Raw genomic sequence first — 72,089 nt, forward strand, 5'->3', positions numbered from 1 at the left:
GAACAAGAGTGTAACGTCTGTAAATTAAACATCATTAACTACGATTAAGTCTCGTATTAATTATTTAACACCTGAATAATTAATTATATTCACACTTTTGATCTGAAATGTTTATAGGAGATTTATTAAGAAGTGTATTGCTTTTCATTACTTTCTGTAACTCAGGTGTTTTTCTTTTGTCTCTTTTTGATGCTTTTCAAATGAATTGTGTGAAGCAGTTTGAGATGTGACCTATTAGATTTAGATTTGATTTCATTAGTTGAAGTTAGAATGAGGGAGACCGAAATAGAACGATAGTAGAGTTGATTAGAAGCAGCTGATATTATAAAAGACAGAGTGTCTTATTTACTCGCTTTATTACGCCGTCTGACCTTTAAGGTGATATGAGAGAATTACAGGCAGCAGCTGCTTATTAAAGCGACGCCTTCGTCTCAGCGTCTCCTCTGATAATGTGAGGTTAAAACACCTGACCTCGCTACACATAGGTGACACTAATGAAACCAACGCTGAGATGATGTCACAGGGGTCCTGACCAATCACAGCCTCACTGACCAGCAGCTGAACTGCTAAAGATAAATATTCCCATCTGGTCTGTATACTCTGTGTTTTATTTAGTGTACAAAGAAGTACCAGCATACAAGTATCTGTTAGTGTTTTACACGTCTACTGAAGGCTCTGGCTCCCAGGAACCACGAGTAGCCCCGCATTCAGTCAGCGCATGCTCTCTAGCGCAGGGGTCTCAAACTCAATTTGGCTTGGGGCCACCGCTGGTATTTTGATCTCATGGGAGGGCCACACAGAAAGCGCAATATTTTTTTACATCCATAGCATATTTTGTCATAAAAAAGACAACCAGCAGTTTCTATACATTTTTATAATAGTTTTTAACAGTGCAAATATATTTAATTTTTTTAAATAACTTATTGAAACTGCACCGAACCAACAAATGCAATCCCTGAATACATTTATACTCTATTATATTTATTGCCAGACACCTGGCAGCGCTGTCTCTCACACAGCTGAGGCACATTGGCCCTGATCGAGGTCACCGTAGAAACCGTAGATACAGCTTCACGATAGGCATCACGAAGCCTGGACCTGTACTTGCATTTATTAAAGTTCACAGTCGAGAAAGGTTTCTCACAGATATATGCTTCCAAAAAGGTACATTACCCGACTGATCACTTTTGTCTGCTCAGGGAAGGATGGAGGCAATTCTCTCAGAAATGGTCCAGACATGTCTGGTTTTCCTTGTGCCTCTGAATTTAGCTTTTAGATCACTGTTGCAAGTCAATAAGTTTAATTTACAACAGACTTGGGACTGAGAAATGACTTCATACTACAGATCAAGCTTCATGGGGTGTGAGCACATGAAACATTAATATTACAACAGTTTTTGTTTTCAAACAAAATATTTACTATATATTTGAGTCAAAATATGTTCTATAGAAAAACAAATTATTTACAATGTTTACACAATGTGCATGTTTCAGTTTTGTTTATTCAAGAACAGTTTACAGAACAAGAACAACATATGTACTCTGTATCTATGTTTGTACTATGTACTCTGTATGTATGTATGCGTGTACTATGTACTCTTTACCAGCGCATGGTCGTGTGTCGAGTAGCAACTGAACAGCTGAGCGGAGCAGAGCTGCCATCTCTCTGTGGCCAGTGTTGTTTTTAGTACACTGCAAGTTTTTTTTCTCAGGTGGTAGTGTGTTGTCTGTCTGTCCAGTAAACGTTATCTTACAGGGCCACGCGCGTGCGGACCTCAGAGGGTTAAGTGCGTGTGAGAAAAACGTGCGGGCCGCACTAAACTTTGATGTAGGGGGGCCACGAGTTTGAGACCCCTGCTCTAGTGGGATAATATGGTACTATGAGCTCTCTAGTGGGGTAATACGGTACTATAAGCTCTTTAGAGGGGTACTATAAGCTCTCTAGTGGTGTAATATGGCACTATAAGCTCTTTAGTGGGGTAATATTTTTCTGCATCGCTTTGAGACAAGATGTACCTAATTGTTTAAATGTTACGTAGGTGAAAAAAGGCAGTCCTTGAGATTTTTTTTACGTGGGAGTTAAAGGACAAGTCCTGATCAAAGATAACTCTGAAAGTTTATGGAGTGTTTTCTGATAATATTGCCTAAGGTGAATACAATTAGTCCAAGCACAGAACCTTGTGGAACTCGGTGACTAACGTTGGTGGCCATCAAGGCTTCATCGTTTACATATACAAACTGAGATCGATCTGATGAATAGCACTTAAACCAGCTTTGTGCAGTACCTTTTATGCAAATCGACTGATCTAGTCACTGTAATAGGATGTCATGATCAATGGTGTCAAATGCAGCACTAAGGTACTGTATGTACACATGTACTAACATACACTAAAAGGCACGCTCACGTGCACTCATTTTCACCAGATCAAAGAGAAGCTGGAATAGAAACTCTCTCAGAGGGAGAGAGATGTCATTCTCTGCTCAGGTGTCTGGAGATAATAATTGTGTGATGAGATATTAATGTTCCAAATATAGAAGCATCATGTTGAAGTGCCGCTGAGCTCCACCGCTGTCCGTACACTGCTCAATATGTACTTTATGTACTTTGTACCGTTGTTTTAATTGAAACTTGTTGTCTCCTCCAGCTCTCATCAGGAAGTCATGTTTGGGCCAATAACAGCGCCCGATCGACTTCAGACTTTTGATCGACACAAAAACATCTCGTTTTTACTGAAAGAGCTCGACAATCTGAGAGAGATGAACAAAAAGGTACAGATACACACTCATACATATACAGTATATATATAGATACAAACTCATATATGTATACAAATATACAGATATACACTCATATATATAAATATACAGATACACACTCATATGTATATAAATATACAGGTACACACTCATGGATATAAATATACAGGTACACGCACATATATACAGTATATACCAAGCCCGAAAGGCCTCCTTCTTCAGCTTGTCCACCACCGGGTTCTCGGCTTGCCGCCACGGCACCAATGACCTTCCGACTACAGCTCCTATCGGCCGTGTTCACAATAGAGAACACGGTCCACTTGGATTCCATGTCCCCAACCTCCCTCGGGATGTGTGAGATGTTCTTCCGGAGGTGGGAGTTGAAGACCTCCCGAAAGGATCCTCTGCCAGACGTTCCCAGTTCTCCCACTACACGTGTGGGCTTGCCAGGTCTTTTTAGCCTAGCACAGAAGTTCAATAGCGAGACACCACTCAGGTTCAGATCGGGCAGGCCTTTCCTCCCCATCACCCCTGCCAGGTTTCTCTGTCATTGCCCATGTGAGCGTTGAAGTCTCCCAGGAAAATATGGAGTCGGCAGGCGGTGCCCTTTCCAGGACCTCTCCCACCGACTCCAAGAAGGCCTGATGCTCTGAACTGTTAGTCAGAGCTTCCTTCCCGCAGGTGCAGGGAGGCGAACCTCTAGTTCTCCGGGGAAAACTCCAACATGGCGGCGCTCAGCCGGGGGCTCGATCAAGTTTATTTCTCTTTTAAACGTTGAGTTTGTGGGTTGCGAAGAATTGAAGAATTTGCCAGATCTTCTCTGCCAATGCCAAACAGCTGATTCTGGTATGGACTCCTGTTTTGAGCTTCCGGACCCCAAAGCTCATTGGAGGAAATCTCAATGCAGAGATATCAAGATGAGATTCTGCAACCAGCTGCAATCCAATTGCTCCCAGTCTGGGATTGAACTCCATCCTCCAAGATGACAACGCTCGCCCCCACATAGCGGGTTCATCAGAGACCTGCAGAGTCTGGGAGTAGAGAGACTGGAATGGCCTCCAGCAGTCTTGACCTCAACCAGCTGAACACTTGTTGACCAGGGTGCGGTTCATGCCAGAGTGACCAACTAAAGAACATGGCCAATATGTCTGGATTATTATATTATGTATTATTTCCTGGTTACTGATTGACTTCAATCATCAGTCCAACAGAGAAGAAATCATAGCAACAGCAGAATCAGCTGTTTGGCATTGGCATTGGGCTCAACCCTCATACTCAGCTGTGCTGCTCATCCCACAACTGATGCGTTTGAGGCGGCGCGAATAGTGCATTTGACGCGGGGCGAACAGAGTGAAGGACGCGGCGCGAATTCGCGCAAGTTGAAATATCCCAACTCTGGCAACAAAATCGCGTGAGTCATAGTTGCATCAGCCAATCAGCGTTGAGAATCAGCGTTGAGAATCAGCGTTGAGAAGCTCTGCCCGTCACCACCGCCGTCTTGCCGTTGCTGAATCAAACTGCTGCTGGTCCACCTGAAGTAGTGCTGGTAGCGGCTGGATAATATTATGAACCCAGACGCGATGGAGTTTGATGTTCCGACGTATGTGGAATTTACACAACACGTATAAAGCAGAACTAGTGGTTATTTCCATGGTGGATGGCGGCAACGGTATATATATATATATATATATATATATATATATATATATATATATATATATATATATATATATATTAGTGCTGTCAAACGATTAAAATATTTAATCGCGATTAATTGCATTTATGTCATAGTTAACTCGCGAATTTCAACATGAAAAAGTGGATTGGCTTGCTTTATGCAAATGTTTTATTTTATTGAAAAACAACTGCCAAACAGGGCGGTACAAAATAAAATTATAAAGTGCACATTTCAGGTAAACAAAGGCTTACAAAATAAAATTATAAAGTGCACATTTCAGGTAAACAAGGGCCTGAGAGAGAGAGATTTTTTTAGATTTTTACAAAAACACTTTATTTACATATTTTCAAAGTTTTACAAATACAATCAGTGTTAATGTAATAAATAACAATAAATACAATAGAATCCTTGTTCTACCGTTTCCCTTTCTTTTTAAAACACCATCAGTCAGTTAAAAAATGTGTAAAAGACAGTTGACCGGTCGAAACCTTGCACAGTGTCTTCTTAAAACACCACCGCTCTATGAACGACTCAAGGTCGGAGATGTGGTGATAAAAACAAAACTCGAGCCAGAGTCTTAACCGGAGGTTTGTCCTCCACATTGCCGCCGCTTCCTGCCCATCCCCATACTCGACCTGCCTCTTTCTGCTCGTGTAAATCGCCAGTTTAGCCTGGCCTGAGATGAAATTGAGGAGCTGCCCCTTGTTTTTTAAACTTTTGTTGTAGCCCACTCCCATAATAAAAATCCTCTCAGTAAAAACAACGCCGAAGCGTGTAAAAACCGATGTTAAAAGAGAGAAGAGGCTGGTGAGTCTCTTACACTCAGTAAAAACGTGGTAAACTGTCTCACGTACTCCGCAAAATGGGCATCCGCTAGAAACAGCTTGGTTAAGAACAGAGATATAAGCGTTCGTAGCGACGGCACCGTGGAGGATCCTCCACTGGAGGTCGCCTGTCCGTTTTTTGAGGGGGGAGGGCTTTGTATAGGAGCCTCCACTGCGGGCTGGGGCCATCTTATCCCCACTTCTTTGCCCACAGAGTGGGGGGTCTGCCGCTCAGTCCGACCTGGTGGATGCACTTCACACAGTTGCGGTAGAGAGTCTCTTTGTCTGCTTCGTATATAGTCAGTTTTGCAGGGTGTACGACTCTCAGAAGGGGGCCGGTCTTCTCTCCCAGGCCTGGGCTCAGGATGATGTCAGGGTAGGGGTCTGCAGTGTTGTTTCTGGTCTGGCTGCCCATCAGGAGGTGCCGGTCTTTCTGTGTTAGCCTCCGGGACCAGAGCCCCAGTATCCTCCCCGCCGCTCGGAGAAACTGCAGTCCCAGCAGACAGCCCAGGGCCTGGGCGTCGGTCAGTGCCGGCCCCACTGCATCCACCAGCTGCTGCAGGGTCAGGGTTCCAGACTGGGACAGCGCCGCCGTCAGGCCGTGTGTAGTGTGGTCGCTGACGTCCAGCCTGGCCCCATTGACCAGTGGTTCTCTCAACAACCAGTGCAGAGAGTTGGCTTCCGGGGACCTTTTGTGGTTAAAAAGGGCCCACGACTTGAAAACACCCTGATAAAAAGGAGGCAACATAGTTAATTTTAAGGATTTAGGATCCATTAAAAATAGAGCATCATCCAAACCCAGGTTATTGCCACGCCTCAGGATGCTGCTGGCCACATCTCTCCACACCAGATCTGCCGGGCCTGTGAGGTACCTTTGAATAAAACGCAATCTAAAAGTGGCAGTCCTGCTGGCCAGGTGGACAAGGCCCTGCCCCCCTCCTCCTTGGCTAAAAACACAACCCCCTGCGGCACCCAGTGCAGACCCCCCCAGAGGAAATCCACCATCTTTCTTTGGATCTCCGCAAGTAGGCCTGAGGGGGGGTCCACATAGGTTAGACGGTGCCACAGCTGGGATGCAACTAGGTTATTAAGAACCAGCACTCTCCCTCTAAGCGACATCTGGGGGAGCAGCCATTTCCATTTTTTAAGTTTCCCTTCAACCTTTTCTATGACGGTCTCCCAGTTCTTCTTTACTATATGGTCTGCTCCCAAAAACACCCCTAGGTACTTTAGACCTCCTCTCTTCCATTCTAGGTTTCGGGGGAGAACTGGGAGACCGCCGCGCCACTCACCGACAGCGAGGGCTTCACTTTTCCACCCAGTTGACCCTCGCTGCCGCTGTCGAGCTAAAATCCTCTACAATACCCACTAAAATATCGACCTCGTCCTGGTTCTTAATAAAAAATATAATATCATCTGCATAAGCAGATAAAATCAATCTTCCATTAAAACCTGGATAAAACAACCCCTGAGTGCTGGAATGTATTTTGTGGAGGAGAGGTTCAAGGGAGAGAGCGTAGAGCATCCCAGACAGAGCACAGCCCTGCCTGACCCCTCTACACACTCTAAACTCAGACTGAAAACCTCTAGGAAAGCTGGCTCTTCCTGGTATTCTGTGGAGTACAACTGTTGATAAAAGCTCACAGCTCACCCTCGTATCTGGCCCGGGTCCGTCAGCTCCTGCCCTGTGTCAGACAGCAGTGCGTGGATTACTTTCCCCTGCCCGTTCTTCTTCTCCAGACTGAAGAAATAGTGAGATGGAGCATCCATCTCGGTGATGCTCTGGAACCGGGACCTGACCAGGGCGCCTGCACTTTACTACCCAGCAGGTCGGCTAAAGCCATTTTTTTCTCTTTGAGGTTTTCAATATAACCTTGATTTCCTGTGGACTCACTTAAACGTTCTAGTTCCACTATATCGGTCTCTAGATCTTCCATAGATCTGGTGCTGTCTCGTGTGACGTTCAAAGTGTGCTGTTGACACAGTAGTCTTATTTGTGTCTTACCGTGGTCCCGTGGCGTAAAAAACGACTTCCCCTTCCCACTCCCTTCTCCAGTCAGACTGGTTGTTAAAATCACTGTGCGTTTCCTGTAAAAAGAGAACATCCATCATTTTCATTTTGGAAGTTTCATAGATAGACGTTCTCTTCTGGACGTCTCTGCCACCATTTACATTTAAAAGCCCTATTTTTAAAACATCCATGGTGTATAGAGTTAAAATGAGAACCAACCAATAAAACAAAAACCTAAAAAACCTTTCCGGTGGGAAAACCACCCAATAAACCACATTAAATTAATATATATATCTAAGGGGAAAAATAAATAAATCAAAAGAACCGCTCACTCACACGCGCTCACTCCCAGCATGCACGAGAGAGAGAGAGAGAGAGAGAGAGAGAGAAAGAGAGAGAGAGAGAGAGAGAGAGAGAGAGAGCGCTGTGAACATAGCAGTCAAACCTCTTATTTCGGAACAATGAACCGTAACAGTTAGGTTACCAATAAAAGGTAAGCCTCCTACTTCTTTGTTTTCAGCCAGCTACTCAAGCAGACAAGCCCATTGACATTTTCAGACAACAGTGAAGCCCGCTTCTAAGTACTTGCTTGCAAGGCGGGCCATTTCGCTGTGTGCCCCTTCATGTGTGGACCACCATTCCTGGGGACAGTCATCCTTGCCAATAAGAGGCCCTGCCTTGTAGCGCTCCAGACATTGCTCAATACTGTCCTCCTCGTTGGATGCGATGCGTATTATATCAGCTAGACCCTCGTCCTCCACAACATTAACAGGCCTGCACGCAGTAGCCACCCATTTAGCTATGGCTGCAATAAGTTTGTTCTTCGTTGTGGTGTCCATGTGTTTCTGACATCCATTCTTGTCTGGCTATGACGAGGGGGCGCAGAGTTAGCATCAGCTGTGTGCTTGGCCATCAAGTGGTATTTCAGACTGGATAGGCTACGATGATAGCTCAGTTCACAATGACAAATGGCACATACCACTCTTGTCAAGGGAACCACTTTTTGAAAGTAAATTTTCCATTCATTAGCGTCTTATCATTCATTTTGCCGTATCGCGCTCACCATTCATTCATTTCAAACAGCAACGTTAGCTTAGCTTCCAAGCCCAAACGGCGTGCCTATTGTTTTGCTTCCGGTTGAGCTACATCCGGCGTGGTGCTCGCGAAAAAATAAAAATAAAATATATATGCATATATATGTATATAACCCATTAACCCTTGCCTGTGTTTCAGCTGCAGGAGGAGCTGGTCAAGAAGGAGAAGGAGCTGCAGAGGAGGGAGGTGGAGGAGGAGCTGAGGGAGGAGCAGAGGGATGCTCGAGGCTGGGAGAGACCTGCAGGTAAGGCGGGAGGGGGGGGGGGGGCTTAGATGTACTGTATGTTTACTCTCCTCTTAATCAGATCTGATCCAACCTCAACTTAAATATTTTTATATTTTTCATGCACATGGTTAATGCCAACACACACACACACACACACACACACACACACACACACACACACACACACACACACACACACACACACACACACACAAATGTAATTCAATATATATTATTATATATTAAACATGTTTTCATTGTTGCTGAGGAGGAAAAAATATTTATAAAATCAACTTATTGATCTCAGGCAAATTAAATAGAACAATCATGTTTATAATATGAACACAGTGTACAATCATATAAAAGCTCCTTGACTCCTCACCTCCTTGACTCCTCAGCCATGTTGGAGGAGGTGTTAGCTGCTCAGAGAGACCGAGATCAGGCTCTGATGTCACGCCTCCTGCTGGCCAATGAGGAGCGAGATGAGGCTCTTCTTCGTGCACGCCACGTGCATCAGGAAGCTGAGTATGTACACAACACACACACACACACACACACACACACACACACACACACACACACACACACACACACACACACACACACACATTTACCTCCTGCTCTTCATTATTCACCTCCTCGTCCTCCTCTTCATTATTCTCGTCCTCCTCCTCTTCATTGTTCTCTTCCTCCTCCTCTTGATTATTCACTTCCTCCTCCCCCTCTTCATTATTCACCTCCTTCAACACCTCCTCCTCCTCCTCCTCCTCCTCCTCCTCCTCCTCCTCTTCATTATTCATCAGTGGTGGGCCGTCAGGGCCAGCTAAGACTTCTCTGCTGGCCGAAACAGAATCACAAAGTTATAGCTATTTTATAATTTAACTGTTTTTCACAAATACACTACATGTATTATAATTATCTCCTCCTCCTCCTCCTCTTCATTATTCTCCTCCTCCTCCTCCTCCTCTTCCTCCTCTCCCTCCTCTTCATTATTGACCTCCTCCTCCTCTTCATTATTCTCCTCCTCCTCCTCTTCATTATTCACCTACTCACTCGTTAAGAGCTGTGAAATGAGCTCTCGCCCTCCAAATAGAGCAGAAAATCTAATTACAGATAATACCCAAAGGATGGGGTAATTGATATTGGAGGCCACAGTCCTTTTTATGAGGGATGGAATATGGAGGAGCATGTTCCATCTGTCAGGACTGTGTGTGTGTGTGTGTGTGTGTGTGTGTGTGTGTGTGTGTGTGTGTGTGTGTGTGTGTGTGTGTGTGTGTGTGTGTGTTTTTCTAATGGAAAGAGGCGGCCTGTTTTACCTCTGTAAATGTGTGTGTTTGTTTAAGGCTGAAGTGTGTGTATGAATAATGTGAAGTTGCTTCAGGGTGTGTGTGTGTGTTCTCTCTTTTTGACATTTTATTCATCAAACAGAAAACATCGACATTGGTCAACCACTGAGAATTTCAGCAATAATTATTATGCCTAGAAAACATGAAGAATCAGTTGAGCTTCACATGAGATACAGTTAAGCAGCTTTACATGAGATACAGTGAAGCTGCTTTACATGAGATACAGTGAAACAGCTTTACATGAGATACAAAGAAGCAGCTTCACATGAGATATAAAGAAGCAGATTTACATGAGATATAAAGAAGCAGATTTACATGAGATACAGTGAAGCAGCTTTCCACAATGGATCCTCTTCTTCTTGGATCCTGCAGTTATGGCTGCAGGTGCGTGTGTGTGTGTGTGTGTGTGTGTGTGTGTGTGTGTGTGTGTGTGTGTGTGTGTGTGTGCGTGTGTGCGTGTGTGTCTGTGTGTGTGAGAGAGTGTTAATGAGGCAGCGGGCTGATCCGGGCTGGTGGCTGTAAGCCGGGTGTTAGAGAGCTTTATTGAAGGCGGCTGGTCTTTCATTACCTGCTGTTCCCTGCAGAGCAACCGCCTCGGCCACCTTATTACAGTTTATTACAGAAGGCAGTAGCAGCTAAATGAAAAGAGCTCCCGAGAGCAGACAGCAGATCAGCTGCTGCCGGCTGCACGTCCTCCATCATGAAGGGAGAAACAGACTCCAGAGCAGCTTCACGCCGCCTTTAAAATGACAGAGTTTCATGTGGACTTCAGGGAGCGACCGACCAAATTACTGCTCAGCTGCTGCAGCCGCGGCGCTCAGGTCATCTAACATCACCTTCCTCACCTTCCTCCCCCTCCTCTACTTCATCTACCGGCTGCACGGGTCCAGCTTTAATATGGTCAGTAGCCACACGGGGGGTGGGGGTGGGCAACTGTCGTCCACCCCTTCCACCTCACCCTCTTCCACCTCACCCTCCTCCATCTCACCCTCTTCCACCTCACCTTCCTCCACCTCACCCTCTTCCACCTCACCCTTCTCTACCTCATCCTCCTCTACCTCACTCTCCTCCACCTCACCCTCTTTTACCTCACCCTCCTCCACCTCACCCTCCTCTATCTCACCCTCCTCCTCCTCACACTCACATATTTCAACTCAAAAAGTTGAAGCTTATTCTAAAGTGTGTGTTTTTATTCAGTGTGGAGAAAGTTATCAACAGTTCTGCCACAAGTGTTTGTTTTCATGTTGTTGTTGTTGTTTACGCGTCCTTGAACAATGGACCAATGGGCTGTCTCTCTGCAGGCTGGAGCTCCTCCCCCAGGAGGACCCTGACGTGGTAAACATTTCTCTTCAGTAACAAACATGGCAGGCGGTTCTAGAGTCCGTTATTGATCGGGACGTTGTTATTTATTGATCAGCGCCGTTGTTGTTTATTGATCAGGATGTTGTTGTTTAGGACGTGGACGAGCTCCTTCGCTGTGTTTGTGACGCCGACTCCGTCCAGGAAGTCGAGCGGTTTGGTTCAGTTCTGGTTCAGCATCTACGGTTGTCAAGGCAACGGAGAAATGACATCACCGCTCAGGAGATGAAGGCTGTGATGGAGGAGAGAGACGGCTCCGTCGCCAAGGTGAGTCTGTTTACCTGTCTGTCTGTCTGTCTGTCTGTCTCTCTGTCTGTTTGCCTTCATAAAGCTTTTAATATTCAACTATACTGTATATTTATTTGTTGTACTCTGTGAACTTAAAAGAAACTTTGTTTCTTTTAAGTTTATTTTATATATATATATATATATATATATATATATATATATATATATATATATATATATATATATATATATATATGTATATATATATATGTATATACAGGTAAAAGCCAGTGAATTAGAATATTTTGAAAAACTTGATTTATTTCAGTAATTGCATTCAAAAGGTGTAACTTGTACATTATATTTATTCATTGCACACAGACTGATGCATTCAAATGTTTATTTCATTTAATTTTGATGATTTGAAGTGGCAACAAATGAAAATCCAAAATTACGTGTGTCACAAAATTAGAATATTACTTAAGGCTGATACAAAAAAGGGATTTTTAGAAATGTTGGCCAACTGAAAAGTATGAAAATGAAAAATATGAGCATGTACAATACTCAATACTTGGTTGGAGCTCCTTTTGCCTCAATTACTGCGTTAATGCGGCGTGGCATGGAGTCCATGAGTTTCTGGCACTGCTCAGGTGTTATGAGAGCCCAGGTTGCTCTGATAGTGGCCTTCAACTCTTCTGCGTTTTTGGGTCTGGCATTCTGCATCTTCCTTTTCACAATACCCCACAGATTTTCTATGGGGCTAAGGTCAGGGGAGTTGGCTGGCCAATTTAGAACAGAAATACCATGGTCCGTAAACCAGGCACGGGTAGATTTTGCGCTGTGTGCAGGCGCCAAGTCCTGTTGGAACTTGAAATCTCCATCTCCATAGAGCAGGTCAGCAGCAGGAAGCATGAAGTGCTCTAAAACTTGCTGGTATACGGCTGCGTTGACCCTGGATCTCAGGAAACAGAGTGGACCGACACCAGCAGATGACATGGCACCCTGTGCCTCTCCTGTCCTCCTCCAGACTCTGGGAGGCACAGGATCCACGTTGCCTGAAGTCTAGTGTAAAGTTTCCACCATCAGTGATGGTTTGGGGTGCCATGTCATCTGCTGGTGTCGGTCCACTCTGTTTCCTGAGATCCAGGGTCAACGCAGCCGTATACCAGCAAGTTTTAGAGCACTTCATGCTTCCTGCTGCTGACCTGCTCTATGGAGATGGAGATTTCAAGTTCCAACAGGACTTGGCGCCTGCACACAGCGCAAAATCTACCCGTGCCTGGTTTACGGACCATGGTATTTCTGTTCTAAATTGGCCAGCCAACTCCCCTGACCTTAGCCCCATAGAAAATCTGTGGGGTATTGTGAAAAGGAAGATGCAGAATGCCAGACCCAAAAACGCAGAAGAGTTGAAGGCCACTATCAGAGCAACCTGGGCTCTCATAACACCTGAGCAGTGCCAGAAACTCATGGACTCCATGCCACGCCGCATTAACGCAGTAATTGAGGCAAAAGGAGCTCCAACCAAGTATTGAGTATTGTACATGCTCATATTTTTCATTTTCATACTTTTCAGTTGGCCAACATTTCTAAAAATCCCTTTTTTGTATCAGCCTTAAGTAATATTCTAATTTTGTGACACACGTAATTTTGGATTTTCATTTGTTGCCACTTCAAATCATCAAAATTAAATGAAATAAACATTTGAATGCATCAGTCTGTGTGCAATGAATAAATATAATGTACAAGTTACACCTTTTGAATGCAATTACTGAAATAAATCAAGTTTTTCAAAATATTCTAATTCACTGGCTTTTACCTGTGTATATATATACATATCCATATCGAAGGAGTTCAAGTATCTCGGGGTCTTGTTCACGAGTGAGGGTAAGGTGGAGCGGGAGATCGACAGGCGGATCGGTGCAGCAGCAGTAAAACAGGCGCTGTACCGGTCTGTCTTGGTGAAGAGGGAGCTGAGCCGGAAGGCGAAGCGCTCCATTTACTGGTCGGTCTACGTTCCAACTCTCACCTATGGTCACAAACTCTGGGTCGTGACCGAAAGAACGAGATCTCGGATACAAGCGGCCGAGGTGAGCTTCTCCGTAGGGTGGCCGGGCTCAGCCTTAGAGATAGGGTAAGGAGCTCAGACATCAGGAGGGAGCTTCGAGTCGAGTCGCTGCTCCTTCGTGTCAAAAGGAGTCAGCTGAGGTGGTTCGGGCATCTAGTCAGGATGCCTCTTGGACGCCTCCCATTAGAGGTTTTCCAGGCACGTCCAACTGGTAGGAGGCCCCGGGGAAGACCGAGGACACGCTGGAGAGATTATATCTCCCGGCTGGCTTTGGAACGCCTCGGGATCCCCCAGAATGAGTTGGAAAGTGTTGCGGGTAAGAGAGAAGCCTGGGTCGGCCCGCTGAACCTGCTGCCACCGCCACCCGACCCCGGATAACATATATATTATTAGTATCAGCTAAATTGATGACTAGATTATTAATTAGTCGACCCACAGAATAATAATTTGACACTATTTTGATAATTGATTAATTGTTTTAACGTTCAAACAGAAAACGTGAAATATTTTTTCTTTGCCATATTGTAAACTAAATATTCTTACGTATTTTAAATATAAATATTGGTTCAGGTGTGCTGTGGTTTGAAACTGTGATCATGTGTCAGTCAATAATCAATAAGATAGGATGATAATAAAGTTGAAAGTCTCTCGTCGCTCCTCTGAGGGGTGTGTGTATATATATATATATATATATATAGACATATATATATGTATATATATATATATATATATATATATATATATATATATATATATATATATATATATATATATATAATATTATCTTGTTCACCTCACAGAGTTTATTACCGAAGCCTGCAGAGTCCAGGATTTATTACCCGCAATGCATCTGGGTTCATATACTCCTCTCTGTGGGAGGAAAAGATGAGAAGTGAGTCTGATGGAAGGATGACAGACAGGGGGAGGGGCTCCCAGCATGCAGTGCTCCACTGCATGCAGTGCCATGGTGACTGTTGTCACCATGGCAACGGACCTGCAGCAGCACCATGGCAACTGTTGTCAGGGGAGCAGACAAGGCATGAAGTGGTACTTTTGACTTTTGATGTTCACAAGTGTCCCTAAGCAAGACACCCAACCCCAAATTGCTTCCTGGGTGCCCCACCAGGGGCAGCCCACCACCCCCCACAACCAAGGATGGGTCAAATGCAGAGAATACATTTTATGTATGTATGTAAAAGTATGTACTATAACAAATACTTCTAAAAGAAAGAAATATAGATGAAGAGGTACTTGTATAGATGAAGAGGTACTGGGATCGAACCGGCGACCTTGCATAGATGAAGTGGTACGTGTATAGATGAAGTGGTCTTTTGGAAGATGAAGTAGTACTTGCATAGACGAAGTGGTCCTTGCATAGATAGAGTGGTACTTGTACACATTAAACTTGCATCAGTGTCAACACACCTCCATCTTCATGTCTCTTGACTCCGCCTCCTTCGCCTCCCGCCTTAACACCTACATATCTTGACCTCACAGTTGCCACGGTAACATCCATTAACCCCACAAAACTCTGTGCTGTATTTTTGTCTCTGTTCAGCATCAGCCAGTCTATCGACACTAACCCCGCCAATATCACGCTCCGCCATCTTTTAACACCCCGCCCCTCTGCATTAACACTACCCCTCCATGGTAACACCTTAATCCCGCCCTCTCTCTGCCGCTGAGGCGCTGAAATATGTTTCAAACGCCGGCGTAATCCTCGGAGGAGTAGAAGAGAGAGAGCACTCCACGCTGGAGGATTCCTCTCCTCCCCCCCGCCGCTTAACCAGCCCTCTTTCCCTTCCCTCATCTCTCAGGGATTATCTCCCCGCCGCAGTCATGACTTCTGGGAAATATTAGAAAAGTGGGGGAGGCCTCTTCCTCTCTCGCCCTCTGTCTCATATCACGCTGCAGCTGTTCTTTATTGAGTTGATATCAAATCATTTCAGATTATTAAAACTCACCTGGATTAGCCGGACTCCACAGGAAGGTTGTCGGTTTGATTCCCTCATGCAGCTCTTTAAGGGACCATAAACAGCTGGAGTCAGCTGTCGCTAGGCAGATTAGACACTAATGTTTATGCATCCTACAGTTAGGGATTTAAAAAAAAATCTTAATCTTGACGTTCACGGAACTTTATTAGTGAAAACAAAAATAGAGTAATACAATGTTCACACAACCACAAAATGAAGAATTAAAGTCCAAAGAAGATTATAGTGATGACTGTACAGGTGAAGGCTGGAACCAGAGGTAATTACCTGGATATGAGCCATATGAGAAGCACAATGTTTCACTCTCCCGGGACCAGGAGAGTTCTCGTTTCCACCACTTTGCATTTAATCCATTATATACAAACTCAAAAATCTAAACGGACCATGGCGGTATTGTTGACGAGCCCTCAGGCAGCTCTACTTCACCTCTCACCACAAGTGGTATACAATACAGGACCGGGTTGGCAGCAGATATTCTTCACACTCTTTTTAATGTTTGAAATTAAAATTCTGGCCTGATATTACATGTAGCACTTTAAAGGTCTGTGTTTCTGCACAGTGTCAGATAAAGACTAATCTACACTAATTAGGGCCCGAGCACTGACATAGTCAGAGCGGAGGACCTATTGTTATTCGAATGTTTATTATTATTATTTTATTGTACCACTTTGCACGGGGAAAAGAGCAGCAGCAAAGAGACACCATTTTCCATGAAAATGGAAGTTGTTTGAACTCAGCCGTACATTATGTAATCTGCTCCATATTTCTCAAATGTCATCAACTCCTGACCCTGAAGACATCCATATGCTAATTTTGAATTCTAGTCATAACGCCACCTAGTGGCAATAGGAAGTTACATGTTTTCTACTTTTATACCCTTCTCCTCACAGATTATTCAGATCCCTCTCAAAATGTCAAAGTGTTGGAAGAGACTTAAGACATTGATAATGCATCACCTTGAAGAGTGTAAGGATTCGTTGAACGGCGTCGAGTCGGAGCTTTGGGGAAGTTTGATCCTTCGCCATGAACGAATAAAGCGATGTAACTCAACTCCACATGATCAGATTCTTTCCAGATTGCACATGCTTGATGAGACTCCAGGCCTGAAGACATGTGCAGTCTAATTTTTAATTAGTCATTGCGCCATCTAATGGTAACAGGAAGTAAAAGTGTCTATACTTTGGCCTGCTTCTCTCAGTATGTAAATCAGATCGACATCAAATTACTTCCACACAAACGTAAGACTTTTATGATGCCAACCGCCAAAGCTTTTGATGTTTTGTGTAACGCTGTTGCCGCGGCGACGCATCCTTTGTGGTCAACAACGAAGGTGCTTTTGAAGGACTAAGCATGCTCGAAACGTAACTAAACTTGACACACATTTAAAAGCAAAGATGTAGTTACCTGATATGATTTAAATTCTTCAAAATGGCAATTCGGCTCGACAACGCTCCCTATAAATATTCAATTAAGCAGCCCCAGTGCTACGGTTGACCTACATGTATTAAACTTGGTAGGCATATGTGACACATGTAAACTGAAAAGAAAGTCTCTTGGGATCATGCTCTAAACCAGGGGTTCTTCACCTTTTTGACCTCGGGGCCCAACTTTTCAAATATTAACACTGTATTGGTTTATTAACTAATTGATCTCACTCTTGGTTTGACTTGTATTCAATAACTAAATCAAATCTACCTACAGTTCAACAAGCAAAAACCTTGTCAAATAAATGACATGATGCAATGTGATCATCACAAAGACATTTATTGATCATGTGTATGTAAACCTGCACAGACAACAAGTCATGGAACAAATCAAGCTAATTCAATAACGAATGTAAAGGCTCAAGTCAGGCATATTAACACAAAAAATAACTAATAATTAAATGTGTTAACAAAAACAAGGGGGACTCAAAAAAACGGAGAAAAAATTTGAAATTTGATAAATAATATGTGGTAATAAAATTAATACACTGCACAATTATTAGGAAAGTAGGTTTTTTGAGGATTAATTGTATTATTGAACTACTATAGTGCTCTTGGTTAATCCACAATGTTAATAAACCTCAAACCTGAATATTTAAGATATTTATATATAAGGTCTTTACTTTCTTAGGAGAATATCTGTGTGTTCACAGTTATTGGGCAACTATTAGTTTGCACACAATTCGAAATAATAATTTTTAAATTAAATGAACTGTAAATAACATTTAAATAAAGTGCAAATTAAAATATAGCCTTATGATGTGAATGATCTGCTTCAGCAGTCTTCATGTTTGCAGAACCAGAAGTTGCTCTTCATATCTGTCATAGCTGGCTTTCACAGCACATTTGGAGTTGCTCGTCAGTGACAGGCAGACCTTTTCTGCATCTGTAGTACATTGTCCTTTCTCTTGAAAAATCCCACCGGCTTTCTCACGAGCGTTGGATGTTTGGTCTCTAGATACCGCTTTAGCTGTGAAGCCTTCAGTGCTGCGTTAGCTAGCGTTAGCCCACACTCCACACAGGCTCAGGGCTCGTTACCTCCGTTCACAGAGCCCTACTTCGTGAAGTCAGGATCATACTTGCACAAACATTTAAACGTTTGGGGGGGTGTTCAGCAGCACTTTTGTCTTCATGTTTTCATTTTAAATACTTCTCTATAACTTTCGCTAAAGGCTAATGGTCCAAAAACCAAGATGGCGATGGCTAAAAACCAATATGGTGATGGCTAAAAAATAAGATGATGACGGATAAAATGACAAAAATATATGATTATGAATAATTAATTATTATAATGTTAACTTTGAAAAATTCTCGGCACGCTTTTCTTATACCTAATATCCTGCTTCAATCCATATTTGTTGGCTGATGGGATCAATAATTCCAAACTGTGTTTCTCTGCAGTGTAAACGTTTGGAACAGGAAGTGATCCGGGAGAGAGAGCGGTGTGCAGGCGAGGTAACACAGACACACACGGATAAACACACGGATAAACACACACACACACACACACACACACACACACACACACACACACACACACACACACACACACACGGATACACACGCACATACAACACAACATTTAACTGGGTCAGTACCACACCACATTTGACTGGGTCATCAAGACACAGAATTAAGCACTCATATGTTCTCAATGCTTTATAATAATAATAATCACAACACATTATCAATCATTTCATCATGACTTATGAGGTCAAACAGTCATTATATAAATTCATGAATTGAAAGATTAATTTAATTATTTCCTCATTGATGTTGAAATCAGAAGAAGAACAACAGATTCTCAGTGAATTCTTCTTCATCTTGCAGCTTTCTCTGGGTCTGTTTTCTTCTGCTGAAATATATTACATTTTGTTATTAATGTAGCACTCAGTCTTTTTTCCTGTGTGAAGTCTGTTAATTAGGCTGGAGGGCTCCGGGGGGATTAGAGCCTGGAGAGGTTTTTAATTTCCAACAGAAACACCAGCAGCTGCCATGACAGACAGATTCAGATCCGCCAAAAAACACAGAGCTGAAACCAGAATCCAGAGTTTTGAACAAGAGGTTTTTAAATCAGAACTTTGGACCAGAACAAAACCACAGATTTAAAACAACTTTAAACCAAAGCTCTAAACCAGAACTTTAAACCAAACTTCTAAACCAGAACTTTAAACCTAACCTCTAAACCAGAACTCTAAACCAACCTCTAAACCAGAACTTTAAACAAACCTCTAAACCAGAACTTCAAACCAGAACTTCAAACCAGAACTTTAAACCCGATCTTTAAACCAAACTTGTCAACCAGAACTTTAAACCAAACCTCTAAAACAGAGCTTTAAACCAAACATCTAAACCAGAACCTTAAACCAAACATCTAAACCAGAACTTGAAACCAAACTTCTAAACCAGAACGTTAAACCTAACCTCTACACCAGAACTTTAAACCAGAACTTTAAACCAACCTCTAAACCAGAACTTTAAACAAACATCTAAACCAGAACTTCAAACCAGAACTTTAAACCCGATCTTTAAACCAAACTTGTCAACCAGAACTTTAAACCAAACCTCTAAAACAGAGCTTTAAACCAAATTTCTAAACCAGAACCTTAAACCAAACATCTAAACCAGAACTTGAAACCAAACCTCTTAACCAGAACTTTAAACCAAACCTCTGAACCAGAACTTTAAACCAAACTTCTAAACCAGAACTTTATACTCAATCTTTACCAGACCTTTTAACCAAACATCTAAACCAGAATTTTAAACTTAACTTCTAAAAACCAGAACTTTAAACCAAACTTCTAAACCAGAACTTTAAACCAAACCTCTCAACCAGAACTTTAAACCTGATTTCTTCTCTCTGTACACCAACTCTCTCGGTTATGTCATTCGCTCGCATGGCTTTTCCTACCATAGCTATGCTGATGTCACCAAACTGATCCTCTCGTTTCCCCAATCGGAGACACGGGTAGCAGCACGAATCTCTGCCTGTCTGACTGACATTTCTCAGTGGATGTCCACACACCACCTGAAAATTAACACTGACAAGACTGAATGACTTCTCCTTCCAGGAACACGACCCACGACCTCACTATTACCTTCAACAACTCAGTGTTGGCCCCGACCCTGACTGCCAGGAACCTTGGTGTGACACTCGACAGTCAACTCTCCCTGACTGTAGGTCCATGCTGTACAACATTCCTGTAGGTCCATGCTACACAACATAATGTAGGTCCATGCTACACAACATCCTGTAGGTCCATACTGCTCAACATCATGTAGGTCCATGCTACACAACATCATGTAGGTCCATGCTGCACAACATCCTGTAGGTCCATGCTGCTCAACATCCTGTAGGTCCACTTGTCTACTGCTCGACTGGTCTTTAACCTAAATTCACACTACTCTGCTCCTCTGCTCCCTTCACTGGTTGCTGGTGGCCGCCCGCATCCGCTTCAAAACATTGGTACTTGCATACCGTGCTGCGAACAGATCGGGTCCAGTCTATATCCAGGACACGGTCCAACCTCACACCCCAGCTCGTTCACTCCGCTCGGCTTCTGCCAATCAGCTTGTAGCTCCGTCACTGCTTCCGCCAATCGGCTCGTAGCTCTGTCACTGCCAAATAAACACTCAACAAAGTCACGACTGCTTGCTGTCCTAGCTCCTCAATGGTGGAATTAGCTCCCCATTGACATCAGGACAGCAGGAAGTCTCTACATCTTCCGCCGTGAACTAAAAACACATCTTTTCCGATTACACCTTGAATAAAGAAAGTAGCACTTTAGTAACACTTAAATCAAACTTACTGATAGCACTTTGTAGTTCAGCTTTCTTGAAGAAATTGTACTTTCTTGATTCTTGTTGTTCTGAGTTTGTATTCATGGTTGAATGCACTTATTGTAAGTCGCTTTGGATGAAAGCATTAGCTAAATGAAATGTAATGTAATGATCTTTAAACCAGAACTTTAAACCAGAACTTTAAACCACTGTACACATGTTGTAGTATTCTGGATCAACTGGAGAGTCTTAAGAGACCAATTAAATTAAATTCAGAACCAAAAAGACTGCCTCACTTCATCCTCCCACCTCCCTCCTCTTTGGTCGACCGTACCTCCCCATGATGAAGGGTCCGGGCAGGTTGGATTCACCCCCCTCCCCTTCCCCCTCCCCCGGCATTGTTGACCTTAACTCCTCATGTTGAAGGTCACCGATCATCTCCTTTGGAAATTATTCTGATTAAAAAAATCTGGCTCTTTTGAAGCGGCTCCTCCGGCCCGGCTGGAGAAGACACACATTGACTCTCAGGGTTTGGGTTCTCTTTTGATGTTCCACTTTAAGCCCGCAGACCTTCAGAGCTTTAATTAGCATGGAGGAGGAGGAGGAGGAAGAAGAGCAGGAGGAGGAGGAGGAGGAGGAGGAGGAGGAAGTGTGAGGAGGAGGAGAGGAGGCAGGAAGTGAGAGGAGGGGAGGTGAAGAGGCAGGTGAGATAAGTGGTTAGGGAATATATATATATATATATATATATATATATATATATATATATATATATATATATATATATATGTATGTTTGTTGACACAGTATATACAGTATACTCTCACACACATGTTTGTTTTAATCAAGGTCATGATATTATTTTATTATTTATCTAAAACCCTGAGCTCTTTTTATTCCCACAATGCACCTGGAGCCTCTGATCTGCTTGTTATGAAGAGTGTTGACACTGATGTTAACTAATGAGTCAGTTGTTAATTAATCCCTCATTTAAAGAAACTCTGTGGATCAAGAGGAAGCAGTCAAACAGCACACACGTGAGTTGACTATCAGAAGGTTATGTGATTGACGTGTTTTTGATCCAATCAGACGGATCTGCTAAGGCTTCAGAGAGAGAGGAGTGTTTCTCTGGAGGACCAACGGTGGCTGGAGGCGGAGCTACAAGCCAATCACAGGTCAGCTTCTACCGCGGTGCGTGTTGAAACTAACTGTACCTGCATTAGTATACAGCTGTATCAGTACCTGTACTAGTACACAGCTGTACTAGTACACACATGTATTAGTGCCTGTACTAGTACACAGCTCTATTAGTACCCGTACTAGTACACATATGTATCAGTACCCGTACTAGTACACAGCTCTATTAGTACCCATACTAGTACACAGCACTATTATTACCTGTATTAGTATCTGTACTAGTAGACAGCACTATTAGTACCTGTATTAGTATCTGTACTAGTACACAGCTCTATTAGTACGCGTACTAGTACACAGCACTATTATTACCTGTATTAGTATCTGTACTAGTACACAGCACTATTAGTACCTGTATTAGTATCTGTACTAGTACACAGCTCTATTAGTACCTGTATTAGTACTGGTACACATATTTGTTAGTATGTGCAGCAGAAACTGTGTGTGTGTGTGTGTGTGTGTGTGTGTGTGTGTGTGTGTGTGTGTGTGTGTGTGTAGGTGTGTGTGTGTGTGTGTGTGTGTGTGTGTGTGGATCTGGATTGGTCTCTGGTGGATCTGGATCTGTCTCTGGGGGATCTGGACTGGTCTCTGGTGGATCTGGATCTGTCTCTGGGGATCTGTCTCTGGTGGATCTGGACTGGTCTCTGGTGGATCTGTTTCTGGATCTCAGCTGTGTTTCTTGTCATCGTCTCTTTTTGACTAAAGCTTTATTGGATGCAGGTCAAGAACAAGACTCCTCTGACCTCTGACTAGGGCTGCAACTAACGATTATTTTAATAATGGATTAATCGGTTGATTATTTTTTCGATTAATCGATGAATCGGATAAAAAAAAAATCCCCAAATCATTAATTTCCAACCCTTTATTCAAAAACAGAACTGACAGTGCAAAACATCTTCAGAAAGCACAAACAGGTTGCTCCTTGAACATCCCTGAGCTGTTAATTAAAAAAATAAAATAAAAATGGACTAACACTAAAAACATACACATGTATGCTTTACATCTGCCAAATGTGAGCCCTTTTTACTGTAATTGGTCTCCTTGGAGCAGAGGCTGCATTTAGCGTACCCTGCTTTACCAATATGTATGAAATACTGGGACAGTGGGATGCTGTACTGCTCCTCTCACGTCTGTTTGGACCTCCACCTGCCTTAAACTCTTTCATTCACATCATCTGATCAATATCTGGGTCTCTTATGACCACGACATCATGTTGTTGGCTAAGCCCAACTACGTGATTTGCTTCATTCTACTTTGAGTAAAAAAATAAAAACCTGCAGCCAGATCCGCCGGTGTGCCAGTTTAACGTTAACGAGTGACTGCGTGAACTGAACCAGACCGGGGGGTTACGGCATGTTTCATCACGTTAAGCAAGACTGAACTGTAACGGAACATAACGGAACTTTAACGCCAACACTACCCAAACACGTTAGCTAACGTGATAGCAAGCTGACTAGCTTCCATTAAAAACAAGTTTGAGGGAAATTAAGAGCTGGAGACATCTTAACTCTAAACTTTTCTCAGTGTCTCACTCCAATCTCAGATACGCTGACGGCCAGTTGCTCTGCTCCGCTTTTTTTTTTCTCCGCGACTTATTGACTGCCGTAATAATCGCGCGACACAACAAATCGATAATGAAATTCATTGCCAACACTTTTGATAATCGATTTTTATCGATTTTAGCCATTCGTTGTTACAGCCTTACCTCTGACCTTCTCCTTGTTTGTGTTGGAGCTCAGTGGACAACAGACAGACAGACAGACAGACAGACAGACAGTTTCTGAAGGTATGAGTTTGGACTTTGATGAACCTGAACCACCCATAAGGATCAATATCACAGTGTATTGATTAACTAGCCCCTCCTTCACAGTGAGGTCACAGTTTATTGATTAACTAGATCCTCCCTCCTAGTGAGGTCACAGTGTATTGATTAACTAGCCCCTCCTTCACAGTGAGGTCACAGCCAGCTGTTCTCCGATCAGATCACATGTTTCCTCCAGTAAAGGTTCTGTGTAAGCTGACGATGATGATGAAGTGATGAAGATATGATGAAGCAGTGAAGGAGATGTGATGAAGTGAAGATGTGATGAAGCAGTGATGATGATGTACCTTGAAGAAAAGAAAGCAGCACTTTAGTAGCACTTAAATGTAACTTACTTATAGCACTTTGTAGTTTAACTTTATTGAAGAAATTGTACTTTCTTGATTCTTGTTGTTCTGAGTTTGTACTCATGGTTGAATGCACTTATTGTAAGTCACTTTGGATAAAAGCCTCAGCTAAATGATGTGATGAAGTGATGATGATGATGTGATGAAGCAGTGAACATCAGGTGAACACCCTGTTCTCTCTCCCCTCAGCTCTCAGGACCTTTTCACCGCTCTTCCCTCGTTGCCCAGTGATGTCGTCTCTCCAGCAGGTTCGGCCCCGCCCATCCCTGACCCTCCCCCTCAGGCCCCACCACTGCTGGTCCAGGTACAGCAGCTGTCAAAGGAGAAGCAGAGCATGGAGGCGGAGCTTCATCGCTGTCAGGAGGCGGAGCGAGAGGCCAGCGAGAGAGTCCGCAAGTAAGAGTCTCGACACACCTGTTTTTATACGTTAACACTAGATGTGTCCTTCTGTGATCTCATACTGAGGCCCTTTGGTTCTGTGGTCTCATACTGAGGCCCTTTGGTTCTGTAGCCTCGTACTGAGGCCTTTTGGTTCTGTAGTCTCATACTAAGGACTTTTGGTTCTGTAGTCACATACTGAGGCCCTTTGGTTCTGTAGTCTCCATACTGAGATGCTTTGGTTCTGTAGTCGGATCCTGTTCAACCTGACGGGAACCTTCTCCTTATATTTGGGCTGGCGGTAAAGAGATAACGCAGACATCAGCTGATTGTGTGTGTGTGTGTGTGTGTGTGTGTGTGTGTGTGTGTGTGTGTGTGTGTGTGTGTTTAACCACTTTGACAAGAAAAAAAGGCACGGCCACTCCGTGTGCTCGCCTCGCGATGTTGTGCATCCTGGCTGACCGACTTGACCAGCCCAACCCCGTCGGGTCAACAACAATGCATGTTGTCCAAATAACCACCAAACAAGCAGTGACATTTAGTAATAACAAAACAATCCAACAAAATTAAAACAGTGCACACACGACATCCAGCAACTGCTGCACTGTGGAGGGGAGAGGAGCGTCCCAAGTCCCGGCTGACCAGCAGCACCAACAGCGTTGTGTATGATTAAATACGACTGCAGATGTAAAAACAAAGTAACACCACCATCATTTCACTCACCACATTTCCGTAATCCTCTGTGCGAAAGGCGTCATCAGTAAAAACCACCAGCAAGTCATCAGTAAATCCATCAGCAAGGTTCCTTTTTGGTTGTAGGTAGCAGCTAGAAGTTTCCCACTGACCAATCATAGCGCATGTTAATGGTCACGTTCGGCCACTGACCAATCATATACATCCACGCCATTTTGCAGGCCCTGCACGTCAAAGAATCCGCCCAACTTGTCAAACTAAAGATCTGATTTGTTGAAGTCCATGACAATCAACCACAACGTCCACTCTACCATGTTACAGACCTGTGAACCTCTGACCCCTACCATGTTACAGACCTGTGAACATCTGACCTCTACCATGTTACAGATCTGTGAACCTCTGATCTCTACCATGTTACAGACCTGTGAACCTCTGACCTCTACCATGTTACAGACCTGTAAACCTCTGACCTCTACCATGTTACAGACCTGTGAACCTCTGACCTCTACCATGTTACAGACCTGTGAACCACTGACCTCTACCATGTTACAGACCTGTGAACCTCTGACCACGCCCATGTTACAGGCCTGTGAAGCAGCCACACAAGAGGGAACCTCTGTCATCAGCAACATGTTGCTGCATCTACAGCAGCCATCAGAGGCTCTAGGATGTGTTCAAAGACTGGTTAAGCGTGTTGGACTAAAGAGATTTGGTTGTGATGATTCATATTCAGCGGACATCGATGTGAGTGTCTCTGCTGCCGAGCTGATCAGTTAATCCTTCAGATTTGGGCTTGTACAGGATGACGGTCGGGTGCTGAATAACGTGAATTCTTCCTCTGCTGCTTCTCATCTCATCAGTCTGAAGATGAAGGGATGAGATTCATGATGAAAACAGCTTAAGTCGTCCGTCTGCGTTCCGCGCCGTCCTCCTGGGCTCAAACCCGCAGCTTTCTGCTCTAATTTGGCTGCCAGCGGGGGGGTTGAGGGGGGGTGGCTCTGAAGAGCTCCAGAGTTCTGAGTAGTGGAATATTTACTCTCTGGAAGGGAGGGGAGATAAATCTGCTGGTTATTAGAGACGGAAGTTTAATTTAGTTTGGAGAGAGAGAGAGAGAGAGAGAGAGAGAGAGAGAGAGAGAGAGAGAGAAAGAGAGAGCGAGAGAGAGAGAATTGGAAAGTCATCCAGGGTCAATCTATCAACTCCTCCCATCTTCATTTGTGCTTCATCTCAGTTTCCTGCTTTTCCTTTTCTCTTTCTGCACTCATGCAGTTATTATTGATTGTTAGTCAGAATTCACCAGTGGCTTTTTTAAAATTTCTTTCTTTCTTTATTTTATAAAAAGTGCCCAACTGTTGAACAGCGGATAGAGACTATGTCTGAAGGCACAGGTAGAAAATCCACGGCCTGCCACTGGAATTCACAGATCTGACCCGTAATCACTTTTGTACAAATGTCCTCACTAAACTCAAACGTTGATCCCTGTTTAACGGGCTCGGCCCTGACCTGGTCAGGGCTTAGTGGGAGCGCCTACTCCTTACGCCAATCGTGTAAGGATGGCCCGTTTTAGGACCCTAAGGTTTTTCTTACAGTTTGCTTTCAATTACAATTTATAGAGACAATGATGGATGTTAAAACCCCCATTCGTTCGTTTTTTACCCGTGGCCTACCTATTTCATTGAGCCACGTGATCCATCTGAAACCTGATCCAGAAACCTGGAATTTATCTTATTCCATTAAACGGGAGTCCCCATTGAGTAGAGTTCTACACTCTTATTAGTATATATTTTATTTCAACAAGAGTTGTTATACACACAGTACCATAACCAAGTGTTCTTCTTTACTTGGGGGTTTATTTATTCCCCTAAGTACTAAGAAACAGTCACAAGTATCATATGTTTAAAAAGTTACAAGTGTAATACAATAACCGCTTCTTTTTTGTCTTGGAGGGGATTCCCTCAGCACTTACAAGTATCACATTGTAAGAAAGTCTCTATTCTTCATAGAGTCTGAGAGGAACTAAAGAAGTGCACTTTATGTGTATTTATAGGCAAATGCGTGGGAAGATCTCTATCGAGACATAGTGGGAGTGACAGTAGGCAAGTGCCAGACAGATTACGTATCCTTGAGTAACAGGTGCCTGTGGTTACAATATGATTTGACCTTGGTAACATGCTCAATAGCATGTTTGTGGTTACAGTTGCAAAAGCTACTCAAGGTCAGCTGATAAGCAGCAGGACCATATTTAGACCTGTCTTCCATATACAACAGGATACCATCTACTATGACCATATTTAGACTTGTGTCTTGTGATATATAAATGTCATAAAAATGTCATAATGTACTACAGCGTATTAATGTGTGATAGAAGACAATTTCCCTCAAAACAATTAGCATAATGCAGCGTGATAAAAGACAATTTCACATAAACACTTGTAGTTATATTCAACAAAGAGAAAAATAAAAGAACTTAGAAAAGAAAATAACTCGTATTAGACATAAGCCAATCCTTAACACCTGAAGGAATAACACATGACCTCTGGGCTAGAAACAGGAAGCATCAGGTCTGTGCCCTGCAGGGTAAATGTGGTGCAGGTAGAAGCATCGTCATCTGTAAGAGACCTGAGTATGGGGGTCATGTGAGACCGTCTATTTGTCCTCGTCAGTATTCTAGCAGCAGCATTCTGGATTACCTTCAAGGAGGAAAGTGCATTACAATATTCAATACGAGAAGAGATAAAAGCATGTGTGACCATCTCTAGTTCAACTGTTGATAAAACAGATCTCACTTTGCTGATGCAGAACCTCCATCTCAAGGTGCATCCACCAAAACCTCCATCTCAAGGTGCATCAACCAGAACCTCCATCTCAAGGTGCAATAACCAGAACCTCCATCTCAAGGTGCATTAACCAGAACCTCCATATCCAGGTGCAATAACCAGGACCTCCATCTCAAGGTGCATCAACGAGAATCTCCATTTCAAGGTGCAATAACCAGAACCTCCATCTCAAGGTGCATTAACCAGAACCTCCATCTGAAGGTGCAATAACTAGAACCTCCATCTCAAGGTGCAATAACCAGAACCTTCATCTCAAGGTGCATCAACCAGAACCTTCATCTCAAGGTGCAATAACCAGAACCTCCATCTCAAGGTGCATCAACCAGGACCGCCATCTCAAGTGCCACCTTTGCCATTCCTGCAATTAGAGACCTTTTCACTGAGACTTAGTCAACACTGTAAGAGACACATTTACGACACTTAGAAGTAATCACTGCCGTTAGAGACGGAGTCTCTGCAGGTAGAAGACCATCTGCAGGTAAACATGATGTCTGCAGGTATATAGTCGCTAGGCAACGGGGACGCTGGCGAGTCTAACGCCGCTCCGTCTGGCACAGTTTTAGTTGATTTCTACTTTATTCATAATTTTAAATACACTTTTTTGTTCTTTTTAATTATTTATCAGTGTAGTTAAGTTTGTTTACTGTACATAGCCATTTTTCTCTGTTTTCTACTGCGCTGTTTTGTTTTGAATTTGTTCGCTTATCTGTTGCACCTGCTTCTGTCTACTCACTGGACAACTGCTACCGTGTACTCCCTGGACAACTGCTATCGTGTACTCCCTGGACAACTGTTACCGTCTACTCCCTGGACAACTGCTATCGTCTACTCCCTGACAACTGCTACTGTCTACTCCCTGGACAACTAACTGCCAATGTCTCGCTAGTCGGTGGCTACTGATTTCGAGCTAGCCGGCTCCCTGTTGGATACTCCTGCACATACTACGGTTCTGAGGCGGGTTTCCTGGATAACCTCACAGCTGTCCTGCTCTGATCATCTGCCTGCTGTGGACTATCTTGACGTGCCGTGCCTGTCACTTCTCCTGCTACCGTCTACTCCCTGGACAACTAGCTGACTGGCCCGGCGGTCTCTCGCTAGCTGGTGGCTACTGACGAGCCAGCTTTTCAACTGTCGTGCTCTAATCAACTGTCTCCTGTGGACTATCCTGACGTGCCTGTCACTTCTCCAACTCCGGTCGTCAAGTTTGTGGCTATTGACAAAAGACCGTAGGCTTGTCATCTCATCCCTGGCTGCCATGGTTCTACAATATTCCACCTCGCAGCTCCTCCAACTCAACAATTTCTCTGCTCCTCCATTGATCTCAGCCATCAAAACATTTGGACTCCTCTGTCGGCCCCGTTATATCCACAGAGCCTCCCGCAGGAAGTTTATTTACTCCTTGCCTGATTGCTTCACTCATACCATGCCCTCCCTCTGGTCAGCCGAGCGTATCGCCGTAACTCCTGCACGTCATCGCCGCAACAACCTGCACGAGCGAGTTGCCTGCCTTCGCCCCCTTACCGAAGCACCCCAGCCTGTCCAAATTCATCCACGTCTAAAAATTGGTCTGTTTAACACCCGATCCCTAAATAAAAATGGCCTTTTACTTAGCGAATTCATAACTGACAATAATCTGGACTTTCTTTTTCTAACTGAAACATGGCAAAACCAGCAGGACTATTTTTCTCTAAACCAAACCACCCCCCCTGGATATTCATACATGGACAAGTCACGCCAACATGGGCGTGGTGGTGGAATAGCCACAATTTTTCGCAAAAACATCACTACAAGTTTAATAACCATCCCGGCTGCCTCCTCATTTGAACACCTTGTTTTTAAACTGTCTGGTCCCAAACCCCTAGTTACTGTAGTAATTTACTGCCCCCCAAAACCCTGCCTTCCCCTCTGATCTGTCTGAATTCCTCACACAACTCTGCGCCATCTCTCCATCCATTTTGCTACTCGGTGACTTTAACATACACGTTGACTCTCCTGACTCCACAAACTCTTCAGAACTTCTGGACATCTTCAACTACTTCAACATCACCCAACATGTTGACTTTCCCACCCACAAAAAAGGACACACACTTGACCTGGTCTGCACCTCCGGCATTGCCACGAGTAATCTAGCCAGCATCGACCTCACCATCTCTGACCACCTGGCTATCACCCTGGACATAGACATCCCCATCCCCCATGTTAAGCAGAGCCGCACCATAACATTCCGGAACATCAAGTCCATCAACCTCCACGTGCTCTCCTCCTCCTTGGCTGACATTGTCTCTGCCTCTGCCCCTATTTCGACTGCCTCCCCCACTGCTCTGGTCAATCACTATAATGATGCACTCTCCTCCTGTCTTGACCTCATCGCCCCCAAAAAATCCAAACTCGTCTCCTTCACTCACTCCGCCCCCTGGTACACTGACCAACCTCGCCACCTCAAAGTGCAGGGCCATCAACTGGAACGCCTTGCAAAGAAAACTGGACTTACGGTTCACCTTGATGCCTTCAAACTCCACCAACAACAATATAAAGATGCCCTCAACGCCGCCCGCTCCTCTCACTACTCCTCCATCATCCAATCCTCCAACAACCCCAAAACGCTTTTCTCCACCATCAACAAACTCCTCAAGCCCATGGACACTATCTCCTCCTCCTTCACCACCAGCAAATGCAACTAATTTCTATCCTTCTTTAATGAGAAAATCATTACAATTCACAACCAGCTGGCTGCCTCCTCCCCCTCCACTACCTCACCCCTCAGCCCTCAACATGACCCTCCACTAGTTCCAAGCCACTCACTCTCATCCTTCAGTTCAATCACTGAAATAGACCTCTCCTCCATAGTCTCCAGCATGAAGACCTCCACCTGTACCCTCAACCCCCTCCCCTCTTCCTTAGTCAAGGCCTGCCTCCCCTCACTCTCCCCTCTCATCACAAACATCATAAACTCCTCACTGTCCTCTGGTCTCATACCCTCCCCACTAAAGCTTGCTGCTGTCACCCCTGTGTTGAAAAAACCTGGTCTTGACCCTGACGTCCCCAATAACTACCGGCCCATCTCTAACCTCCCCTACCTGTCCAAAGTCCTTGAGAGAGCTGTTGCATCACAACTCAAGTCCCACCTCAATCTCAACAATCTCTACGAACCCTTCTAATCCGGCTTCCGTTCAAAACACAGCACAGAAACCGCCCTACTGAAAATCACAAACGATATACTTCTCTCTGCGGACTCTGGCTTCTTCACCATCCTCATCCTTCTTGACCTCAGTGCCGCCTTCGACACTATCAACCACTCCATCCTCCTCTCACATCTCCAGCACTCCCTTGGTATAACTGGCACTGCCCTCTCCTGGTTCACCTCGTATCTCTCAGACCGACATCAATTCATTGCCATAAATAACTGCAAATCCTCCACCTCCCCAGTGGCCCACGGTGTCCCCCAAGGTTCCGTGCTTGGTCCCCTTCTCTTCATCATTTACATCCTCCCCCTTGGACAAATCATTTGTCGTCATGGTCTTGATTTCCATTGCTACGCTGATGACACCCAACTCTATTTCTCCTCTAAGACCATCACCTCAGTCACCCACTCCACTCTCACCTCCTGTCTCACTGATATAAAATCCTGGATGCAGCAGAATTTTCTTAAACTCAATTGCAATAAATCTGAAATGCTCATCATCAGCCCTAACTCCCTCACCCACTCAGCCCAGACCTTCTCTCTGAACATTGATGGCTCCATCGTCACCCCCTCCACCCAGGTCCGCAACCTCGGCATCATTCTCGACCCCACCCTCTTTTTCCTACCCCACGCCAACCACATCACCAATACTGCCTTCTTTCACCTCAGGAACATTGCTCGCCTCCGGCCCTCCTTGTCCTCTGCCACCACTGAAATTCTCATCCATGCCCTCATAACATCTAGACTTGATTATTGCAACAGCATCCTCTACGGCTCCCCCAACAAAATCATCAACAAACTTCAGTATGTTCAGAACTCTGCCGCTTGACTGCTCACCTCCACCTGCCGCTATGACCACATCACCCCGGTCCTACGCAACCTCCACTGGCTCCCGATCAAATACAGGATTGACTTTAAAATCTTACTCACCACTTACAAAGCCCTAAACAATCTGGCCCCTCCCTACCTTTCAGACCTCCTCCCCCTTCATGCCTCTACCCGTTGCCTCAGGTCTGCCAATTTGAACACTCTGAAGACCATCAAGACCAAGCGTCGGACCTGGGGTGACAGGGCCTTTTCAGCTGCTGCACCTCCCCTCTGGAACGCCCTCCCCATCTACATTCGTCAAGCTCCCACCCTATCGTCATTTAAGCAAGCCCTCAAAACACACGTCTTCAAACTCGCCTTCACCTGCTAACCCCTGCTCCCTACCCTTCACCTGCTAACCCCTGCTCCCTACCTTCCACCTGTTAACCCCTGCTCCCTACCCTCCACTGCAGGACTAATTCTGTTGCAGCTTCTCCAGTTTTTTCTTATTTTATTTTTTTAGAATTATTTGTTTTGTTTCTATATTTTTGTTTTGTTCTGTTTTGTCTCTGTCAAGCGTCTTTGAGCATCTGGAAAAGCGCTATATAAATTAAATGTATTATTATTATTATTATAAAGTAACATTAACTATAAGCATAGTATCTGCTTGTATAAAGTAACATATTAGGTATAAACATAATATCTGCAGGTATAAAGTAACATTAACTATAAACATGATATCTGCAGGTATACAGTATTAACTATAAGCATGATATCTGCAGGTATAAAGTAACATATTAACTATAAGCATGATATCTGCAGGTATAAAGTAACATATTAACTATAATCATAGTATCTGCAGTCCCTCTCCTCCTCCGGCCCCGGCACACACTTGAGGCCTCAGACAGACAGACAGCAGGTCCTGAGGGGTCGGTGGTTCGATTCCCACTGTGGAGTAATATTTCAGTGACAGGAAGAACGTCTGTCTGTAAATGTTCCTTCTGTTCCCTGATTCGCCCATGTTTGTAGTCACTTCAACATTTGCATCACAACTTGTAACAGTTCATTTCTCCTCTTCCTCCTCTTCTTCCTCAGGTTGGAGCGTCTGGTTGAGGTTTTGAGGAAGAAAGTGGGCACAGGAAGCCTCCGACCCGTCATCTGATCTTCTCTCAAGTATATTACACATTTTCTATTGGATTATGAAGAACTGTATGAAGACTGTTTCATATGTGAATGAATTTGAATCTCTCTTTTCTCTCTTTTGATGTTTCTTTTTTGTTGATCTTAAACTCTTCTTTAATTTTTTTGTGTTTGTGGAATCATGAAACATTTCTAAGATGATATTTTAATGGATTTTTAGATTTCTCAGAGTTGTGAGGTGAATAAAATCTTTATTTTTGTATTTTTTGTGTGTCTCCAGTTGGCCACAGGGTGGCACTGTGCTCCATGCTGAATATGTGATTATGGGAAGGCCACACCCCTCACACCATAAGTCTGGTTTAATATGTTGGACAACATGAATCCTCTATGATGGGTCTACTTTTTGTGTTTTGACTCTATCAACACCAATTTAGTATGGGCTTTGATATAAGATTATAATACAATGGAGCTGATGGCCAATCAATCAATTACTTTGAACAAAGGGCGGCGCTTAGCAGGAAATATAAATAACTAACGTTGTTTTAGAGTAATCCAGATTAAATGCCGACTTAAACATTTACTAATGTGAACACAACAAGTTTGGTTCACATAAGAGGGAGATAGCAGGACTTTGAGTTTGCAATTATTGAAATGCTGCATACATTTTAATGATTACATTTGACATGAAATAGTGTTAATAACATTTTTCATTATCATTTATTGTTACATTTACAGCAACAACTTTACCAGTCATTGATATATTTTTTTCTATAGATCCCAGAAAGGTATCCAAATTAGAGTTTTATACAAATAAGTAAATTACAAAACTGTGTTAAAATTGGTTTAATTTTGTTTTTGCTCAGGTTTTTTATAAAATGAGATTATGTTGATTTGTAGATTTGTTGAGCTAAAGGTTTTTGACAAACAGCTTTTGCTGTCTGTTACAGAAAATTATGAATAAAAATTCTTCTGGGTTTTTGTCTGCGGTGAATACTCCTCCTCCTCCTCTCTAGTGAAGATCAGTCTCTCTTAGTTCTGCTGTTGGTTTAAGGTTTGTCTCTAAACGCTCCGTTTGAAACAGAAACTCTGCTCACATTAATTTCAGAGGATCGCTGTGACAAATGTGAGGAAGCCGCTCTGACTTCCTGTTCCCAAAAAACTTCTAATTAAAATGTAACTTTGACAACTTCCAACAAGTCGGTCAAACTGTCGGATTAAAGAAAAAAGATGAAGCTTCATCAGTGTTATGATCTCAGCTCTAAAATAAAAAGATGAAGCTTCATTAGCGTTATTCAATTCAAATCAGTTTATCACCAACTACAAACTCCCTCAGAGCTTTACAATCTGTACACATAGACATCCCTGTCCCAGGACCTCACATCGGATCAGGAAAAACTCCCAAAAATAAAGATGGAACCCTTTCAGGGGGAAAAAAGGAAGAAACCAGTAGATGGCATGTGACCAGAATGACCAACGTAACATAGTTACAGCACATTACATGAATATGACAGAAATGATTCATATAATGAGTAGTAGGCATGGACCGCGATCCAGATAACCACGATCCATAAAGCAGAAGGAGGTAGAGAGGAGGGGCATCAGGAGGCAGGAGGGAGGAGGTAGATGACATGAGGCAGGAGACAGGAGGCAGGAGGTAGTAGACAGGGGGTAGAAGGCAGGGGGCAGGAGGCAAGAGGCAGGAGGTAGAAGGCAGGGGGCAGGAAGCAAGAGGCAGGAGACAGGAGGCAGGAGGTAGGAAGTAGAAGCTATGAGGCAGGAGACAGGAGGCAGGGGGCAGGAGGCAAGAGGCAGGAGGCAGGAGGTAGAAGCTATGAGGCAGGAGACAAGGAGGCAGAAGCTATGAGGCAGGAGACAAGGAGGCAGAATGTAGAGAGGAGGGGCATCAGCAGGGGGCAGGAGGCAGGAGACGGGAGGCAGGGGGCAGGAGACAAGAGGCAGGAGGTAGAAGCTATGAGGCAGGAGACAGGAGGCAGGAGACGAGGGGGCAGGAGGTAGAAAGGAGGGGCATCAGCTGGAGGCAGGAGGCCGGAGACAGGAGGCAGGAGGCAAGACCAATTGGCAGGAGGCAGGACCCAGGAGGCAGGAGACATGAGGCAAGAGGCAGGAGGCAGGAGGTAGAAGCTATGAGGCACGAGACAGGAGGCAGGAGACAAGGAGGCAGGAGGTAGAGAGGAGGGGCATCAGCAGGGCCGCCATGGCACGAGGTAGAAGGCAGGAGGCAGGAGACAGGAGGTAGGAGGTAGGAGGCAGGAGACAGGAAGCAGAAGCTATGAGGCAGGAGGCAGGAGGTAGAAGGCAGGAGACAGGAGGCAGGAGACAGGAGGCAAGAGGCAGGAGGCAGGAGGTAGAAGCTATGAGGCAGGAGGTAGAAGATATGAGGCAGGAGGCAGGGCCAAAGAGGCAGAAGACTGGAGACAAAAGGCAGGAGGCAGGAGACAGGAGATACAGGAGGCAGGAGGCAGGAGAGAAGAGGCAGGAGGCAGGAGACAAGAGGCAGGGCCCAGAAGGGAGGAGGCATGAGCCAGGAGGCAGGGACAAGGAGGCAAGACCCAGGAGGCAGGAGGCACGAGGCATTGAAGAGACATGGGCTGCAGTCAAAAAATTACCTCCTAACGTCTAACCTTAAGCACTTTTCTTTAACCCTGTAAAAACGTCACAGGGTCAAGGAAACATGGGAAGGAGAATTCATGAGGAGTTAGGAAAAGACAACCACAGTGTTTAGAGAATTCGGCCCAATCCCAATCTCCACCCTTACGGACTCACGGACATTGAGGCGCGCTCCCGCGAAGTCCTTGAGGGTTTAGGTGTGTCCCATTGTCCAACCCTGTCTCCTAAAAATTACGTTCCCCCAGAACTAATACGCATTCCCAATTACGTTTGATCAGAAACGTATCTCCTCCCTGATTATGTTTGTGTTTGACGTATTACACATACGTTGATTATACACGTATAGGTTGATTAAACACGTATGTTGATTATACACGTATTTTTGTTTTTATGTTTGTGTTTGACGTATTACAAATACGTTTATGATCGTGTGTTTGTGTTATTGTGTTCTTGCTTTATTTAAGCATATTTTAATTGTTAAACTCTGAGGAGAAAAAAGAAAAGAGGGGCGGGGTGAGGCCAGTGACAGCCGGCCAGTGAGAGCCGGCCGGCCCGTGCCGGGCGCCGGCCGCACCAGGAGCCCGAGAGTCGGTCGCACCGGGAGGCGAGCACCGGGGGGACCAGCCGCACCGGTCGCACCGGTCGCACCGGTCGCACCGGGAGGCTTGGGCCTCGGGGTTCAGACGCTTGGCGTCGCCGTCAGGCCGTCGGTAACAGCCTCCTTCGCGCCGGCTCCAGTCTTCTCTGAGTCGGGTTGTTTGTGAATGCAGCCCAAAGTGTGTGATAAACTCCATCTAGTGCAGTAAACCACTGCGATCATCAGCAGACACTCGGATCTCTGTGGACACATCAAGTGCAGAATCTGACGTGAAAAATATTCAAACAGGCGGAAGGAGTCACGGGACCCAACATCCGGTTTTCAAAATACTAACTGATATGAATGTGTTCAGAACATTTCTGACCACATCCAAACATCTTAACTGTAACAGTACGTTGTGTTTGACTTATTACAACATTTATGTAAGACCAGTACAGTAAATATGTAAATATGTATAATAGCCCCCGAGCCTCCCGGTGCGGCCGGTGCGACCGACTCTCGGGCTCCCGGTGCGGCCGGCCGGCTCTCACTGGCCGGCTGTCACTGGCCTCACCCCGCCCCTCTTTTCTTTTTTCTGCGCAGAGTTTAACAATTAAAATATGCTTAAATAAAGCAAGAACACAATAACACAAACACACGATCATAAACGTATTTGTAATACGTCAAACACAAACATAAAAACAAAAATATGTGTATAATCAACATACGTGTTTAATCAACCTATTCGTGTATAATCAACGTATGTGTAATACGTCAAACACAAACATAATCAGGGAGGAGATACGTTTCTGATCAAACGTAATTGGGAATGCGTATTAGTTCTGGGGGAACGTAATTTTTAGGAGACAGGGTTGCACATCGAGTGCTTGAGGGCTCATTTAAAATAATTTAAAATGAGGTGACCGTGTCTGCCTCCCGGACTGAAAGTAGAAGTTGGTTCCACAGAACCTGGTTCCTACTTTTTAAGACTCTAGCCACGAGTAGCCCCACATTCAATGACCACGGCTCTCTAGTGGGTTAACCTTTTAAGCCCCGTTGAGCCCCAAGGCATTTTTTAGGATTTAGCTCGAAATAGCATACCCAAACTAAAAAGGGTGTATCTCTGCAACCACAAGGGCTATTTGAATAATTTTGGTGTTATCATAAAGGCAACCCTTGTGAGCTTTTGGTCAGATGTGTAAAAAATAGTATATATGTTGCTGGCTAAGAGTAAATAAAGATTGAAACACAGAACAAATAGAAGTTCCAGGTCCGCCTATAGAAAAAAGCACTTTCAGGATGATTATCTCCTTGAAATGATGCTTCACTAAGCCTGAATCTCTCCCAAATCATAGCACAATATGTGAACAGTCTCTCTGCACTGTTTTCACTTGAAAAAGTGAAGCAGAACAAAGTCAGATTGGGTAAAGTACAGAGGGAATTCAGGCGAGGTTTCCAAAATTTGCATTTCGGCACATTTGCGCATATTTTCGCGCATCTGTGACATTTTAATTTTTGTATGTAGCAAACCTTATATTTCACTTTCATATGACTTATGGTGTTAAATAAACTTGTATCAGTGTGGATTTACTGGGGGAAATGCATTTTTTCAACAACAAAAAAATAAAGTTTCAAAATGTGCTGACTCAGCGATTTATGTTGCTCTGTTCTTTGGTTCGTATCTTGGTGATGCTTTGCAGCAGAGGGATTTGGTGAATAGATTTGGAATCTGTGTGGAATTGTCTTGCTTTCTGCTATTTGTCTTTTTCTGATAGCACTAAGCTACGGGCTGCTAGTTCCGGAAACATGCAGAGTGGGCTGACTCGTGACAAAATTATAACTATTTTATTTTAATAATTATTTTAGTTGGTGTTTGAGTTGTGTTGAAATGGCTGACTAATTATTGTAGCCCAGATTCTCTTGTTTAATTTGATCAATATATTTGTTCATGATTATTGCAATGTTTTACACAGTTTAATTTAAATGTTAAAAAAGGACCTATATAGGTCCATGCGGGGCTTAAAACATATATACACAAGTCAGTGCCATGTTTGGCTTTAAAGCCGAACTGGTTATCTGTTGAGTGAATAAACTCATTGAGTCTGTCCAAAAGGATTCTTTCTAGGACCTTTGACAGTATGCTGGCCAAAGCAATGGGCCTGTAATTATCTAGGCCAGGGGTTCTTAACCTTTTTGACCTTGGGGCCCAACATTTCAAGTACAAAGTGCCCCGGGGCCCATTCAAATATTAACACTATATTGGTTTATTAACTAATTGATCACACTACTGGTTTGATTTGTATTCAATAACTAAATCAAATCTACTTACAGTTCAACAAGCAAAAACTTTGTCAAATAAATTACATGATGCAATGTGATCATCACAAAGACATTTATTGATCATGTGTAAATACACCTGCAGAGACAAAAAGTCATGGAACAAATCAGGCTAATACAATAACTAATTTAAAGGCTCAAGTCAGGCATATTAACACTAATTATTCGATTTTTCTACAAAAATAAAAAAAAACTGAGAAAGAAAATTGAAATTTGATAAATACATAATGTGGTAATAAAAGAAATACACTGCACAATTATTAGGAAAGTAGTTTTTTTAATCCAGAGAGGATTAATTGTATTATTGAACAACTACAGTGCTCTCGGTCAATCCAAAATGCTAATAAACCTCAAACCTGAAGACAGTAAAAGTGAGGTTTTTACTTTCTTAGGAGAATATATGTGTGTTTACAATTATTGGGCAACTATTAGTGTGCACACAATTCAAAATAATAATGTTCAAATTAAATAAACTGTCAATAACATTTAAATAAAGTGCAAATTAAAATATAGCCTTATGGTGTGAATGATATGCTTCAGCAGTCTTCATATTTAATATTTATATAATATATATATTTATATATATAATATATGTATATATATATTATTATTATTTATATTTTTGTGCAATACAGTTATATCCTTTATATTTTGTGCCTTATTTTTATTTATTTTTTACCTTAAGTTTATTCTAATTCTGTGTGTTAGGAGGACCCAGCAAAATAAGCATTTCATTGTATAGAATAAATCTGTTATCTGTGCATATGACAGTAAAAACATCTTGAATCTTGAATGTTTGCAGAACCAGAAGTTGCTCTTCATATCTGTGACAGCTGCCTTTCACAGCACATTTGGAGTTGCTTGTCAGTGACAGGCAGACCTTTCCTGAATCTGGAGTACACTGTCCTTTATCTGGAAAAATCCCGCCGGCTTTCTCACTAGCGTTGGATGTTTGGTCTTTAGATATCGCTTTAGCTGTGAAGCCTTCAGTGCTGCGTTAGCTAGCGAGGCTAGTGTTAGCCCTCACTCCACACAGGCTCAGGGCTCCTCCTCGTTACCTCCGTTCACAAAGCTCTACTTCATGAAGTCAGGATCATACTTGCACAAACATTTAGACGTTTGGGGTGATGTTCAGCAGCACTTTAGTCTTCATGTTTTCGTTTTAAATACTTCTCTATAACTTTCGCTACAGGCTAGCTACCTGCTGAGTTTCTTCTTCGGCATATTGGCGCTTGTTAAAAAACTGACTGACGCATTACCGCCACCAAGTGGTGGGAAGCTATATTGTAACTGAGCGTCTCGTGGATAACAGTGATATCTCTGCTGTCTTCAATTCATTACCTATGCGTTCCCGCGGCCCTCCCGGCTCACAGGTGAAAAACGGAACGTTTTTGGCGGCCCTCTAGGTGACGCTCGCGGCCCAATGGGGGGCCGCGGCCCTATGGTTAAGAATCACTGAACTAGGCTACCTACTTTACCAGCTGTCTTTAATGACGCCCACTAACAGAACAGACAGCATTGAGTCTGGTAACAATCCATGAGTCATGAAACCAGTAAAACAAATGGCAAGAAGAGGAGCTATCTGATTGATTTCATCTGGCTTGATCGATAGATATAACCGAGTATCATCGGCATAACAATGAAAGTTAATGGAGTGTTTTCTGATAATATTGCCTAAAGGAAGCATATATAAGGTGAATAAAATTGTTCCAAGAACAGAACCTTGTGAAACTCCATGACTAACGTTGGTGGTCATAGAGGCTTCATCGTTTACAAACTGAGATCGATCTGATAAATACGACTTAAACCAGCTTAGTGCTGTACCTTTAACACCAATCGACTGGTCTAGTCTCTGTAATAAGATGTCACGGTCAATGATGTTGAATGCAGCACTAAGGTCTAACCAGACAAGTACAGAGACAAGTCCTTTATCAGCACTAAGGTCTAACAAGACAAGAACAGAGACAAGTCCCCTATCTGATGCAAGTAGAAGGTAATTAGTTATTGTCACCAGTGCTGTCTCTGTGCTATGATGCTTTCTAAATCCTGACTGAAAGTCCTCAAATAAACTATTGTTATGTAGAAAGTCACACAACTGGTTTGTGACTACCTTCTCAAGGATCTTAGAGAGGAAGGGAAGGATGATTTCAGCTCTAAAATAAAAAGATTAATCTTCATCATATATCTGATCAGCTGCAACACCAGAAAGAACAAAACATTTAACCCTAGATGAGAAAACGCCACAAAAACTCAGTAAGTGTATGTGTGTGTGTGTGTGTGTGTGTGTGTGTGTGTGTGTGTGTGTGTGTGTGTGTGTGTGTGTGTGAGTGTTCTGCCCCCCGCTGCCTGGTTACCATGGTAAGGACCGCTCGTGGTCATCTTGGGTGTCCTGTTTTAATGTTTTTAATCCTGCAGCCGTTAATCTGCTTGTTCTGAAGAAAGACTCAGTTTGTTGGAGCTCCAACTTCTGACGCCACCTGGGAGAGAGAGAGAGAGAGAGAGTGTGTGTGTGTCTGTCTGTCAGTGTGTGTGTCTGTCTGTGCGTGCGTGCATGTCTGTGTGTGTTTGTGGCGTGTGTGTGTGTGTGTGTGTGTGTGTGTGTGTGTGTGTGTGTCTGTGTGTGTGTTTGATCCCATGAGTCTAAACTATCTTGGTGTTGATGTTTATATCAGAAGCTCTGCTCTCTGATTGGCTGACAGGTGTTCTTAGTATTTCTACGGTCAAACTCTTATTAATGAAGTACATGTAAACACACATACACGTATGTTTAAATATATATGTATTTATGTATATATATTTACATGTGGTATTTTTCAGCTTATGATTTCTCACATCGCTGCAACATTAAATATTTTGTGGATCTTAGTTTGTGATGATCTTGTTATAGAAATGTCTGTCTGTCTGTCTGTCTGTCTGTCTGTCTCTCTCTCTCTCTCTCTCTCTCTCTCTCTCTCTCTCTCTCTCTCTCTCTCTCTCTCTCTCTCTCTCTCTCTCTCTTTCTCTCTATGTTGACTACTTTTCCTTGGCCTTTGACTTTTCCTTTGGTGTATATGTGATGGTGAGCAGGTTGCCCTTGTCCAGGTGTTTAATCTTCCTCCTGAGCCGATGCCCTCACTGGATATAAAGAGGTAGTTATTGCACAGAATCTCCTGTCTCTCTCTCTGTCTCTCTCTCTGTCTCTGTCTCTCTCTCTCTCTCTCTCTCTCTCTCTCTGTCTCTGTCTCTCTCTCTCTCTCTCCATGTATCTCTCCCTCTCTGTTTCTGTCTCTCGCCCTCTTTCGCTCCTTTGATCATCCTCTTTTCTTCTTCTCTCTCTCTCTCTCTTATTCTGGAGAGTATTTCTTCTTTGCTCTTTTCGTGGCTCGAGCACAATCGTGTTATTGGAGATAATTAATTCCAATCCCCTCCAAGGGGCTGAGTGGCCCCAGGGCCTCTAAGGGGCTGAGTGGCCCCGGGGCCTCGGGCCCCCGTCCGTGTCTTTCTAGTGGGGAATGAAAGGCGAGGAAGAAAGGCCCGACATTTCCCTCCATAAGGCGCAAGTGGAGAGAAAGGGGCCGGGGCCCCGCCTGCCCCGCCGGGAACATATGGCTCGTATTACAGCGGACTGGGTGGCACAGGGACCTGGTCTACAGGGACCTGTGCCACCCAGTCCTCCGTCAGGATTCTCTGCATGTTGGCTGTTCTCGAAGAGGAAGTACTGCAGTACAAGTACCTCACTGTTCAAGTACAATGATCCTAAAGTTTCTACCATACATTTATCTAGTAATTACTTTATTATTACTGATTCATTCATTTGACGTTTTATTTGAGATATTGAATCGACTGCTGCATATCTTTTGTTTTTATATGTATAGATATAAAATATAAATATGGAAAAATATATATATCAAAATAATGTACAATTATAAAGGAATACTCTTTATAGTATTCTGTTTATTCTGTTTTATTCACATTTATTTTCCTCTGATTTTAAATCTTTGTGAAGTTAAAAAGAGAAGAAGAACGAACCAGGAAATATTAAAACTAACTTAAATTATTAAAACAAACATTCAGAACCACAAAAAACAATAAACACAAACAACCTCATATGAAGTATGAGGTTGTTTGATTTATATATATATATATATATACATATATATTAATATGTATATGTATATATATATATAAATACATATATATATATACATTTTTATATATATATATGTCTCTCTATATATACATATATATGACTCTCTCTCTCTCTCTCTCTCTCTCTATATATCTATATATATATATGCCTCTCTCTCTATGTATATATATTTAATAAAATGCATCGTCACGAAGCTGAAAACTTTGATATTTAATATTTCTGTTTCTAATCATTAAAGTGAGAATTATCAAAACAATGTTAACGTCAAACATTATTGAAAATTAAAGATTAAATTCTGTAGAATTATGATAGTTTACTATGACTTTACACTTGTAAATAAAGAATGACTATGTGTAAATTACAATACATAAGAAGGATGTAAACAATAAAGGAGTAGCAAGCCTTATGACAATGGGTATTCGTGACATAGCAGAACGTCACAATTAATTTTTATCACTTAGAAGTATTTCAGGTATGCATGGATTGTATAAGTCAAAATAGATGCCACAGTATTACTCAAGATGGATGCGGTACCAGGTGAACTGAAAAACAACTCATTTTTAGGGAGACTACCTCAATAGCTCCACAAGAGAGCAGAGTGATGATGTCAAGTACCGTTAGCATGAAGATGCTAGTGTGCCATCAGGTCTACCTGCTAATGCCATTCGACCTTTACAGCTCATCCAGAATGCAGCAGCTTGACTGGTCTTTAACCTCCCAGAATTCACACTACTCCGCTCCTCCGCGCCCTTCACTGATTACCGGTGGCCGCCCGCATCTGCGAACAGATCGGGTCCAATCTACATCCAGGAAATGGTAAAACCGTACACCCCAGCTCGTTCACTCCGTTCGGCTTCTGCCAATCGGCTTGTAGCTCCATCACTGCGTGCTAAACACTCAACAAAGTCACAACTGTTTGCTGTCTTGGCTCCTTAATGGTGCAATGAGCTCCCCATTGTTTTCAGGACAGCAGAAAGTCTCTACATCTTCCGTCGCAAACTAAAAACACATCTTTTTTCGACTATACATTGAATAAGGAAAGTAGCACCGTAGTAGCACTTTGTAGTTTAATTTTATTGAAAAAATTGTACTTTCTTGATTCTTGTTGTTCTGTGTTTGTACTCATGGTTGAATGCACTTATTGTAAGTTGTTTTGGATAAATGCGTTAGCTAAATGAAATGTAATGTAATGTAATCTGTACACCGACCCAAAGGCTGACTCCGCCTCTGTGAAACTTATAGCCAATCGCACGCTGTAAAGCTAAACCAATGAGAGGTGAATACGCCCAATGCACTGAGCTTATATAAAGGAATGGAGCATGCTGTTCGGGGTCCATAAGTTAAAGTTGAGACAGTCAACTGTTTACAGTCTGTGGAGGCGGAGATTTATTTTATACTTCATTTATTCAATCTATTTTATTACAACTCACCAAATCCGGACCTTCTCTTCGAGCCGACCCAACAATTTTTTTTAACACAACAATTCTTTTGCATTTAAAATCTGCAAGCTGAAACTGATTTTGTTTCGTTTGAACAAACTTAAGTTTATTTTATTTTATTATTTGATCCCGCCACAATAAAAGCCTCTCTGTGTGTCTTAAATCATGAAGGTCACATCAGTAAAACACACACATTACACACACACTACAAACACATTACACACACATTACACACACATTACACACACTACACAAACATTACACACACACACATTACACACGCACTACACACACAATACACACATTTCACACACACTACACTGACATAAAAACTACATCTTTTAATTATCATTAATTGAAAAAATACAACTTTAATTTTTACAACATGGATTGATTAATTATCTCTAAATTATTGGACTTTTATCTTAAATATAATCTTTTTTTTATGGATTAATTATCTATTAATGATTAGACTCTTTCCTTAAATATAATCTTATTTTATTATGGGTTAATTATCCATTAATGATTAGACTATATCATCTTTTTTTATTATGGATTAGTTATCTATTAATGATTAGACTCTTTTCCTTAATATAATCTTTTTTATTGTGGATTAATTATCTATTAATGATTAGACTTTTTTCCTTAAATATAATCATTTTTTTTACTATGGATTAATGATCTATTAATGATTGGACTATCATCTTTTTTATTATGGATTAATTATCTATTAATGATTAGACTCTTGTCTTAAATTGGTTTGTGTTTTCATTTACCAAAGTAGAACAAAGAAGACAACATTGACATACTTTCGAATCTTTCTTTACAATTAACAAAAATGTATTTTAGTTTTTTTTTCTTTTTGATTAAAGAATAAAACTAAAACAATCAATGTTCTGTTTGTTGTTTGTTTACATAAAACAACAAACAGGTTCAAGAAAATATTATAAAAAGGCTTTTAGTATATGGCTCATCAGTTTATATATATATTAGGCTGGGCAAAGTTGAAAAAATGTAACTGATTAATCGCATGATTTTTCTGTGATTAACTGCGATTAATTGCATTATGCGCCAAATTCAATAATGAATGAAAAAATAGTGTATTGCACGTTTTTATTTTAAAGTAATATTATCAGAACAATATAACAGGCACTCTCGGAACAACAGCAAGTTAACAACAGTATATAATTCAGTTTTCTTTATTTTTCTGAACAGGTACCAGAAGAATTTTTTTATTTTATCAGGGAACAGCATATACAGTCTATTCAGTAGTAATGCTGTGTTCACACCAAATGCGACACAATTTTTCACGCCACGTTTACCGCTTCAGTTTACTCACGCGAGTGAAAAGAGGGTGTTCACACCAAACGCGAAATCGCGCCGCAACAAAGGGGGCCTGGCTTATCGACGGCGCTTCTCTCCATGAAAAAGAGTTATCTTTTCCGCTATCGACCATGGAATAAATAACCACTAGTTCTGCTTTATACTTGTTGTGGAAGTCCCAAACATGTCGGAACATCAAACGCCCTTGAATTTGGGTTCATAACACCATCCGTAGCCGCACACAGCTCGGTGAATTTCACCGACTCCTCCAGGAACTGTGTCTGGCTTATCTCCGTAAAACGGATACCATTTCCTTCATCCACCATGGAAATAACCACTAGTTCTGTTTTATACTTGTTGTGTAAACTCCACATACGTCGGAACATCAAAGTCCATGGTGTCTGGGTTCATAATATTATCCGTAGTCCCCCAACAGCGTCTCAATGACGGCCGCTGCCAGCGCTACTTCAGGCAGCCCAGCAACAGTTTGATTCAGCGACGGCAAGATCCGGTTCTGACGGGCGGAGCTTCTCAACGCTGATTCTCAACGCTGATTCTCAACGCTGATTCTCAACGCTGATTCTCAACGCTGATTGGCTGACACAACTATGTCTCATGCGATTTTGTCGCCAGAGTTGGGATATTTCAACTCGCGCGAATTCGCTTGTCCCTGTTAGAGGGACAAGCGACTCCATGTCCATGTTCAAACAGTAACATAAAAAAAAAATCTGAAACAATCAAAGCATGTGAAGCAGCACCCACAGTTCAATATAATGAACTGTGTAAGTAACTCAATATATGTTCTCAAGTTAGAAACGGTTTGTCAATCAATTTAGTTGTTTTTGTTGCATGATTTTTGTTTGCCGTATGCAAAATGTATCTGGTTTCCTGTTTTGAGAAAAGGTGCTTTTATTTTGAAGGTGAAAAACAGAGTTGAAACGGAAGTCGCATAGTGCGCCGTTTAATGGCTAAACTATGGTCTTTAAAGACCATCTGTCGGAGGGGTACGCTACAAACTGTAACTCTGAGATAACTGTGGTTACAGCGATGTCCAGTGAGAGCAACAGGTGCACGTTGTAACACCAACGTAGTAGTGTACTTCGTTTCATACAACTTGTGAATTCTCCTAAAGGCTCATACGCAAAGTCATTCGTTGCGATTCTAAGGACCCTGGTGGCTGCATCAATGCTGTGTAACGGTAGGCCCCTCCCAACGCAAAAAAACATGATAAAATAATGGATTGCCCAACCATTGCCCAACCATATATATATATATATATATATCCATTTAATATATATACACACATATATGTATATGTATGTATATATATTAAATGGATCATCTTAAATAATCAACCAGTTTTTAGATATTCATATATACAAATATATGCGGCCTTCATGCGGCTGGTCTCTGCTCCGTGTTGTAGGTTTGGGTAATTAGCATGTAAATCCGGGATCATTAGAGGCATTTCACAGCTCTGCGGACAGAATAAAGAAAAAGCTTCAGATCAAAGTGAAATCTGTCGGGATGTGTTCAGGTTCATGGAGTGGCAGCAGAGGTTACACCCACGAAGAGAAAGGTTACGGCCACGAAGAGAAACCATGTTCGGCTTCTTCACCAGCAGGTAGAGGTAAAGGGGAGAGAGAGAGAGAGAGTGAGAGCGAGTGAGAGAGTTAAACTCAGACAAGACTGAAGTTATTTCACTTGGCCCAGAACACCTCAGAAATCAATTATCTGATGATATGGTTTCTCTTGTCCTTTAACTCCCACGTAAAAAACAAATCTCAAGGACTGCCTTTTTTCACCTACGTAGCATTTAAACAATCCGGCACATCTTGTCTCAAAACGATGCAGAACAATTGATTCACGCATGTGTTACTTGTAGACTGGATTACTGTAACTTAAACCTGGGCATTTTACGGCCCGCGGGCCAGATGTGGCCCGCAGGCTCTCCCAGTCTGGCCTGCGTGAGGTCAATCAAAAATTAAAAATAATAAATAAGGCGCACGCCATGAATGCAATACAAATGGCACTGCTTTTACTTTGAAGGCGATTTATTTATGTGTGCGCGCACGCGCGCGCTTACGCAGTCTCACGACGGGCAGTGTTGCTGATTTGAAGACTGAAGTGAAAGCGTATTGTTCTGCAGTTTCTGTCCTCAGCGAGCAGCGGGTGCTGCGTGAGACCCCCGCCTCCCAAGGAGCCTCGCGCTGCAGTCTCCGCCTCCAGATTGAAAATGAATCATGCAAAGCCACCGCGGATCTGACCTGTGGTCTGATACACTATGGCAGAGCACTTTAAGTCAGAATCACTTCTGGATTTTTACTCTTCTCTCAAAGAGGAGAACTTTCCTCACATGAGGAGGCTCAGAAGATGTTGGTTCTCTTTGGATCTATCTACATGAGTACAAACATTTTAGTGATGAAGTTCAATAGATCAGATCCTCTCTCTCTGATACCTGTCAGCTGTCCTTCACATCTCCACCTCATTCAACCAGATTTCATGCTCTTGTTCAAGCCAACACAGACTGGACCTTTCTCACCGAGTAAGAACAACTGAACTGGAAAACATCAAAAGCACTTATTGCTTTTGTTTAAAGTTAATAAATTGCTTGCCTTTAACATACATATTTAAGGTAAGGTTTAAAAAAATCTTAAAAAAATACATTACATTTTTTACTTATTTTCATAGCCTTATTGTAGCATGTATTCTTACCAGTAGCAGCTCAAGACCACATAATTTACAGTTTTTTAATAAAGTAATAACATTAATATTGAGTTAATTGAATTAAGTTCAGAATTGGTTTGGCCCTCCACAACGGTCCAAATTTCTCATGTGGCCCCTTTTTAATTAATTATTAATTGCCCATCCCTGCTGCAACTCCTTATTATCAGATTGCTCTGCTAAGTCTCTTGGGTCTCTCTAGTTGATCCAGAATGCTGCAGCTCATGTACTAACGAGGACTAAGAAGAGAGACCACATTACTCCTGTATTAGCTCTGCACGGGCTTCCTGTAAGATCAGGAATCACATTTAAAATCCTTCTCCTCACCTACAAATCCGCAACCATCATATCTTATATTACCCCACTAGAGAGCTTATAGTACCATAGTACCCCACTAGAGAATGTATAGTACCATATTACCCCACTAGAGAGCTCATAGAACCAGGACTCTGAAGCGGGAAAGAAATATTGTAGCTGACCCCTCTCACCCTGGACGTAACCTGTTGGAGTCCCTTCCCTCCGGCAGGAGGCTGCGGTCCATCAAGATTGTCTCGTCTAATGTCTAATGTTATGCACCTTCCGCCAAGAATAATTCCTTGTTTGTGTAAACACTCCTGGTAAGTAAACAGTTTCTGATTCTGATTACCCCACTAGAGAGCTTATAGTACCATATTACCCCACTAGAGAGGTCATAGTACCATATTACCCCACTAGAGAGCTCATAGTACCATCGTGCCCCCACTAGAGAGCTCAAGAGAGCTCATAGTACCATATTACCCCACTAGAGAGCTCATAGTACCATATTACCCCACTAGATGGCTCATAGTACCATATTACCCCACTAGAGAGGTCATAGTACCATATTACCCCACTAGAGAGCTCATAGTACCATATTACCCCACTAGATGGCTCATAGTACCATATTACCCCACTAGAGAGGTCATAGTACCATATTACCCCACTAGAGAGCTCATAGTACCATCGTGCCCCCACTAGAGAGCTCATAGTACCATATTACCCCACTAGAGAGGTCATAGTACCATATTACCCCACTAGAGAGCTCATAGTACCATTGTGCCCCCACTAAAGAGCTCAAGAGAGCTCATAGTACCATATTACCCCACTAGAGAGGTCATAGTACCATATTACCCCACTCGAGAGCTCATAGTACCATATTACCCCACTAGATGGCTCATAGTACCATTTTACCCCACTAGAGAGGTCATAGTACCATATTACCCCACTAGATGGCTCATAGTACCATATTACCCCACTAGATGGCTCATAGTACCATTTTACCCCACTAGAGAGGTCATAGTACCATATTACCCCACTAGATGGCTCATAGTACCATATTACCCCACTAGAGAGGTCATAGTACCATATTACCCCACTAGAGAGCTCATAGTACCATATTACCCCACTAGATGGCTCATAGTACCATTTTACCCCACTAGAGAGGTCATAGTACCATATTACCCCACTAGAGAGCTCATAGTACCATATTACCCCACTAGATGGCTCATAGTACCAAATTACCCCGCTAGAGAGGTCATAGTACCATATTACCCCACCAGAGAGCTCATACTACCATCGTGCCCCCACTAGAGAGCTCATAGTACCATATTGCCCCACTAGAGAGGTCATAGTACCATATTACCCCACTAGAGAGCTCATAGTACCATCGTGCCCCCACTAAAGAGCTCAAGAGAGCTCATAGTACCATATTACCCCACTAGAGAGGTCATAGTACCATATTACCCCACTCGAGAGCTCATAGTACCATATTACCCCACTAGATGGCTCATAGTACCATTTTACCCCACTAGAGAGGTCATAGTACCATATTACCCCACTAGAGAGCTCATAGTACCATTGTGCCCCCACTAGAGAGCTCAAGAGAGCTCATAGTACCATATTACCCAACTAGAGAGCTCATAGTACCATATTACCCCACTAGAGAGCTCATAGTACCATATTACCCCACTAGGTGGCTCATAGTACCATATTACCCCACTAGAGAGGTCATAGTACCATATTACCCCACTAGAGAGCTCATAGTACCATATTACCCCACTAGATGGCTCATAGTACCATATTACCCCACTAGATGGCTCATAGTACCATATTACCCCACTAGATGGCTCATAGTACCATATTACCCCACTAGAGAGGTCATAGTACCATATTACCCCACTAGAGAGCTCATAGTACCATCGTGCCCCCACTAGAGAGCTCAAGAGAGCTCATAGTACCATATTACCCCACTAGAGAGCTCATAGTACCATATTACCCCACTAGAGAGCTCATAGTACCATATTACCCCAATAGAGAGCTCACTGAATGCAGGCCTACTTGTGGTTCCCAGAGTCTTAAAAAGTAGGATGGGAGCCACAGCCTTCAGTTATCAAGCTCCTCTTCTGTGGAACCAGCATTCACTTTCAGTCCGGGGGGCAGACACAGTCACCTCATTTAAGAGTAGACTTAACCTTATAAGCCTGCGCCCCTTTTTTTTTGTACACCTAACAATGGCGGGAACCAGAGTTTTTTTAATTTTTTTAGGGCGTTTCAAGGTCCTGCGATCTCTTTGGTCCTGAGACTCGTCTGAAAGCACGTCAAATGACACATGCAGAAGGAAACGGTCATTTCCATACCATGCTATGGTGCGAGCAAGATTCAGGTCAAAGTAGATCATTTTTCAATTTCTGTACCGAAAAACATGTTTTTTTGACTGAAAATGCTTCAAAAAATGTCAATGCTTGTGTTTATTTTTATTATTATTGCGGATTTAGATGCTTTATGTCTTAATCTTTCTAATGATGTAAAGATGTTTTGCTCAGACTCTTGACTTATGATCATATTTATGCAGAAATTTAGTAGTAAAGGCAATAAGTTGCTCCGTCAGGAGAGAAAGAGTCAGACAACTCACCCTGTAATTCCTTCAGAGAGACCCCCGCCCTCAAATTTTCAGAAGTTCCGCTATAGGCCTAGACTGCTGGGGGACATCTTAGGATACACTGAGCTCCTCTCTCTCCTTCTGGATGAATTCATGTCTCTTCAATGCACATTACTAACTCCACTTCTTCCCCGGAGCCTCTGTGCTTCCTTGCCTCAAGTTTCCATGGATCGTGGCTGTCTGGGTCCTGTCTCCTGCCTCCTGCCTCTTGCCTCTTTCTTCCTGCCTCCTGTCTCCTACCGCCTGCCTCTTGCCTCTTTCCTCCTGCCTCTTGTCTCCTTCCTCCTGCCTCCTGCCTCCTGTCTCCTACCTCCTGCCTCTTGCCTCTTGTCTCTTTCCTCCTGCCTCCTGCTTCCTGCCTCCTGTCTCCTACCTCCTGCCTCTTGCCTCTTTTCTCCTGCCTCTTGTCTCTTTCCTCCTGCCTCCTGTCTCCTACCTCCTGCCTCTTGCCTCTTGCCTCCTGCCTCTTGCCTCTTGCCTCTTGCCTCTTGCCTCCTGCCTCCTGCCTCTTGCCTCTTGCCTCTTGCCTCCTGCCTCCTGCCTCCTGCCCCTGCCTTCTGCCTCCTGCCTCCTGCCTCCTGCCATGGCCCTGCTGATGCCCCTCCTCTCTACCTCCTTCTGCTTCATGGATCGTGGTCCATGCCTACTACTCATTATATGAATAATTTCTGTCATATTCATGGACTGTGCTGTATCTATGTTACGTTGTACGTGTACAGATTGTAAAGCTCTGAGGGGAGTTTGTGATTTTGGGCTACACAAAATAAACTGAATTGAATAGAATAGGTCTATCAGATAGACCAGACTGGGTCTGTAAACAACAACAAACAATCAATAAGAAAACAAGTCGACACAATTTCAAACAACAAATCACAAAGTAAAACGTTGATCCATATTTTAATTGATTTCAATCAGAACTCGTATTTTATATAAATGTGGTGGTTTTCATTCTTCAGCTAAACGACGAGATACGAGTTTTCTTCACTTTAAAGATAACTGATCAGATGATCAATTATTTATTGATATGAAGCTGCTCATAAAGCCTTTATAAACTGTCAATGATCACAAAAAATAAGTCAAATTAAAGTACAAATCAATAAATGTTTAATTGTTTTATTTGAAATAGACAGAATAAGTTAAGAACATGAAGAAGAAGGAGAAGGAGAAGAAGAACATGAAGAAGAAGGAGGAGGAGAAGAAGACGAAGAAAACGAAAGAAGAAGTAGAAGGAGAAGAAGGAGAAGAACAACAACAACATGAAGAAGGAGGAGAAGAAGAAGAAGAAGAAGGAGAAGAAGAAGAAGAAGAAGAAGAAGAAGAAGAAGAAGAAGAAGAAGAAGAAGAAGAAGAAGAAGAAGAAGAAGAAGAAGAACAACATGCAGCAAAGTCAAAAACCAACAAACACAACAAGGGCAAGCCGGGGGTCTTCATCAAAACCTTCCTTCCTGTTTCAGACCTTTGTGAAGAAGAAGAAGAAGAAGAAGAAGAAGAAGAAGAAGAAGAAGAAGAAGAAGAAGAAGAAGAAGAAGGGGAGGAGGAAGACTTCCCCTTCATGCGCATGGAGAACAATCATCATCATCATCATCACCAGTTTAAATACAACAGGAAGTGAGTTCCCCTTTCACACACTGTGTGAGAGTCTCTAAACAAAGGTGGTTGTATTATTATTGTTATCAATAACAATATTTATAACACTAATAATCCTCGTCTGCTGTGTGTGTCTGTTCCTGTTCGTGTTGTTATAATTAATAGTCGTGTGTTGTTATTATTAATAGTATTATATGTCGTAAAATGACTTTTCAAGTGACATTTTAATTCAGTACTTGTACTTCATCTATTTCTCTTCAGATGTATATATACGAGTGCTGTTTCTAAATACTTTAGGTGAGTATAATTTGTAAGTAATTAAATACTTCATATTTAAATAAGTACTAAACATTTCTCCCTCTGTTTTCTGAGGATATATAATTACATTGGATCAACAGATTGAAACAGAGGGTTAATAAAAAATCTGCCCGGATAACAAATAAAAAAATATTATAAAATAGCTATACCTTTGTGATTCTGTTTAGGCCAGCAGAGAAGGCTTAGCAGGCCCTGACGGCCCGCCACTGCCGGATACAGACGACACACAGCGGCCCTTTAAACCAGAAGCCTTTGATCTGTGTGGGGGTTTCTCACTATGAGGGTCGTGACCCCTCAGGAGGTCAGCAGAGAGGCAGACGAGGTCGTGGGAGAAATACTTCCTCGTCACTTAATAATAATTAATTTGACCGTGAACTCATCAGGAACCTGACATTTTTTTATTCAGTGGTTCAACCTGTGGTTCGGGGCCCTCTGAGGGGTCTCAGCACATTAATGATATCAAAAATGAATTAAACAATTTGTGACCAGTTTTTAATTAATATTTTTTTCTTTTATTTAGTCAGGGCTGCAAATCCCCGCCAAAGTAAAAGCATGCAGTTTCAAAATGATTCACTCTTCAGATTGGAAGACTCAAAGAGTTGGGTTAATGGCATGCAGGCTCCTCATCCAGTCGCCTACAACTCAAAGATCGCTCTGTAGGGGGGGGGTTCAGATCCACCGGTATTGATGGTGAAGCTTTCAGGGCTCTGCTGGTTCTTACTGGGTTCTTCTGGGACGCAGAACGATTTGCAGGAAACCAGTTTACAAACAAACCAGTTCAGTTTTCTGTCCAGATTACTGTCACAGAACGATTCGTCCAGTTGGATGTTAATTTACATCCAAATGTTTTTAACATTCATCTTGTAAATGACCTCCGGAGCCCTCTGGACCTCTTGGACCCTAACAGACCTTTTAGTTGGGACTCGGTGTGTAAAAGGAGAACACAGACCTGGGATCAGTTTGAATGGCTAAGCATGAACACGTCTCTTTGAGTCCTGGTTTAGGTCCCGGTCTGGTCACAGTGCAGGACTTCGGTTCAGTCGACCCGGTTCAGCGCATCACAGTCAGACAGGAAGTCCAGGACGGCTGCATGCAGAAAGTAAGAGTCCACGTGCAGCAGGTACTAGGAGGTGTTGAGGAGCGGTCTCGGATACATCCCCTGGTAATAGGAGGCCTCCAGAGTCTCCATGGTCCTCCCCCCAAGGCCAGAGGCACCCCCAGCGCTGTAGGAGGAGTACTGCAGCGCCTCGTAGGCCTTCAGGTCCAGTTTGTGCTGCTGCTCTGAGGACGACATTAAGTTATTGATGGAGAAGGGGTGGTTGAAGGAGTAGTGGGGGTCTCCTTTGAGGTGCAGTTGGGACTCATGCGCCATGGAGTGGGGGGGTAATGACAGGGAGGACAGCAGCTGGGGGCCAGACACCTTCAGGTCTCCTCGCAGGTCCAGACCAGGCGGCGATGCCGCTTGGCTGGAGGAAGCCATGGAGGAGTCCAGGAGTCCTGGAGGTTTGACGGAGTCCCCGGAGGCCTCCTGCTCCTTTCTGCCGTCCGATTTCGTCGGCATCTTCTTCTCGCACTTGAACCTCTTCTGGCGCCGCAGGTAGCAGCCGTTCTCGAACATGTTGCCAGAGTCCGGATGCAGGGTCCAGTACGAGCCCTTCCCCGGTTTGTCCGGCGAGCGCGACACCTTGACGAAGCAGTCGTTGAAGGACAGCGAGTGCCGGATGGAGTTCTGCCAGCGCTGCTGGTTCTGCCGGTAGTAGGGGAACAGGTCCATGATCCACTGGTAGATCTCGCTCAGCGTCAGCATCTTGCTGGGCGCCTGCTGGATGGCCATGGTGATGAGTGAGATGTAGGAGTAGGGCGGCTTGGCGTGCGGGTAGCTGCGCCGGAACGCCTTGTTGTCGCGGCCTCGGCTCAGCCCACCACCGCTGTACGCCATGCCGGGGCTCATGGTGGGACTCATACCCTCGTACAGGTTCAGGCCCATCGAGGCCTGCTGGGCCGACACCGAGGTCATACTGGACGGGCTCAGAGTCCCGCCCATCGAGGCGACGCCCCCACCCTGACCCAACATGGCCGCCGGGGCCGGGCCACCCATTCCCCCCACCGGTGCGGGGCTCAGACCGGTCCCGCTGTACGACATGTTGAAGGAGCCCGACGTGGTCCCACTGCCTGACATGTAGCCCGACATGGAGCCCATCCCAAGACCAGAACCCATCCCACCGCCCGCCATCGGAGAGTACACCTGCACAGAGACCAGAGACAGACCAGTTATACCAGAACCACTTACACCAGAACTCTTTAGGCCAGAACCAGTTAGACCAAAACTAGAACCAGATGGATCAGAACCCATTCCACACTGGAATTCACCTGCACAGAGATATCATCAGTTAATAAAACCAGTTGGAACCAGTTAGATGGGATACAACCAGTTCAGTTACTCAGACTAGTACAAAGAGTTTATTTATTTAAAAAATTCCGTTTTTATTTTTATTTTGTATTTTTGTGTTTGACCTCTGACCTCAACAATCTGGTCCTAACCTGGTCCTGATCTGGACGCTTTAATTGATCTGTAATCACCCCTCAAATAAAGGTTGAAAAGCAAAGCTTTTACTTTAATTATGAATTTAGAAGATCCTTCATCTTTTTTAACCTCCGAAGAACCAAACAAACAAAAATCTATTGAAGACGATTGAAATGATTTCATAACAATGAATGATATGAATTATGATATGAATAATCCAGAACCGTAATGCATAATCTATAGAATAATAATAATGTAGATATATCATAGAATACGTATGAATTTAAAATAAAATGATTGAAAGAAAGAAAACGTATTTTCATCACGGAGACGGATTCGTTTATTTTAAACTGAAACTGAAACCTGAAGCAAATTAATCCCTAATTATTTTATTTAGTGTAATTATTAATATTCGTTATTATTCGTTATATAATCCATCATTATAATGATTTAAATCTTTCACAACAACAGTTTCGTTTTTACTTCAGTGGATCTGAGACATTTCATAATACCTTATATATTTATATACATCTTATATACATTAAGAAAATACATAATAGTATTAGAAATACTAATATTAGAAATACTAGATGACATTTTAATATCTACAATAAAAACTCATATTTTGAATAATTTTGATTTGAGCCGTCGCGCCGTTTCTCTGACGGACTTTATGAATATTTCAACAATAAAACCTTGAAACTAGAATATGAACTGTGGTTCATCGATTATTATCATTATAAAATTATTATTATTATTATTATTTAAGTGGATTATTTAATATTAACACACGGCGGACTCACGAACAATTTAAATGAATCACATTCAGCCGAGATTTCGATGAATACATTTGAACTAGTGACGAGAGTAAAAACATAATTTATGATTAATATAATATAAATGTTAAATATAGTTACTATTTAAAATCCTCTTTATAATCTTGAAAACCAAACGTAGTCGCCACTTTGGGTGCAGATAATCAATAAGATGATCCATTTATTATCAGCTCATAACTGATGATTTATAGTTATTATTTCATCCCTTTTTTAAATTAATAACCGGCCTGACTGAGCTCTGAGCTTATTTATGAGTTTATGAATAAAAGTTATCAACATTATAACAACAGAACGATTTTAGCTTTGATGGGCCGTAACGCAATTTATTATTAATAATAATAATAATATTCATAATTATTACATTATTATTATATTAATACTACTACTCATAATTATTATATCAATAATAATAATAATAATAATAATAATAATAATAATAATAATAATGATACTCATAATAAACCGCTTGGCCGAACATTTCAATCTAAATTAATTTCCTCTCTTTTGAAAGCGAAATAAAGTTTTAATTTCAGCTCGATGCAATAACTTTAGTGTGTAATAACGCAGCGCGCTACAAACTGATCTGAAGGGTATGAAGACAGTTAAATGTGGATTGATCAGGACCTGGTCTGGACCTGGTCTAAACCCGGTCTGGACCCGATCTGGACCCGGCTCCGCAGTCTCTGCGTGGACGTGAAAGCGGCGCTATCGCGGGCAGCGCGTGACCGACCTCCTCGCTGTAGAAGCCGCTCCAGTCCGGAGCCTCGTGCCCTTCCATCTTCACCGCGCCGAGCATGACGGGAGCCCGCGGCCGGAATGACGATCCTGCAGGTCCCGCTCCTGCTCTCCTGGTCCTTTCCCCGGTCTGCGTGTCTGTGTGGGTCCTGGTCCTGTTGAAAGCGTTCCGAGCCGAGCAGAGAGACGCAGAGTGCTGTAAGGAGAAGGAGAAGGAGGAGATGGTGACCTGCGGACTGATGTGATCCTCCTCCTGCAGGCCCAACCTCCAGGTCTCCTCCTCCTCCTCCTCCTCCTCCACCACACACACACACACACACACGCACACACACACACACACACACACACACACACGCACACACACACACACGCACACACACACTCACACACACACACACACACACACACACACACACACACACACACACACACACACTCACTCACTCACTCACTCACACACTCTCTCTCTCTGTCTTTTTTGTCATGAAAGTTTCCAAAACATCAAAATAAAAAAGTTCTCAGTCATGATAATGATGATTATTATATAATGCATGCAGCATGTGTCTGTGTCTGTGTGGGTGTTTGGACATTTGGTCTCACCTGGTTTCCTTCCCCTAGACCAGGGGTGCCCACACCTTTTTGGCTCACAAGCCACTTTTAAAATGACCAAGTCAAAAAGATCTACCTACCATTTTTTGTGTATATATATATATATAAATATATATATATATATATATATATATATATATATATATATATATATATATATATATATATATATATCGAGTATACTTAATATTTACAATATTAGCGTACCTTGCATAACTGCATGTGAACCCTTATGACACAATACAATTCTGTACATTTGGTGTTTGGACTTAATATTTTTATAATATTATCATACAGTCGGCCTTCTCCAGATGCAACAGCCGTCTTTGAAGAGCTCTTGCTCGAACAGAACAGGGGATCTTCGTTGCCACATCCATGATCTCTTTCATGTTTAGCATTGTAGCTATTATGCAGTGGTAATTAAGGAAGTCTGGGAAAACATCGTCCTCCCTGTACTTGGCAATACATCCATTCAAGCTGCCAGCACCGTCTGTGGTGATTGACAATAATAGGTTCATTCGAGATGAGCCAGTTCTGTGCAGAATCGATTGCCGTTGATCAGGGCACAATGCATGCTGGTTGGATTTTAGTCTGACTTAATCCTGACTTGATCTGACAACATGCACACGTGGTCAAGGAGAATCTCAGGAGCGCAAGGCAGCCCCAGATTTCAGAGCCAGGCTCTGCAGTAGCTCTCCACCGACTGCGTGGCGCAGTGCATGATGGGAAACGCCTGGCTGTCGCCACATCAGAGAGCTGATTGGCTCTTAGATTTGACAGCAAACACGTGTTGTAGAAAATCCTTATTTTATGTGTAGTTGTAATACTTAACGCTTGATTGTTGACTTTTAGTCAACATGTTTAATCAAAAAACATTTATTGTGTGGTTGATAATACAAAATCGTATTTATACAACACAGGCAGCCATAAAAAGAACAAAGGATGCAGCTACACACACATTTCTACATAAATATATATTTATAAACACATGAATGAATCCAAACGTGATCTGTAAACTACATTAAGCCTAAAGTTCGGAACTAACAAGAAGTATTTTTTTCTGTGACTTCCTGTTACTGACTACTTTGAAGTCTGAAAACTGTCCGACTTGACCGCAGTCTTTTGACTCCGCCCCCTGCTGCTCCCGCCTGCTCTTGTCTGGATTCCAGGCGAGGCGCAGCTCTTTCGAACGAGCCTGTTAATTTGCCCACCGGGAGCTGCGTTTTGTCAATAAAGTTTTAGAAAGAGTTTTTTTAATGGCATGCGATCTACCCGCGATCTACCCGCACTACGACGTATTGGGCACCCCTGCCCTAGACAGAAGGCTATTTGGTCTGACCTGGTGTCCTTACCTTGGGACAGAAGGACATTTGGTGATGTGTGGACCGAGCAGGTAGCCTGGCAGTCATCAGAGTACTGTGATGACATCATTGTACAGGTTGTAGGTTTATGGTTCCTGTTTGTGATTTAGGACTCAGACCCTGAAGAGGAGGAGGTTTAATGCTTTGTGTGACTCACAGGACTGTAAATCCTGCAGCCGTCGCACTAAAAGCTTCTCAGTAATAATTGTCTTATCTCATGCAGAGATGAACTCACCTGTCACCTGTCCATGACCTGCTCACTCAGACCGACAGACTCTAGTAGACAGAAATTGAGGCACATCATTTTCTTTGTATCCCCTTCACTTAGGGGCCCAGAGAGTGAGATATTCAGTGATTATTGATCAGTTATCAATGTAATCAATGTGATCACTGATCAATGTGATCACTGATCAATTGATCAAGGACATATTTCACATTGAAACTGAATATTATAGCTGTGTACAGTTACAAGGATATGAATTCTCTTTGCATTTTATTGAACCGCTGACCTGTGGCTCCACCTCCCTCATCCTGAGAGTTTGCAGATTGATTGACGAATGGTGGACATGGAATTATTGATTGCATTGGTTGGTAAGCACTCGCCAAGTGGTTCGCTTTAAAAAATAATTCTGATATGTAGATTTTTTTGATGATATTCAGAGAACAGGAGTCCTCTAATAATATAAGTCACATTATTCTTTATTTACAACATATTATATTATAAAACAACTATTATAAAATACCATATATCTATTATAAAATACCATATATCTATTATGAAATAACATATTCTATTATAAAATACCATATTCTATTATAAAATAATATATATCTATTATAATATGTCTATTATAAAATACCATATAGCTATTATTACACACTATATACTATTATTAAATAATATGTATATATATATATAACTATTGTAAAATACTATATATATTATAAAATACCATATAACTATTATAAAATACTATATGTCTATTATAGTATACCATATATATATTATAAAGTACAATATATCTATTATATAATACCATTTTCAATTATAAAATACTATATAACTATTATAAAATACCATATAGATATTATAAAATACTATATTCTAATATAAAATACTACATTCTATTATAAAATACTATATAAAATATCATATAGATATTATAAACTACCATATAGCTATTATCAAATACTATATACTATTATAAAATAATATATATATATTATACAATACCATAAAACTATTGTAAAATACTATTATAAAATAATATATATATTATAAAATACCATATAGCTATTATAAAATACTATATATCTATTATAAAATACCATATATCTATTATAAAATGCTATATATCTATTATAATATACTATATATATTATAAAGTACAACATATTTATTATATAATACCATTTTCAATTCTAAAATACTATATAACTATTAAAAAATACCATATAGATATTATAAAATACTAGATTCTAATATAAAATACTAGATTATATTACAAAATACTAAAATATCATATATATATATTATAAACTACCATACTCTATTATAAAAACAATATAAATTATAAAATACCATATTCTATTATAAAATACCATATCTCTATAATAAAATGCCACATAATATTTTAAAATACCTTATATCTATTATGAAATACCATATATCTTTTATAAAAATACCATATTCTATAGTAAAATACCATATATCTTTTATAAAATACCATATATATATAAAAAATACAATATATATTATAAAATACAATATATATTATTAAAATGCCATATTATATAATACAATACCACATATATTATGAAATACCATATTTATATATGATAAAATACCATTTTCTATTATGAAATACCATATATATTATGAAATACAATATACATATATTATAAAATATCATATTCTATTATAAAATACCATATATCTATTATGAAATACATTATATCTATTCTAAAATACCATATTCTATTTTAAAATAGCATATATCTATTATAAAATAGCATATATCTATTATAAAATACTATATATCTATTATAAAATACCATATATATACTATAATATCTATGTCAATGCATACTGAAACATGTGGTTTTCTCTTCATTCATTAAGACATTAAGACGAAATTGAGTCATCACTTGAGAAACAGGATGTAGTGTGTGTGTGTGTGTGTGTGTGTGTGTGTGTGTGTGTGTGTGTGTGTGTGTGTGTGCGCGTGCTGCAGCCTGTTATTAAAGTCATGTTGATGGCTTTGTTTCTCCTCTGAACTCTTCAACTGTGTTTCATCAGTCCAACTATCTACACACACACACACACACACACACACACACACGCACGCACGCACGCACGCAGACATGCACACACACACACACACACACACACACACACACACACACACACACACACACACACACACACACACTCTCCTGTCAGTCATCACCCTGCAGACAACAGGTGAGTTTACCTGAACACGGGTCAGATCATGTGAGGAAGAAGAGCAGAATCACCTGGACCTGGTCTCAGTCTGGTCTGTCTGTTAGATCTGGCTCCTAGTCTGGTCTGTTGGATCTGGTCTCAGTCTGGTCTGTTGGACCCAGTCCCAGTCTGGTTTGTTAAACCTGGTCCCAGTCTGATCCGTTAGACATGGTCCAGTCTGGTCCGTTAGACCTAGTCCCAGTCTGGTCCGTTTCAGGGTTTTTCTTGCGTTCTTCTTTAAAGTGATTGGTGAAGTAATGCTGCCCCCTGCTGCATGAAGCAAGGTGATTCATTGCGTGGAGGACATCGGGTTGGCTGTGGGGGAGAAGGTCGGGCACATGCAGCATTAAGTCGGCCGCTCGCATGAACGACGCCGTGGTCATCTTCCTGGACCAGGTGGAGAAGGTGAACCGTGTTGTGGAGGCAGGCCTCACGGTGAACGATTTGTTTGTGCAGGTGTTGCTGTTAAGATCTTGTCTGGGTGTAGGTCTCAGTTGCTGAGACCTGTATGATTCTTAACAACTGGCATGAGGAGCTCAACCTCCGCTGATTATGAATACGTGATTTTTGCAACATCGTTCGCGATGAAATGTTTCGTTTGCGGTTAGGAGGGACACACCGTGAGGGCCTGTAGGAGGCACGGGGACCCGGCTGCGCCTGGCCCGGGTGGGGCGGGTGGGACAGGCGGTGCTGCTCCCGCGCAGGCTAAATTAAATTCACTGGATAAGCTGACCACTCCCACCGGACAAAAAAGGCAGCTCCCTTCCTCATTGATGAAGGAGCGATATTAGTTATATTAGTTTTATAGGGAGAGAGTTCCTTGAGATTGCCAAGATCCGTTCTCACATCAGGATGACTTCCTGTACGCAGCGCAATCGATTCTGCTGACAAGGAATCACTTATTTACGAGAGCTTCTCGAGTTGCGGACATAGAACACCCCACGCCCATTGTCCGTCTCACATACATAGACATCAGCCGCTGCATGCCGTGCTGTTCTTAAGTTTATTTAGCGCTCGTTAGAATTAACGAGACCGTTTCAACACGGATCTGCCGTGGAGAAACCCAGAAACCCTAATTTAAGCTGGATAATATGACATTTGCTCGACTTTGTTGAACCACATACGAAGAATACCCCCCAGGTCGCTGAGGGGACCAATAAGGAGCTCAACAGGCCCATAAGCTTGCCGGAGCTGAATGCCGCCAGGGGATGCAGGGTCGATCGATGGCCGCGCTGCCGAATTAAAAAGGCGTACTGGGACATTTTTTCAAGTGATATTCTTGATGTTCTTAACTAATGTCTAGCCTCTGGTTCCATGCCGATGTTCTGCCCGAGAGCTGTAATAGCACTGCTGCCAAAAAAGGGGAACCTGCAGGACATCGGAAACTAGCGTCCTGTGTCTCTACTGTGTGTGGATTACAAGCTTCTGTCTTTGCCTCCAGGCTGAGGGAAGCTATGGAGCAGGTCCTCCATCGGGACCAGACGGGATGCTCTATGCCAGTGATTCTTAACCATAGAGCCCCGCGGCCCCCATTGGGCCGTGAGCGCCACCTAGAGGGCCACCAAAAACGTTCTGCTTTTCACCTGTGGGCCGCGGGAATGCATAGGTAATGAATGGAAGACACCAGAGATATTACTGTTATCCACGAGACGCTCAGTTACAATATAGCTTCCCACCACTTGGTGGCGGTAATGCATCAGTCAGTTGTTTAACAAGCGCCAACATGCAGAAGAAGACATTCAGCCAGCCTCTAGCCCAGGGGTGTCAAACTCAAATACAAAGGGGGCCAAAATAAAAAAAAATTGTACAAGTCGAGGGCCGGACTTGTTCAATGTTCATTGCAAAACTTATTTAAATGAACCTATTGCGCATATTGAACCTGAAACGAACAAAGCTTAAGTTGCCTATAAAAACAACATTAAACATTAAATAAATGAAAAATCTGTTCCATTAATCTGCAGCTTTTCCAGAGTAATTTCTAATGAAGACATTTTTCCACAGACCAACAGCCAAAACATAATTTCCTCCAAAGAAAACCAAACATGCCTTGTGGTTCAAGAAAAAAAGTGCATAAAGGAAACATACATTAAAGCTCAGTTTGCTGCTCTGTGATGCTCACTAGTCTAAGCCAGATACTTGGCATCTCATCTTGGATGTAAAGTTCATCAATGTTTGGGGTCAGTCTCTGAGCTTAAGAAATCCTCAGGATTGAGTGAAGGTGTTCATCAGTAAGACGACTCCTGTGAGATGTTTTGTTCATCTTCATCAAGGAGAACAGTTTCACAGTATTTTTTTTCGAGTAAACACAGTAATTCATTGACAGCGGTGTTACAACGGCAGGCAGCAAGATTTATATTTCACAGCTCAACGCTGAGAGGTCAGCTGTCGGAGCTACTTAAGTGTCATGATTATAACTTTAGTTGTGGTTTTAACTTTATAACAACAATTGATTAGCCACAACCAGGGGCGTTTCTAGAATTCAAGGAAAGGGGGGGCTTAGCCCCAAGGGAACTGGCATGTGTGCGTGTGCAACGCGCGGAAAACATTTTTGGGGCCCATTTGGGGCCGCTGATATCCATTGTTTCAGACAGTTCATAGATTAGAAGAAGAGACAGAATGTCAGGGTCATAGTGAACACAAATATGAACTCTTCTCAAATAACGAGAGAAAAATACTTTTCCTGAAGGAAAGACGGATAAACTAGCTTTCATATCCGCGTCACTCCCAAATCCAATGGATGGGGAATGCACCTGACAGTGTCAACGTTTGAGTTGTTTACTTGTTTTATTTTGAGCAGAAGGGAATACGATTTTGATCAACATTTACATCTATTTTGTTGTCTGTGTAGTTTTAGTTTAGTTTTAGTTTTTACAAACCAGTAATAGTTTATACTCATTTGGACACTATCACTGAGATAAAGATGAACTAGTTGAGTGTAAAATATACCATTCAATAGAAGAAGAAAAAACATGAGCTAAATTCCTTGGTGTAGTTTACTTTGAGCTAAACTCCTTGGTGTAGTTTACTTGGAGCTAAACTCCTTGGTATAGTTTACTTGGAGCTAAACTCCTTGGTATAGTTTACTTTGAGCTAAACTCCTTGGTGTAGTTTACTTTGATCTAAACTCCTCGGTGTAGTTTACTTGGAGCTAAACTCCTCGGTGTAGTTTACTTGGAGCTAAACTCCTTGGTATAGTTTACTTGGAGCTAAACTCCTTGGTGTAGTTTACTTTGAGCTAAACTCTTCGGTGTAGTTTACTTGGAGCTAAACTCCTCAGTGTAGTTTACTTGGAGCTAAACTCCTTGGTATAGTTTACTTGGAGCTAAACTCCTTGGTGTAGTTTACTTTGAGCTAAACTCCTTTGTATAATCCTGCTGTGGTTGATGAGAGACATTACATGGCAGAGTGAGAAAGCCAGCGCAGCAGCCTCTCCAAGGTCTTAGTGCCCTATAGTAAAGTAGGCTATTGGATCGTAATTTGAAGGGGGAGAAAACGTACAAACCAGAGCGCATGCACATATGTAGCATGTTAGAGTTATAAATAACTTGTCCATGTGAGAAACAATAGTTTAATTTAATGACATCACCAAAATAAAAATAAAAAAAGGATTATTTGGGGGCTGAAGAACATTTCAGTGGGGGGAGGGGGGGGGGGGCTTTAATATGAATACCATCCCCTATTGTTCTTGATCTCTAAAGAATCTGCAACTCCTTGCATTATATATATATATATATATATATATATATATATATATATATATATATATATATATAATTATTATTTACTATTTATTTTCTGCATTTTCTCCTCGATCCCCCTTCTGTATGTATTCAAACCATCGTAACTTATCATGGTGAGTTGTTATGTGTGCTGGTAGCTGCAGATGGCTGTTTGTGCTCCCATTAAAGATGGAGGATGACTTATAATGGCATATAAATATATACATATATATATATAATTTATTTTCTGCATTTTCTCTTGAATACTGTCTATAAATGTGGCTTATGTGGTAGAGTGTTCACACTGTAATCGCAAGGTAGCAGGTTTGATCCCTGTCTTCACGTGAGTTTTACATTTTAAACGCAAATCTTTTGCTACGTGAGCTCCGCAAACGGAGGAGGACGGATCCGTTTTTACTAGTGGACGCCTCAGTGTCTCATGAGCTGCCACAGAACCAGCAGCAGTAGTTGAGTCTGGAGACTTGATCAGCTTCCTGAAAGTATATTTACTTTGCTCAGTTTACTGCAGCAGTTGAGGAATCGCTCTTCTGCAGCTTGACACCTTTCAGCAGATGCTTGTTCTGGAAGAGGCTTTCAACATTACATTTTTAGTTTTTTGCTCATTTCTCGCCACATATCAAGCAGACAGGTCAGCAGCATCGTTGGCAAATGAATACGTCCACGCAGAATTAAATGCTCCACTTTCCTCCGTGACTTTTCTTTTTTATTTATTTATCCATTGATAATTTAGCGAGGGCGGGGCTCTGAATCATGAGTAACCACCTGCAGGGAAAGAGGCTTGACAGCTACATGACAGGATGTGACGCACATTTTAGTTAAAGAAATATTTAAACATTTATTTTGATTTGTAGTGACCCAATATTACCTAAAACTTCAAGATAAGAGAAATTCCCTTTGAAATTTTTTTCCAAAAAAAAAAAAAAAAAAAGAATAAAATAAAAACGTTTTTTTTTTTCTTTTTTCCAAAGCCTCAGGGAGCCGCAACAGACGGGCTAAAGAGCCGCATGCGGCTCCGGAGCTGCGGGTTGCCGACCCCTGACCTAAAGCATCCAAATATGCAATAATAATCACAATAAACACAAGCAATGACATTTCTTCAAGCCCTTCCAGTCCAAAAATTATGTTTTTTGGTTCAGAAATAGAAAAATGAGCAACTTTGACCTGAATCTTGCTCACACCATGACCGTCGTGTATTTCAAATGACCGTCTCCGTCAGGAGAGTCTGAGGGCCAATGAGGTTGCAGGACCTCGAAACACAGAAAAATGGAATAAAAAAAGTCCTGTTGCTTTTTCGCAGCTCGCAATGTCAATACTGATCAAATACTGATCTCCCACTACTGGAAGATTCATACAGTGTCTACGGTTACAGACGTGGTACTTTGAGCACTGTTGTTAGGGGAACTAGATTAGTTAAATAGTTAAGTGTGGCTCAGCTGCAAGGGGTCATTAACTATGAGGGCTTGATGGTGTAAATATGAATAGGACAGCAATTTGCTGCAACATATCACGTGATTACATATGAATACCAGCCCCTATTGTCCTTGATCTCTAAAGAATCAATAACTCCTTGACTTTAAAAAAAAAAAGAATATTATTAATTTTTTGCATAAATATGATCAAAAGTCAAGAGTCTGAGTGCACGCGACCGTATTACCACGTGCACGCGCGCGCCCGTTTGCGCATGCACCTATGTGTGGATTGGATATATATATATATATATATATATATATATATATATATATATGCCAACATTAGCTGTCAGAGCTTGATGGTGTAAATATGAATGGGACAGCACTTTGCTGCAACATATCACGTGATTACATAACAAAATATTGTGTACAATTGTGCATTTATGTTCTATTTAATACAATAATCCTCATGTGAGCTTTATGTTAAGAAACACTTAAATCATGGGGCTTTTATGATGAAAGGGAAGACAGAAAGACAGACAGGTAGACAGAAAAGTTCCTCCTGTGTGTGTGTGTGTGCCGGCGTGTCACCGGTTGCCATGGTGGCAGCTTGATTGATTGCCTAATTGGTAGCAGCTGTGACACTGTCACAGAGAAGGAGACTGGACTATGGATTTAATGAGAAAACTACCTTTCATACTATTGTATTTGACAGACAACCGTGCATCCCATCGCAAAAATAACGCAAAATAGGCTTGCTGACAAAACAGTATAAATTTGTTGGATTCCATGACGCATGTGTACCACAAGCACAATATTTCCAACGTTTTCATATATGAATTATGCCTCAAAAGTCAATATTGTGGAGTGAATGGCAAAATACAAATACAAAAAGGTTTGTTAGGACACAGCTCCTCGTGCTCTCATCACAGCTGACCTGCCCCATACACACCCATTGTAAACTCTGAAATGGTTCCCACATTTTCCTAAACTTGAACAATAATTACATGAAAACTGTGCTAGCTATCAAAAAATGCCCAATTGGGCAAATAAACTCCAGACTTTTGTCAACGTTAAAAACTTTAAATCATTTCTCTCCCCCATGATTTAAGTGTATCTTAACATAAAGCTCAAATGAGGATTATTGTATTAAATAGAACATAAATACACAATTGTACACAATATTTTGTTATGTAATCACGTGATTTGTCGCAGCAAAGTGCTGTCCCATTCATATTTACACCATCAAGCCCTGACAGCTAATGTTGGCATATATATATATATAACGGACGGGCGCGCGCGTGCACTTGGTAATACGGTTGCGTGCACTCAGACTCTTGATCATATTTATGCAAAAACTTCATAATATTCTTTTTTTTTTTTTTTAAGTCAAGGAGTTATTGATTCTTTAGAGATCAATGACAATAGGGGCTGGTATTCATATGCAATCACGTGATATGTTGCAGCAAAGTGCTGTCCTATTCATATTTACACCACCAAGCCCTCATAGCTAATGTTGGCATATATATATATATATATATATATATATATATATATATATATATACATATATATATATATATATATATAATGTACCTCAATAACACATCTCTCTACCGGTAATGTATATATATATTGCGACGTCTTACGGCAGTAGTAGCCACAAGTTCAAAATTTCTTGTGAAATTTTCTAGTTAAACATTATAATCGTGTCATGGTCCCATGTGTGTGTGTCTGCCTGGGTGTGGTCTTCCTTTCCCCCTCCTGCTGCCAATCAACCCACACACATGGAACCCATTCCCTAATCAAGCTCCCACAGTATATCTGCCTCAGTTCTACCTGTTTAAAGGACCTCTGAGAGTGTAAAGTATTTTAATAGTTTGTTCCTTTTTTATGTCTTTTATTTTAGTCCGTTTTGTTACTGCAGTCGGTGCATTTCCAAGTAATTATACTGAATTATAATTTTTCAAAGTAACGTGAGCATTATATTGCTGCTTAATTACAGTCAGTTCTCTCTCATATGTGTTTATAGCTGCAGTGCAGCACCTCTCAGGCGGCGGCCCTGAGGATACGTCAACCCTTCCAGAAGAAGGCAGATGGAGCATCAAGATGCCAAACAGGTAAACTGTTTGCTGTGAGCTTCCTTTGGGGATTGCCTCATTTTAAAAAACAATTTCAATCTTTGTATTTACGGTCATTTCTCCAAGATCATTTAATATTCCTGAATATTCTCTTGTCCTCTTTCATTTCACAGCACATCTGTATTGGCTAAGAAGCCTGGTGGAGACATATGGTCTGGACTACAACAACGAAAGGTCTGACGGACGGGAGTTACACTTAAAGAACTGAAAGATAATTAACATTGTATGCAAACTAAACTAAGATGTTTTTTTTTTAAATAAATTGTTATTAAGACATGGATAGGCTGGTGTTTGTTGTTTTTTTCCCCTGCAGACATGTTTTAGTTATATTGTTTTAAGTGTTAGCTGGACATGGTAAAGTGAGAAAATGCAAAACGCTTCAAAGTTATTCTGTTGAAGAGTTAAAAAGGAGTCTATTGAAAATAAGTAAGTGTTGGATAAAGAGTACACTAATAGGGAGTACATCTTTTTTAACAATGGCAAGACTCAGTTAAAACAACACTCAGTGTCAAGTAGGTCTAACACTAATGAAGAGTATTAATTAGTCCTAGTGTCAAATGTAAATAACTACAAGCGTTATTTACATCCTAGTGTCAATTCTGAGTAACACCTCTCAGTGTAGTGTAAAATATGAACTCTTACCAGAGTTGAATTGACTCTGAAATGTTAACACCAGTGGCGAGACGTGGATTTGGCATCTACGCCTGCTGTCGGTTTAGCTTAACATCTGATGGGGGGGGGGCAAAAGTGTCCTGTGAGTTACTGTCAAAGACCAACCCACTCGATTCACGGCACGTTCAGCTCTCCCCTGGGGACCGACCCACGAAGCTTCAACCACCAGCAGACACCCCCTCCAAGCAACGCACAGTTACAGCAGCTCTCGGTCAGATGCCTCCAACCGCTGTTAAACAGCGGCCTCGCAGCAGGCTCAAGCTCAAGGCAATAGAGCAGGGGTGGGCAAACTTTTTGGCTCAGGGGCCACATTGAATTAAAAAATTTGACAGACGGGCCGGGCCAGTAAATGACTCAGCTTTTTTTGTTCAACTCGCTGGTTTAAATCTTCATCTGCGGAGGCACGGCCGGGATTACATTTCACCCAGATACAACAGATACGTTTTTCTGATTGGCTATTCGTGTCGCCCATTTCTTTTTATTGATTGGCAGGGGATTCGGAGGAGACGTGCTTGATTCATCCATGGTGAGGGCAGCGCGACCAGGTCATGTTTGTGCGCTGCGGCACATTAAATAGCCTAGAGTTTTTTTCAGCGTGAGAAATACGATGTGTGGCGGGAGGGCGTGATTTAAGACCGAAATGCGTGACAGTCACGCTCAATGCGTGACACTTGAGAGCCCTGCCTATATGTCACATGACATGAGCGCCAGGGTGGCGCAGTTCCGTGGGTCGAATGTGGATAGTTATGTTAGTTATACTGAGGAAAAATACTCTGCATGCAGCTGGCAGTTCATTTTACAACTCTAAAACTGTTGTAGTACAAACCCTGTCTCCGGCGACAGAAAGTGATTCATATTACCGTAATTCTTCTAAAGTTAACGCTTTACGACATAATTAAAAAGGATTCTGACCGCTAAGAAGTGGAGCTTTTCAGTGGTTTGCGGTATATTACGGTAATAAAAAAATAAAAAAGTGTCGCCCTTGCCACCTTGGGGGTGGAATTGACCAGCGCAGCACAGCAAGTGTTGTGTGTCGCTCTAGTTCAGCAGAACACGGCAGGCAGCGGTCCGCACGGCGCGTACAAACTGCTGTAACGCCTCTCTGTTCCCGACTTGATTTTCCCAAAGCACGATGACCACAACAGACCAGCGTTGATGTTTCTTCATGCTCATTTGTTGCACAGCGCTCTTTTAGAAGGCATTACAGCGGTCTTTCTGCTGCAGCAGAACACACACACGGAAAGCCTAAAAGAGCGCTGTGCAATAAATAAGCATGAAGAAACATCAAAAAGCTAATAGGGGAAACTAATTATAATAAATGTAGTGCATTTGTGAAAAACAATTAAACTATAAAATAGCTATACATTTTAATTATAATATATATATATATATATATATATATATATATATATTAAAAAAAATTAAAATGTAAACTTTGTGATTCTGTTTAGGCCAGCAGAGATGGCTTAGCAGGCCCTGACGGCCCACCATGGATTAGTGGTGTTTTGTGACTGTATTTCATAGTGAAAGTGGTGATAGAGCGTGTGGTGTAGTGTAGTGTGACGGTGGCGTTGTGTGGTTGTGTGATTACGGCCGGCTCACGCTGGGCGGCGTGTGGCACGCCGACATGGACCTGAGCGGGCTGACCCGGAGGCACGGCGTGAAGGTCGCGGGCTTCCCCTCCTCGGTGGAGAAGTGCGGGTTGGCTGGGTGGTGGGTCATGACAGCGTGATGTCTGCTGTCCGCATGAGCGGCGGGGTGGTGATGTTTCTGGACTGCATAAAGAAGGCCAACATGGTGGTGGTGAGCGTGATGCCGCTCTCCACGCTAGCGGTCCGGGTCACTGTGTCGGGAAGGTGGTGTTGCAGGTGAGAAAGATCTCCTCAGGGTTCAGGTCGCCGCTGCTGAGACACGTGGTGTCTCACAGGAGGCAGCTCCTCATGATCACGGTGGGGAACTTGAGTATGTTATGTTTGCGACCTCAGGCTCCTCTTCCTCCTTTCTTTGAATCCACTGCTCCTTTCTTCGCCTGAGAGCTTCCACCGTCCCCCCTACTCTTCCTCTTCAGACGGGTGACTTTAAGCTCCGCTTGCAGCGCTCTGCTCAGCTGAGCTCCTCTCAGGAAACGCTCTGGCCTGATGTCCCTCCGTCCTACACACAAAACATTTCATGGACCCTGAGGTCACAAACATAACATACTCAAAGTCCTCCACCCTGATCTTAACCACGCGCCGTTAGAGAGAGAGAGAGAGAGAGAGAGAGAGAGAGAGAGAGAGAGAGAGAGAGAGAGAGAGAGAGAGAGAGAGAGAGAGAGAGA

General features: G+C 42.3%; 2 protein-coding genes across 2 annotated transcripts; one reads left to right on the forward strand and one right to left on the reverse strand.

The window, feature by feature from the left end:
• The first annotated feature begins 2,683 nt into the window (after positions 1 to 2,683).
• On the forward strand, positions 2,684 to 34,027 carry mipol1 (mirror-image polydactyly 1). The gene is made up of 9 exons (XM_079218397.1): positions 2,684 to 2,768; positions 8,503 to 8,608; positions 8,989 to 9,115; positions 11,238 to 11,271; positions 11,392 to 11,562; positions 18,468 to 18,521; positions 21,933 to 22,018; positions 24,396 to 24,602; positions 33,198 to 34,027. The coding sequence occupies exons 1-9, from the start codon at positions 2,757 to 2,759 to the stop codon at positions 33,262 to 33,264; spliced, it is 864 nt and encodes a 287-aa protein (XP_079074523.1). The 5' UTR covers positions 2,684 to 2,756; the 3' UTR covers positions 33,265 to 34,027.
• Positions 34,028 to 54,383: 20,356 nt separating this feature from the next.
• foxa1 (forkhead box A1) lies at positions 54,384 to 57,416 on the reverse strand (the record flags this gene model as incomplete). Its single annotated transcript, XM_079232472.1, has 2 exons — positions 54,384 to 55,505; positions 57,351 to 57,416. The coding sequence occupies 2 exons, from the start codon at positions 57,414 to 57,416 to the stop codon at positions 54,384 to 54,386; spliced, it is 1,188 nt and encodes a 395-aa protein (XP_079088598.1).
• Positions 57,417 to 72,089: the final 14,673 nt, after the last annotated feature.

This window comes from Taurulus bubalis (assembly GCF_910589615.1).
Source record: "Taurulus bubalis genome assembly, chromosome: 1".
NCBI classification, from domain to species: Eukaryota; Metazoa; Chordata; class Actinopteri; order Perciformes; family Cottidae; genus Taurulus; species Taurulus bubalis.

Excerpts from the sequence above, each read along its gene's own strand:
- mipol1 (XM_079218397.1), top strand. Across the intron at positions 11,272-11,391 it reads CCCAGGAGGACCCTGACGTG|GACGTGGACGAGCTCCTTCG; the intron begins GTAAACATTTCT and ends GTTGTTGTTTAG. Across the intron at positions 24,603-33,197 it reads GCCAGCGAGAGAGTCCGCAA|GTTGGAGCGTCTGGTTGAGG; the intron begins GTAAGAGTCTCG and ends CTTCTTCCTCAG.